The sequence below is a fragment of the Chaetodon trifascialis genome, chromosome 6, assembly GCF_039877785.1.
Source record: "Chaetodon trifascialis isolate fChaTrf1 chromosome 6, fChaTrf1.hap1, whole genome shotgun sequence".
NCBI classification, from domain to species: Eukaryota; Metazoa; Chordata; class Actinopteri; order Chaetodontiformes; family Chaetodontidae; genus Chaetodon; species Chaetodon trifascialis.
Window position 1 is genome coordinate 15,631,425 of NC_092061.1, and position 53,987 is coordinate 15,685,411.

Here is a 53,987-nt window from a genome sequence, read left to right on the forward strand (position 1 = left end):
CATGGGGGAAAAAATCTATTTCAATTTCCAAAAAGAAGGATAGAAACAAGGATGTTGGCTGCAATGCATCATGAGTGAATGCTCTTTTTCAGACCACACAGTCACTCAGACAGAGACAAAAGGGGAAGGAAGTCCAGGCTGCTTAAATGAGGTCACAGGGTCACATTTGTTTCACTGCTCAAACAAGAAAAGTTCAGGTTGAAAACAGTTTCTTTCCATTTGCTTCAATATCACCAAAGTCCCTTTCCCCAATAAAAATTTCTCCACAGTCAGCTTTAGAAAACATAACTTTTATTTCCATCTTGTAAAGTCATTTCCATTTTCCAAGGCAAAACATATTGTGAGGTGTGAAAATAAACATGACATTGCCTCATTGTTTGGCTTGATCATTACATTTTGAGGCATGTAAACAGAAAGACAAAGACAAGAAAAACTTAGGCAGTATTATTTCCTTTGTCAGGCACCACCTCTGACTGATTAGCTTACAAGCTACCTGAGGAAGACATCATTTAATCATTCACAGATATCACTATAGATTATTAGTTAAGCATTAACAGTCACTGCCCACCCACACTTCCTTCCAGTCTTGGGTAGACTCATGGCACTTTAGAAGCACAAATGGATCCAATTATACATTTGTCAACCCTGGTTTCAGCTGTGGTTGGGAACCCAGCGAAAGCGGTATCCTCCTTGCTGAGTCCTCGAGGTGAAGGCATGTCCATGAGGGAACACCTGAGTCCTTATGGTGCAGTGTTCTCTAACAGAAGTTCTGAAAGATGAGACGCTCTCTTCAGGCTCTGCTCCATCCGTTGCCATGCTGCTGTCTTTGGAAATAGACGTCTGCAGGCCTGAGAATGCGCCATACATGCGTATAGTCTCTGATTCCTGAGCACCGTTCAGGACAGCATTGCAGCGTGTGCTGATGTCCCTCAGCATGTCCTCCACTGAGTCAGAGGACTCTGTTTCATATCCTTCATCCAGTCGCTGCCGCTTGCAGGGGCTTAGCGAAGTTTTTTCACCGCAAAGCAACACTGGCTCTCTGACATGTGGGTCTCTGACTGTCATTAGTTTCTAAAAGAGAGCGGTGGAAGTACAAGACAGACATAAAGATTAGGGATCACAGGTTTTAACGTGTCCAGGATGAAAGTGTGTGTACGTATCCAGTCATGTACTCACTTCAAGCACTGACGCCAGGTGCTTTGCACGGCTGGCCAGCTGCCTCAGGTGAAGGTTTCTCTGCTGAAGGGAGTCAATCTCCTCCTGTTTTCTGTGAAGAGTCTCATGGAGCTGCAGACACACAGAGACACATATCTATGATCAGTCACGCTGATAGAAGACGCAATACTCAGACTGAAACTCTGCCCCTTTACCTTGACAATTCACGCACCTTTGTGTTTATATACTGTATGATATGCTGTTTCAAAACACTGTTGTAGCTGTAACGACTTATGCAGTTTTTGTGATTAAAAATGACATGTTTTAGTGATTTGCACAAAGTCTCCAGGATGCACCTTATTAAATCAGACTGGCCTCAATTTGGAGACACGAATCATTGACACAACAGAAGGACTATAGCTGAGCCCGTGAATGACCAAAAGGGTCAGGTAATTTGTGAGAATGGAGAACAGCAGGGCTTTGGGATTTCTAATGTATCAAAAAAAGCACTTGTTGCATGATTTAGATCAATCTGAGCACAAATCACATATAAATATTCCCTAATGCTGTGCACCACAGTCATAAAGTCATACTGTTACACTGTACACTGGTCTTAGATTTACCTGATTGTTGACTTCCATGGAATCGCCCAAAGCCCTGCCTTGGCACTGGGCAAGACCCCTCCACAGAGCTCCATCTTGGGCAGATGGGTCGACTGCTTCTGTGGTGGAGCGAACCACACTGTCTTCTGAAGAGAAGTACCGCTGTGGGGTGAGGGGAGGTATGACACATCCCTGAAACGGTATCAGTTCAGCTGGAGACAGACTGCTCTCCAGCGTGGCAGGAGAATCTGACAGAGGAGAGAAACACCCAGAAGTTCAGTCATCATGCTTTATGAAGATGATGATGATGATGATGATGATGATAAGACGTTAATATTGTAGTCAATGCTCAGATGTAAAATGTTGCAGAAGATTTGGTTTGCTTTACTCACCTGCCATGAAATCCAGAGCATAATCCCCAAAGTCTTGGTCATCTGCATCAGATTCATTCACCTGTGGGTGAGAAAAACTGATCATTAAAAGACATAAATGTGTTAAAATCTCAGTCAACAAAGAAATCAGTGCTACCCCGTACCTGAAATTCCCACCACGACCAAGCTGGGTAATATGGCTTTATGGCAGAACATGTGTTGGTGGTCATTTCAGTGAGTGTGCCGTCGCGTACTGTGTTTTGGGTTCAGGATGAGCTGTGCCAAAGAGGCTGCTCGGGGACAAAACGAGCAGCAGTCCGACCAATTAGCGGTAGCCTGCGTGTCACGAGTAAACACTCTGACTGCAGAATTCCAGCACATCATGTCAAACATTAACCGCCCAGAAGTGATAAATATCTGCCACCATATAATCTCTCTCTGTTAGACACAAGTAGTTAGGAGTGAGTAGATTCACATGAAAAATCAAATGTCACATAAACAAAGACACTTCTGTCCGACAAGTTCTTTCTCCTCACCTGAGAGCCGAGGGTGTCGCTCTCTCGTCTCACCACAGACGCACAGTCTTCCAAATCATCCCACGCAATTGTTGAAAAGGCTGCAGGACGAGAAATGCGTGGCTGCATGATTGAACCCTCATAAGTGATTTATTTACACACGCTGTCTTTTTTACCACGCGCATGCATGGAGGCATCATTCCAGAGAGGCGCATACCTTGTTCAATGTCGCAGGGGAGCTCCACGTACACTGTGACTGGACTGCTGCTTCTTGGCACCAGCACCTTATCCTGCAGGTAGAAAGCCTGTTAACAGCGCTGAGCTGGGCTGAGTTGTGCGCATTATTGTAGAAAGAAAGATTTACCTTTTTGCTTACTGCAGCTCTCCTTCCCTGCTGGCCCATTTGGTTGGGGCAGATAGCACCAAACACCTTTCTTTGTCGTTGCATCTTCGTCAGCTCGGCTCTGGCTGCAGGACGGAAGGATTTGATGTAGAGCTGATATAGGCGAAATTCTCCCGGTTTGTGTCTCTCCATGCCGCGGCCTCGTAGTTTTGGCCCAATCAAAGGCACTTATTTGGTCTCTAGGGAGTGACAGCGTCCTCGGAGATTAAACTGGTGCAGACTGACGGTTTTCTGGTATAAAGTGTGAAGTGGTACCGCGCGTAACGGCGCCATTACAGCAGGTGCTCTCTCTCTTCCTCCGCCTGCGGCCACATTTTCAAATATTCCCTTCATCCTGCCGGAGGCGCACGTAACCTTTTTCAAACCACGTCTGTTTTATAAAACCAAACGCCTTAGCTTTTGTCTTCATAGTCTTCATCAGACAGACCAGTCCGTTGGCACAGTCGAGGCAGTTTGTGCAGCGGATTATCTAATTTTACGTTAATATCAATAATTCTTTGTTTCATATTCAGTGCGTCGTTTCTATCCAACTGTGCGTAAAACATCTACCCAAATTAGGTCAATCCTGGTGCAACATTTAAGCGACGTGGAAAAGGAAAAGGGCAATTACAGCAGACAGCTCAGTAAACACTGGTGACAAATGCCTCGATTAGTAAACAAACAAGAGTAAGCCTTGTTGGCCCTTAACGCTGAATGCACCTGTGTGGTCGACACTGTGTCAGCAGGTCGAGATGCCACGCGTAATGGATTATCAGAGAAAGCCTCTCAACTGACCAAGGCCCTGTTGGGGCTGTTCCGTTTTATTGAGTAGCTATACAAAACGCTGTGCGTAAACTGATCTCCATGCAGGCAAACAGCTACAACAGTCTATAAACCACAAAAAATACTATTCTTGAAGTCTACATGTCAGTAATCTCTTAACAGTCTTTTGCTGTATTTGTAGTGAGCTTTGTAAAATAAAAAATAAATAAATAAATAAAAAGCCCAAACACTGCAGAATAGAAAATAGTATCAGATGACTACAAACCCCTGTTTGTGCCCATTCAGTCCAGATATGTCGGCATAGACAACATTTGATGCTGTGGTACGCGATGGGTTTTTTTTTGTTTTTGTTTTTTTTTTTTGGTCAGATTTCATCATTTCTTATTCATGTCATCCAGTCTTCATTGCTTCTGGACAGACGAGTGATTTTTCATCAAACTCCAGCTGAGTTTGTATTTAACAATCCATTCAGAGACCAACACAAGTTAATTTTACTCATCATTTATTTCATAATTAAAAATAATAAATCAATTAATTACAACACATTTTTCCAGCTGCTTTATTAAAGAGGTTGCAATAGAAATGGAAACCTGTAACATGCAAGACAGTGCATACAGTGACTTTGATTTAGAATTAATTAAAATAAACAGAATATATTAATATACTTCATTGATAAACAATAACAGAGTAGCAATAAATACACAACTATGCTAAGTTGTAAAACACTCATTGGCTGCAATCAACAGATTGTCTATGAGGTATACATGAATTTAGTTTGCATAAACACCAGTCTACTTCTGAGCATCCTCTTAAAAGAACTCCATTAATATCACCTCCTGCAGTGGAGGGGAATTTGGCATTTTGCTCACATCTGAATGGTGGCACACCTGTAGTCACATGGTGGACATCACTTCCAATGTGTCCTGGTTTAATGACACCAACAGTTTGAGGTTGTCTTTGCATTCCTGAGCCAGATTGTGGTTGGGGCTCCCCTGATTCACAGACAAGAAGTGGCCCCTGAGAGAGGCCAGAGTGTGGCCCTCCGATGGTTGGGTGGGAGCTGTTTGGGTACATGGTTCACCAACAAAGCTGCTGCACTGCTCTTCCTGTGACTGGATGATTGCATGCTCAACAAGCCCTTTGTCATTTTTCAGTAAGTCACTGGCTAGCCTCAGTGCACAGCTTGCAGTCAGAGATGGCGGGTATTTGTTGAAAGCATAGTCTGCCAGACTCAACTCGCACACCTTTCGTGCCAGATTGCTGCACTGCCTGGTCGTTTTTGTGTTTGGATTCATTCTTGCAAACCGGTCGCCACCTGAGCTGTCAGACACAAGCTGGGCAGCTTCAGTGCAGTTGGTGTAATAGTCCAGGAAGAAGGCCAGGGTGGGTGCAGCAAGGCAGAAGTTGAGACGGAGGAGGATGAGGCACTCCATGTTGCAGAGCTGCTCCTTTGTGAAGGCGTCACAGCAGAACGACAGGAGATGGCTGATCCGGGGTGAGCACACCTCCACCTGGGTGCATGCAGAGAGAGGGAGCAAGTTATAATATTTGCATGAAATCCAAAAACCATCTGCTCCTCAAGCATTTACCACACTCACAAAAGCACCTGTTTACTGGCTAGCAGGAGTGCAGTGACACCGAGTAGCTGGAAGCAGTCAGCAGCCACAGGCGTGGACGCCAGGAACCTGTCCATGATGTTCACCGCCAGGCAGCAGCACTCAAAGGACAGACGGAAATGTTTGTGTACAGGGATGAGCCAGCTGACGAGTGTACACCGTGCCTCTGCAGTCAGCTGCAAATAAAACACAGAGTCCATTAGTTTGAACAGCAGATCGAACATAACACTACATACAGATTAAAAAGGAGGTTTTTAGCAACTGTTACTTAAGATGGCGTGTTTGTCTTCTTTAAGTGCATGAAAATAACCACTACTCTACTGTAGTCTACTGCAATGGCAAGACCTCAGGAGACTAATGCATTTTATTGACAACATAGGCAATGTAGAGATATTGAGAGATAGACAGTGAAGACTGCATGATTATTTATCAAAAGATCATCAGGTGCAATAATTGGTGCCACAGTAAACTGTGAAATAGCAGTGTACTGGAGAAATGAACTATTCCAAAATTATGTACACAAATGAACCATTATTTCAGAAGACATTATGATTCTTTTGGATTGCAGATGTTTTGGATTTGCATCTGATGATTGCAGACAATAGATAAAGTCTTCAGCAGCAAAGTAGTTCTTACAATAATGATTCTTGCAAATTGTAAAGAAAAAAAAAAAGATTTTTTAAATTTCTCTACTCCATGTTTTCCATTGCGTAACTGGCCGTATAAAGTGTCTAATGGCCTACTTGTGGCTGGTGTGCCAAGCTTTTGCAGGGATGAAACTGCGCCTCTTTCGCCCTCTGGATCGTGTAACCAATGTCACCGTACTGGAGGTACCAGGTGGACAGCTGTCCTGCAGGAGGCTCGTCTGAGCGGTGCGGGGACACATCTATCCGAGCCGGGGATGAAATCGGGGAAGATTCCAATTCTTCATCGAAACCGGAGTCGCTCAACTTGGACATGAGTGTCTGCTTTCTGCACCGGGTCGTCTGCCGCTGCCGGGACGGTGTGAGCGCCTCTGTTGGAGGAGATGCACCGGTTGTCCGTCTCCGTTTGTGAACAGTCTCGGAGCCACATTCACCGTTCACAAATGACACCATCTCCGGGCTCTCTCACTGGAGCCCGTTTACACACCGGCTGCCAGGCCACTGGCTGTGTTTACTGACACCAGGTCTTACACAGCAGCTGTCCACTGGGTGTACGTTTTTTTTTCTAGGATGGCGAAGTCATATCCCGCCCTACTCTGCCTCTGATTGGCTGATTGGCTTGAGTATGAGGCGTGAGATTGGCTTAGGGTAAACCAATCAGAAGCAGATTCGGGCCGATCATGCCTTCAGCATCCTGAGGGAAAAAAACGGACAATGGGGGGGGGGGGGGGGGTGTTCCGTCTGGTGACGTCACTTTTCCCGGGGTCTACCCCGCTCCTCCAGGGCACCTTTCTCCCGTCGCCTGGGCAACCGAGGCTAAACAATCGCTTGTCCCATGTACGAGTGAATTATCCTAAACCTTGGACCATATGTTATAGCTTTTGGTGTCTGCAGGTCTGCGCAGTGAGACAAAGAAATCTGTCCTTTCAGCGAGTATATGGACAAATGTTTCACTGAAACATGAATTTCACACGAGCTATTATTTATTTTATATTACCATTTTAATTTATTTAATTTATATTTATCAAGTCATGAAATGCAAATTACAGTTTCACTTGTAATGGTGTGTTTCACACTGCTGTTTTTCCTGTTTTCCTGTTTTTTTTGTTTGTTTTTTTTTAAACTCTCTTCCTGTGTTACATTTATACAGTCAATGGAGCCATCTCAGAGCACCTTGTTCCAAGGTGCTCATGTGGTTTCTTGGCCAGCACCGGGGTCCCAAAACAGCATTCACATTAACTTGTCTTTCCAACTGAACTACTTGCGTCGAAGCTAAGCAGGCCATCTGTGGCCTAAAGCTGGATTCAGACTGAAACTGTGGATTTTATCAGTGAACATCGTGTTGACTGATGGCGAAAACCCGCCAAACAAACAACCAGCTAAAGCAGAGCCACTCTGCAGAAGAGATAATCCTGACTCAACTTTTACCAAAGCTGAGTGCTTGATGTCAGCTTTCAGTGCATTTTGTTGGACAATCCCATACATGAAAGACTTTTAAAATCCTGCCCTAAAACAAACAGCTGTGTAACATCTAGGCGTCTGATGAGCCTTCAAATTGGAATTGGACTGACAGCTTATTCAGTTGAATAAACTAAGACTGACCAGTGTTTCTGAGTGCGGGTTTGATCCAGAACAGTTGCAGTTGGAGGTGTGCCAATGTTATTTGGAGTAGAGGGTGGTGCTGATGTGCTTTTGGACCACAATGAAGACCAGCTGGGGAAATTCTCAAAACTTTTCATCAACTGTGGGATCTTGTACTGCAACGCCATCGTCTGCTGACCTCCTGACACACCATCCCGATACATCACAATCCTCTCTGGCTAGCTGTGGTTCACCTGCACAGAAGAACATATACAAAGGCCAGTGGTTCATTTAGGTTATGGTGTGACACTCGTGCCTCCCACTCGAGAGTTTACTGAGAGGCTGAACCAGCTGAGAGAAACAGAGAAGACAAGGGAGGGAAGGTCGGTCCCCGAGTCTTGGCTGAAAGGGTTGGGTGTGATCTATATAGGATATAGTATATAGGATGATAACATTGACATTGACAAACATTACTATGAAACTTAATATAAACCACATTTGTATTAGAGTGTGTGATGCTCATTGTACGCTTTCATGAAATATTTCATGAAATATTTACATTCTTTAGTCTTTATATGAAATTTTGTCTTTAACTGCTGAGTCAGTAATACTAAATAATCAAGGGACCACGTGTGTGGGGTGAATTGGCCCACATTATCCTCACAGCTTGCCCACCATCACAAAATCTGATGCTGAAGTGGTTGATTTTTAAAATGCAGAAGGGAAGTTATTCACATGTCACTGGGATTATATGACAGCATACCAAAAAACTTTTCCTGAATTCAATGCCATCCAAAATGCAGCAGCAGCTGTAAACCATACACATTGCCACAAGGTGCCAATATTATTATTGTTATGTAAAATTAAGAAAAGTCTAAAAAAACAACAACCATGGGGATAGGTGGAGATTGAGATGACGTCAGTATTTAATCCATGAGATTGCTTCAAATTTAGTTTCGGATGTTTTTTTTCCCACTGTGTTTCGAATTGTTGCCGAGGTGCAGTTAGTAACAATATTGTATCATTTTACAATGTTGGAATGATTTTCTTAAAATGTACCGGCGCTATTTTTGTTGTGGGCGGAACGCTCACGACTACAAAACACACAGCCTGTACGTCACCTTTCAAACTCCAGTGCGAGACAAGCGATCATGCCTAGTCAGACCTGAAACAAGGCTTCAAGTATGCCCTTTGCGCACGTACAAAAGGTATTTAAATGACTTAAATATTTTATGGGTAATTAGCGGTTTTGCTAATGGCTGCCTTTACAGCAGCTGCTGGGCGAACAGCTTAACATAAACTATAAAATAAACAGTAACATTCGCGTTAGCCGGGTAGCTAGCTGTTAGGCGTCCTAGCTGGTAAGCTAAATACCAGCATTTAAGAGTAACGTTAGCTGGGCTATGGTCGGCTATGTGGCCAGTTAGCTAGCGTGAAATTTGGCGACTAACACGAATTTATTGACGACGTGTTAGCTGCATGCGTGATGAAGTTATACGCTGTTAACTCGAAGAAGAAAAAGAAATAACGCTTGAGGCAAATCAGACTGCAGAAGGTAGCAAGCTAACGTTAGCTCACGCTAACGTGATGCCATAACAAGCTCCTGAAGTGAGCTCGGTTGGTAGGCTAACGTTACAGTTAGCAAGGCAACTTGAGTGGTTGGGTAACCTTATGTTACATGTGTACGTACACAGTCACCGTAAATGACCTGACGGTGATTTTATATTAGTCATAGGCGTAGTAACATGAGAAACATAAATGTTAATGTTAACATTAGTGTTTTCCAACGGGGTCTGATTTTCAGGTCAGATCTGTCAACGTCGAATAAAAGTCGGACAAGACGTCAAATATTATGCACAACATGAAAATGACACTATTTATCGCTGGCTAACTGTCATCTGTTGGCTCTACTTAATCAGACGCTGAGGTCAAGTTTTGGCTGTCTCTTATTCAGCTGCGAAGTTCTGCAACAGTCTGGTCTGAATTAAATGATATCGTGTGAAAGCTGTGAGCAGTTGCAGCCAATGAATATTTCTGCACAAAAGCAACAAATAAAGCATTATGCTGTTACTAAGAAAGGACATCAAAATTTTGGCAAATTATCCTGTTGGCATTCAGTTTGTGCCTGGGATGCTTTAATTACACAAGGGCTATTTCCATGTTAACTGAAAGTTTCATCCTCCAGTTTTAGTATAAGTGAACCATGGAAAACTCGGGCAGGCCTTACCGAGTAAGACAAGGTGGCTGGGAGAGGGGAGCAGCAGCAGACAAGGCGGAAAGCTGGAGGATCCAGGACCAGGGTCGAGGACAGAACTTCAGATTAGATGGAGGGCAGCAGGGCAAGAACCAAGGCGGACCCTACCGGGCCAGTCCCAAGAAGGGAGGACTGGGGCCTGTGAGCTACTCCCCAGGTGGATTCAGAGGTGGTCACAGCCCCTCACAGAAGGAGGATGTCCGGTGGTTCTCAGGTCCTGAGAACAGCGGAGGCAGTCGAGAAGATAACTGGAGAGAGCGCTCACAGCAGCAGAACTGGAGGAGGAGTTCGCAGGGAGAAGGTCCAAAGGAGGACAGGGAGCAGGGGAGGAGAGAGGACACTGATAGCAGTGCTCATAAATCAGGTGAGGATTTGGAAATTAGCGTCTGGGGAAGGAGTGGAACTCTTAGGATTATCCCTACCTCATCATCCATGACATACACTCATTACTGATGAACAATACTTCCATGAACACATAGCCAACACATTTTTGACACGCATTTTTGACCCCCTTTCCAAAGGGAGAAGACGGAGAAACAGAAACAAAAAGAGAACTTTTGCTGAAGAGAGCAGGTCCCTTGAAGACTCCACACTCTCAGCCAAAGACCTGCGGAGCCTTCGGCAGGCAGAGAGGCGGCTTAACAGAGATGAGGTCTACTGTGTAAAGAAGGTACTGCCTCATAGTGAGATATTTTAATAATTAATTAATTGTTTCAGTTTTCCAAGCAAACATGCCAAAAAAATTGCTGGTTCCAAGTTCTCAAATGTGAAAATTTGCTGCTTTTCTTGATCTTACATCATAGTAAATCTAATATTATTGGTTATTGGACTGTTGGTCAGACAAAACAAGACATCTAATGATCTAGGATGTTGTCTTGGCTGTTTTCTGATATTTTATAGACCAATTGATTAATTGAGGAAACAATCTGCCGATTAGTCAGTGGTTGCAACTCTAATTTGCTAAGTCTTTTTATAGTAGTCAAACCTAATAAGGGATCCATTCTGTAATTAGAGTTGTTTCAATGATACAGTAGTTAATGTTTATGAGGTATAACTGGGTTAAGGACATCCGTAACAGTGTAATTATCCCAGCTGTTGTCTGATGTCTGTACTTTCCTCCTTTTTTAAATTGGGTCAGAGGTCCCACAGCAATCCTGGTGCACTTTACACATGCGCTCTGTGTGATGTTCCCCTGGAATCTCTGTCTGATGCTTATAGGCACATCAGAGACAAACGGCACAAGAAGAAGGCCAGGGTGAGATGTGGCAAATCATCATTTACACGATTACATTTAATGATCTTTATGCATGGAAAACTCGATGAACTCCTCTTTGCACGTGTGTGTTTATGTTCATAGGAACGTCAGGAGCAGGTGATGCTGATTGAGATTCTGCCTCCTGGTCCAGAGCAGATCAGTGCAGTGAGTGCTGCACTAGAGGCTGTTGTTCTGGAACATGGGATGAATGATGAAGATGTTGAGAGGAGACAATGTGTTGTCTCCATCATGCAGGACCTCCTTCTATCCGCCCTGCCTGGTAAATAACACAGAACAACATATTCACTTGGTGACAGACATGACCCGAATTCATCCTGATTGTCATATTGCTTTGAAGCAGTCTGTTGTCTCTTATTCTTTACATCAATTCAATATTCTGAGTTATGTTTTATTATTAATAATACTCTTCCCTTTCTTTTTTTTTTCATCTGTAGAAATCAGGCTCAGACTATATGGATCATCTTGCACTAAGTTTGGATTTAAGGATTCTGATGTCAACATTGACATTCAGTATCCACCTCACGTGAGTAGCCCAGTGTGAGTTTGATGGTGTGCATACTGTTTTGTTTTTGTACAGTTTTGACATAATAGCGAAATGGCAAAATATTTCTGTTGCTCTTATTCGGAATTGTTGCTCTTGCTCGGAATTTCCCCTCGAGGGACGAATAAAGGAATATTGAATTGAATTGAATTTTGCTTTCATTATGTTGTAAGCTTTAATTGTGATTGTTTAGTAGTTCATATGTCCTTTTAATATCATATTTATGTCATATGAAGGCTTTGAAATGGAATGTATTCACAGATGCATCAGCCAGACGTCTTGTTGGTGGTCAAGGAGAGCCTTTCTGTTAGCCGTGAGTCGCCTCTTATTCATTTAGCAGCTTTTTTCCTGGTTAGAATTTTAAAAAATCCGATCATAGGAAAGTCAGTCATGTGAGTGTCATGGAAGCTTTAGATTTAACACGTCTTGCTTTGCCCTCAGCTCTCTTCGTCGATCTGGAAGCTGATTTTCATGCCAGGGTGCCTGTGGTCATCTGCAAAGAGAAAAATAGGTGGGTTTCTCCCACAGTTATAGGATTATTTGATTTGTATGTTACATTTATGAATCAAGCTTGTATGATTGAAAGAATATTTGAGATATTGAGGTTGATCATTGATTAAGGCATTATGAAACTACCAGAATGGGTTTTTGTACATGCACAAAAAGAAAGACAAAAGAAAGTAGCTGATATCAGGGTTGTATTACCACGTTACGAAGAGTCGTAAACCACTGATAAAAACTGAATCTGTTCTTTTTTCGTGACAGTGGCCTCATCTGCAAAGTCAGTGCAGGGAATGAAAACGCCTTCCAAACCACTTCCTATCTTTCTGCTCTGTCCAATCGGGAGCCTCTCCTCCTCCCACTGGTTTTGGGCCTCAGACGCTGGGCCCAGGTATGTTTCCAGCTGATATGACCTTTTGCTCACATTTGCCAGGCAATTAGTGAAAGGGGCAAGCATCACATTTTGTTTTTAACATGTTGTTCCTGTTTATGGCTTAGATCTGTGTGATCGACAGAGCAGAGGAAGGTGGGCTGCCGCCGTATGTCTTTGCCCTCATGGTTATCTACTTCTTACAACAGCGCAAAGAGTCCCTTTTGCCTACTTACCTGAAACAGGAGGTTTGTGTTTCTTTTCATCTCAAGCCCAAAATAAAATGTACAGAATTAGTTGCAGTATTGGTCCAGGGCTCGAGACTAACAATGTCCAATCAACCCAGGGTTGCAGAAAAATCACTATTGGTGTTTTTGCTGTTGTTTTTTGGGTCAATGGTGAAAAAAGTTAGTCTGGAGCCCTGTTGGTCATTGCTAGTTGTTTTCAGTGGAAACTAATCTTAATCATTTGATTGTCTTTAGATTAAGGTGTTTTCACTCAGCAGGCTGTCAGACTTCAGTCTCACGCATGTGGAGGATGGATATTTACATTGGGCTTACAGCCCGTCCTCCAAAGAATCATCACAGCCAGCAGAGGGCTCCTCTATAAAGGGAAAGGTAACCATGATATACTGTATATGTACTGATATTCTAGTTTTGATGATGAATGTGCTTTTTATAGATCAGACCCTTTCATTTTTTTTCGCCTCAGTAAAACAAGATTTTCTCTTCGCCTGAAGACAAGATTGATTGTGTTTATGTAAATAAGGGAAACTGCTTTGGGAACTGGTAGTAACGTGTATGTGTGCACTTTAGTAGAAGAGCTAAGGCATGCAAAACATCGTCTTTTAATTCACAGTCCCAGCACCTGAAAGTATGTGCTGTTTGCTTCGTTTCCTTGCAGGTTCCGCTCGTGCTTCAGAGCCCTCACCCAGCTGTGGAAATTGGTGTTCTCTGGGTTGAAATGCTACGCTTCTACTCGCTGGAGTTCAACATGGCTGACAATGTGATCAGTGTGCGGACCAGTGCTGTCCTCTCCCGAGAGATGAAAGACTGGCCAAAGAAACGCATCGCTGTGGAGGGTCAGAAGCTTTCTCATTTGAGCTGTGAATTTGAAGTTTTTTGCTTTTTGGCACTGGAGAAAAATATTTCATGCATTGGTGCTTTTGTAAGTGAAAAGGAAAAACACATTTAATTGTCACATGTTTCTTTAGTTTTGACTAAAGTGGACCTATCCTAATGCCCAGGTTGCAACAGACATGCAAATAAAATGCCACTTTTCCATATTAGCCATATAGCTTTTGACATTGATTACTCTTACATGGTTTAACCCAAACTGTCTCTGTTTCTGTGTTCAGACCCATTTGCTGTGAAGAGGAATGTGGCCCGCACAGTGAACAGCCAGCAAATGTATGAGTACATCCTCCACTGCCTCAAAACCACGTACAAGTACTTTGCACTGCCACTCAACACGCCAGCTAGTCACAAGCCACAGGCACAGTGTGGATCTGTTAAAGGGGCAAATGTGAAGACTTTGAATGAAGCGATTGTATCAGATTTCAGTCAGCTCAGCATTCAGTCACAACATGCAAATCAACCTAAAGCTGTAGAAAATGGTCCTGAAGATTCTGATTGCATTATTGAGGAAGAGGAGGAAGTTGAAGAATACAGTGACTCTGATGAAGAGAGAGAGAAGGAAAAAGTGGACCTGGGCAAAAGTAGTCTCTCTGAGGATGAGGAGGATGAGGATGTCGATATTGATGTGGACATGCATAACAGACACCACTTGGACAGCTTCACCACAGAGGATGAGGAGATTTTCCCAGTGGATGAGATCTCTGGGGAGGAGCTTTTGTCTGACGAGGAGGGTCCAGATTTGGACACACCTGGTTCAGTGGATGAAGAAGAGGAGGAAGAGTTGGCACCCGCGAGTCTCTCACTTGCACCTTTAGAGGATACAGTTAAAGATGAGAGCTCAGAAAATACAAACCAAAAACAGAGGAAACTGTCGTATCAGTTCACCAGGCAAGCTTTCACCAGAGGGAAGGTAACGCATAGCCTCGTGTTTGTTTTCACTTTACATGCAGTACCTCTGAAAGCCTCTGTGGAAAACAAGGATCTTTATCTTAATGTGTAATAAAACAACATGTTTGGAACTGAAGTGAACTTTTTAAAGTTCTGTGGTAATTGTTTGAGTTGTAGAAGGTAAACTGCAAATAAGCTTCATGTTGTGCATCATCTAAGTTAAACTCCTTTCAATCTGTCTTAGTCACACATGGTTGTGTGCAGCTTGTGCAAGCGGGATGGACATCTGAAGAAAGACTGTCCGGAAGACTTCAAGAAAGTGCAGCTGGATCCTTTGCCCCCAGTAACACCAGAGTTTATCAATGTCCTCAACAAAGTCTGTGAGCAGTGTTACAGTGAGTATTTATAGTGTATTTATAGGGCTTTGGGTCAGAAGTGATTCCATCAATGCCCTGAAATATGCTTCCTACCTGGGTCTGTTTCTTTTGTAGCCGACTTCGCCCCAGGTGAACTGGAAGTGGGTGTCAGAGAGCACATCCTTCAAGACCTGGAGACCTTTGTCAGACGACAGTTTGCTGGTGAAGTAAACTTCCACTTTATCTGTGTTTATCTGAGATTTTATGAATTGCAATTATTGCGTTGCTGACGAAACTGACAAATCCTCTTTTTGGATGAACAGGAGCTCGGCTACAGCTGTTTGGATCATCCAAAAATGGCTTTGGCTTCAGGCAGAGTGACCTGGACATCTGTATGGTGCTGGAGGGACAAGAGACCATAGATGTAAGTTATCTGTTTATCTTATTGCATGGTTGGTTTATTTGCATAGAAGAAGGCTTTGCTCTGTTTTTGTAGTCAGGTCTGCTTTTGTTTAGCATCGGCCTTCTTTGCTGTGAAAGAAATTAGAAAATTGGCAGATTGCTGAGATCAGATGTTTGCCATTCAAGTTTGGCAACGTGACCAAATCAACGATGGAATTTTCTATGACTTTGTTTATTAATGGATGGAAAGAGAGAAGTTTTAAGTGTTGGAATGCAGTATGATCTAAATTGTGAGGCATTGATAGTTATTGGTAATAGTGATAGGCTGTCTCTAATCTATAAAATAGAACTGTTCATGAATTTCTCTCACAGGATGTTGACTGCATCACTATAATTGAAAGCCTGGCGAGATTGCTGAAGAAACACCCAGGTTAGTAATAAGTCAGGGTAGTTTAGTTATAGTCTATGCAGTTATTGACACCCTCTACATTTAGTCCCTCGGGTCAAATAGAGAAAAACTTTCTTTGCTTTAAGTGAGATGTAGAGTAAAAATTTATAAGATGTACAAAGTGTCACTGCATCCCTTTAACTTGCCTCCACACCTGCACCCTGTCGCCAGGTCTGAAGAACATCCTGCCCATCACGACAGCAAAAGTACCCATCGTGAAGTTGTACCATGTTCGCACCGGCCTGGAGGGAGACATTAGTCTCTACAACACTCTGGTTGGCCTCTTTCTCCCTCTGTTTTTTTTCCTCCATATTTCTTTTTGTCTGAAATTTGCCTTTGAATAACTCTCGTTGTTACGCTTGAAGACAAACCTCCTTCCTTTTCAGGCCCTGCACAACACACATCTGCTAGCTTCATATGCTGCCATTGACAGGAGAGTGAAGATTCTCTGTTATGTCATGAAGGTTTTTGCTAAAGTGAGTACGCTTTATGCACTCTGAGCTACGGTGTCTCTCTGTTCCCAGGGTCATGTGATCTTATACTGTATATTGTATTGCAATACTGAATTCCCATCATGTCTGTCATTGTCCTGTTACAGATGTGTGACATTGGGGATGCTTCTCGTGGCAGCCTGTCGTCCTACGCTTACACCCTCATGGTGCTGTTCTTTCTCCAGCAGAGAAACCCACCAGTTATTCCTGTGCTGCAAGAGGTACAAATGGCATGTTTGTTTAAAAAAAAAAGTGCAAGCTTTATTTGAACACCACCTGCTTGTGTGCTGTATGATTAACGACTCAAATAGATTTGACTAAATTGCTTTTTTTTTTCAGTTGAGTTATCTAAGAACATCTCTCTAGACAAGTAATATTATATCCCCAGGCATACAAATAGCAAATATGATTAGTTAGTATTGCCATGAACTTCAGATTCTCTCAACTGTCTCTCTGTTGCAGATTTATGATGGAAAGAAGAAGCCGGAGGTGCTGGTCGATGGCTGGAACGTGTACTTCTTTGATGATTTAAAAACATTAGTCAGTACTTTGTCATTTTACTCGGAGTGTAAACATTTTAGTGAGTCAGCATGTCACATCGCGTCTTAATAACATGTCGATGTTGTCTTCTTCCACCTACAGCCCAGTCGCTGGCCACAGTATGGAAAGAACAGTGAGACGGTGGGGGAGCTGTGGCTCGGCCTGCTCCGCTTTTATACCGAGGACTTTGACTTCAGAGAGCACGTTGTCTGTATCCGTCAGCATGCCCGCCTCACCACCTTCAACAAGCAGTGGACATCCAAATACATTGTCATTGAAGGTCAGCTTGACTGAGACACTCAGAGTACGATAGAATATAAATGGATAATGTAAAACATAGAAGCATAGAAACTAAAAACTTATAACTAATATAAACTAGTTGATATCAAACAACACGGCTGTTCTATTATTGTTTTGTCGCTTTGGGAGTCATGATTACACGCTGCTGTCTTTAAATGAATATCACTGAATTCATGATTAGTGTTGTTAGATTGTTTTCTGAATTGAAATGACTGTGTAAGGCTGCTTGGAAATCATTTTAATTGTCAATTCTCTTCTCTGTTCAATTACAGATCCTTTCGACCTGAATCATAATCTCGGAGCTGGTCTGTCCAGAAAAAGTAGGATTATGTCTCTCTTGAGTTGTCTCATTGCCTTTGTTCTGTCTTTTTCTCTTTTCCTTTGAAATGTTTTTTTGTAGTCTTCTCACGTTTCCTTTTTTGTCATTAAAACAGTGACCAACTTCATCATGAAGGCGTTCATCAATGGCAGAAAAGTGTTTGGCACACCGGTCAAAGCCTTTCCTCCTGTGTACCCGAGTCAGATGGTTAGTATTCAGTCTAAAGGCCTCATTTGCATATTGTGATGGAATTATCAAAGCATTGAAATTGTGATTTGACCTCACCCATCGCAGGAGTACTTCTTTGATCCTGAAGTCCTCACTGAGGGAGAATTGGCTCCCAATGACCGCTGCTGCCGCATCTGTGGCAAGATAGGACACTTCATGAAGGACTGCCCCATGCGTAAGAAGTAGGTATAATCACAGAACGCCTGAATTTATCACCCTGTTAACTTCGATGTTTGTCTGCACCATGTGTCAAGCTACACGTTTCTTATACGTGGTGGATTGTTTTTGCACAGGTCAAAGCATAGAAGGGACTCTGAAAGGAGGCCAGAGCACCTGCGAGACAAAATGGACACAGGAGAGGACGCCAAGGATCAGGCCAGACACAAGAGTGAGCACTGGAGGAAAAGAGATGCACTGGAGATGCGCTGCTGCTACCTGTGTGGTTCAAGTGCCCACATCAAGAAGGACTGTCAGCTGTACAGAAGCCCTGCAGGTTCATGCAAAGTTCCTTTTTCTTCTTTTCTTTTTTATTATATTTTTAAGCTCTTCAAAAAGATATTTCTTCTGGTAGTTTTGTTTCTTAGTTTCCTTTACTTTCTGTTGCACTAAGACTGTTACGTACAAGAAGTAGTTGCGCATTGATGTTTTAATCAAAATAGAGGGAAGATGTCAGTTGCTTCCTTTTAATCTTTTAATTGTCCTTTGGCAGGTAATGTGAAGATAGAAAGTTTCTCTTCCCCCTCTTCAGCCCACCTGAGGAATTTGAGAGAAAAGGAGCGACAGGTACAATCTCAGTTTTGTGACAATGTTCTTTTGAAATGTGTTATTACTGACACTGTGGTAGACCACCTGCTACACCTGTGCTCCTATGTTTTAGGGTTCACCCATTCAAGAAGACAAGAAGAAGAGAAAGCCACAAAATGTGATATTAAGTCCACAAGCAGGTATGTAAATTTTTACTCCTTTTTTACATTTCGCTTCAATTGAAAATCCTGAAGTACTGTCACTGCCCCCATAGAGGCGGGTGAGATGAGGGGTATTCATGTGGTTGCCAGCTGCAGCCTCACTGCTAGATGCTGTTGTTCTCTATATAATATCCAATAACATATTCTGTGAGTGACCAAACCTGAAATAAAGCAAATAAAACAGCAAATACAGCAGCCAGTTTGTCAGGATGAGGCAGTGTGCCTATTTTGTCCTTTAGCCTTTTAAGTTTTTTAAGTTACAAAAGTGGCTCGTGCAGTTTAAAGATCTGCTTTTGAATAAATATTGACCGTTGCACACATGGTCTGTTTCAGGTAGTTTATCCTGCCGAAATATGGGTCGCTCTGGTCACAGGAAGAGCCCGGTGGAATGAGCAGCAGCTGCGGCTACACAAACCACGAGGTTCTACTCTTGTCCAGGCAGACAGCAACCCAAAGTCCAGAAACCCTTAAATCTGGATGGGACTGTTGGGCCATTGGGAGCCTATTAAAAGCCAAAGCCAGGACGCCTTGACTTGAAGCCAAATAGGGCCTTTTTATGTGTGTTGTTTTTTCCCCCTAAAGCTCTCCTCCTCCGAGGAGCTTTTTTTTAAAGCTTTCATTTTAACAAGACATGTCATTGTGCACGCACCTCACATCTTTGTTTACCTACTCTACCAGTCAATTTTATTGTATTTTTTTTTCAAACTCATCACATTTCAAGCGATTTCCTTGTCAATCCACCTTGAAATTTCTCAAATTAGAAAATGTAAGTAATTGACAAGTGTCTGTTCCACGACTAACAGTAAATAGATAAGGTCTTGATCACCATAATAACATATCTTAATTGCAGACAACCTCCTGTATATGTGTCTTATAATTGACTGTATAGGCTCAACAGGCCTCACAGTCAAGTAAGGCTCTTAACTGATACAGCTGTAAGACAAATGGACATGGTGTTGAAATATTAGTCATCAAGATCAAGACCTTTTCAAATTAAACCAAAAAGTAACTCATCAGTTCAAATATTCCTTATTGTATAATTACAGGGTTTGTCCAATGTGTTTCCAATCATGTTTCTTGAGATTTTACCAAAAGAATTGCAATATAGGTTTCAAAAACTTCTGAATGGCAGTTTGTCTTTCACAATAGCCAGAATCTTTTTTTTTTAAATCAAATTTATTTTAAATCCTGCTTAATTTGTCCTCTACACTGATGTCCATCAGTCTGTCTCTCCTTCAGCCTTGAAAGCAGCTGTACCTACAGTTTGTCTGTCTCTGTGTTAGAGAAACCACCCTGTAGATATTTTTTCCAGGATCATAGTTTTATTTTTTGAGACTGCCGATCCACCACTATTTCATAGATACATACTGCCCCTTGACTGCCTCTAAGTGTGAATGGTAGAAGAGTAAAGCTGTAGTTCCTCTGCTAACCCTGGCCTGTGTCTGTCTCCACACATGCTAGGAAGTGTGGTAACTATAGTTCAAGAACACATAGTTGAGAAATTTGGGCAAAAAGTTTCATGCTTTCACGCGGCAGTAAGATTAAAAAAAAAAAAAAAGAGGAAAAAGCTGGTCCAGCTGATGGCGTACACTGCACTGTTCACTTACTTTAAACTAAACTATAGGTAATCTGTTAGCTGAGCAGAGAGATAAATGTATTTATTTGCCACAAAGGCTTCACTTTGTAGTAATGGTGCCAGAGATTGGTAGCTGCACTGTGAGGGTCCACTCCCTATATGTTGCTGCTAGTTAATGTCTCAAAGACCTGCTTATCATTCAACTTTGAATATGGACTGTCTGGCTTTATTGTTGTCCTAATATGGCTGAATTTTATAAAAGAATTGTGTTGTTGATGTTATTGTAATCAAATTTCTCATTTTAAAGTAGCTCTGTTTTTAATGCCAGCCTTATTGCATTTCTTTTGTTGGACTCAAATGGGAGGTTTAGTTTGTTATTAAGGAATCCCTATCCTGCCAGGAAAGGTTGGCTTGCGATCCATTTGTGTAAAACAATTCATTAAATTGAAATCAAATCCCAGTCTGGACTGTTTCTTTGAGAGAGGTTTTTTTTGTTTTTTGTTTTTTTTTTTAACATTTTAGCCAGTACTGAAGCCAATATACAAAAGTGTACTATTAATATAGCTTTGTACAAGAAAATGGACTCTGTGTGTGTGTTTGAGATAATTGTATTATTAGATTATTCAGTTGGGGAGATCACCTGTATGCACACCAAATATAGCACAGTGAGTATGAAAGATCATTATTGACTAACAAAGCTGACAGATGTGATTGAAAGTTGAAATTGAAGTTAAGAGAAGGAAATGAAAACAGTATTAATGATAGTTTTAAAATCTTTCAAGTAAGTTAAACAACAGAAGCTGATATGCAGCTTTGTACACTTATTTGTAAGGTCATTGGCTGCCGCGCTCGTCCGTCATGATATAAGCCAATCATTGAATGAGCTACTTTTTGTCGGGGGTGGTTGCCATTTTTTTTACACGCCTGCGCAGTTCAATGTTGTGATTTTAACTGCAACATGTCTGCGTCCATGGTGCGGGCGACCGTCCGAGCGGTCAGCAAAAGAAAGATATTGCCTACAAGAGCCGCGCTGACACTGGTAACGTTTTAATTGTACTTATTAAGTCATATGAAATGCTATTCTGTCTGTTCAGTGCATGTTAATTCAGAAAGTGTGGAGTTAACACCGACAGCTGTTATGTTGTGGTAATGTTACGTGATCCAAAGTTAGCTAAGCTAACGTTAGCTAAGAATCTGGCTGGAACGTCGCACGCATTAACATCACAACTCCATATGTACTTTTATGGAGTTTTCCTGTAACATTACAAATTTAACTGTGTTGATATAATCGTACTGGTATTAACTGCTAGCCGATAGACAGTCCGAGGCGGTTCTAGCATGACGTTAGGTTTTAAGGTCGTTATTGCCACGGGCTTAACTAGATGCTAACGTTGCTCCCAAGTAAGGTAACGTGAGGTTGCTAAGATAAGCTGTCGCTTTGGTGATATGCTATCGATTGATTTGTTTCTTTATAGCGACCGTTAACTTCATATTAGCTAATAAACACGGTATATAAAACAATGCCAGGATGCACAACGTTAACATAACCGTGTTCTACAATTTCGAAAATAATACCGGAGTTAATCAGGTTAAAACTGTCACATGAGGCTTTGATGATTCTAACTGTAACGTTAACGTTTAGTTTTGCACTTCCGGAAGGTTTGGGGGATCTCGGGAGACAGTAAAATAAATACAATAATAAATAAAATAAAATCAATGCGCAGAACCCGAAATATACTGACCTTTAGTCACTAGCAAGCTCCAAAAGTATTGGATCTCACATTTCCTACAAAGCAACCCGAAACATGTATTCGTTTGTTCCACCAAAAACCGCACGCTAATGCAAAGTCATTGTGACATCAGACTTTCACTCCGAGTAAACTTAAAAAAAAACAAAAACAAAAACAAAAATAAACCCGAAAGAAGACGGACAGAACCATCCCAGTGGGCCAGAGGTCTTAACAAATGCACATGGGTGACAAGTAAAAGGAAAATTCTGAATAAATAAGTGGAGAACCATAATGAATGCAGATGCTGCATGGCACAAGGGCTCAGTGAATGGTTGAATGAGCATGAAAACAATGTGGATCACATGCTATGGCCCTCACAGTTAGCAGATCTCTACCCAGTTGAACACCAGTGGGTCATTACAGAGGCCAGCGGTGGGCAAGCACCTTGTGAAAATGCTTCATCTTGGTTTTTCCTTCAGTTCGTCAGGTGTCTCTATCTGTAATGTCCCCACTTTGGTTCTTTTGAGACATTGGTCACCCGCCTGAATCTCAAACATACCAGGAAATAACAAGATAAACTAACAAGATAAAATAAACTCAGCATAATCTGTAGTTATTCGAAAAAGTTTGTCATTATGGGCGCGCTAAAAATGTTTTGATGGCAAACATCAGCCAGACGAGCTCTGCTAACAGTGCTGCTGCAAGATAATGTGTGTGTATGGTGGTCAGAGCTGATAAAGGTAGTACACTTAACTGTAAAGTAGTGGGACGTCCCTGACCACTGAGGCAACTGAAGATGTTGTGTCTTTAAGGCTTTTCTTTACCTGTCAGGGACTAAGGCCAAAGACAAACTAACGAAACACCTGACTGTAATAATAGATAATAAGTTGCCTAATGTGTGTGTTTAGCCATCCCTCCCATTATATATTGAAATCCAGTGGAAAATACTTGTCTTGCTCTTAACGATATACTCCACAAAGACCAATAAGTACTAGCACACTTAGTTGACAGGATGATTACGAAGCAACTCCAGTTGGGATGTCCTGAACATTTGGTATAAGCAGCCCAGGTGCACACAAAACAGATGAACACACCGGTTTAACGGATTAGCACCATGTGACTAATGTAGTTCACCTCAGTCTCCCAAATGCTTCAACGTGAGAGCCCAAACACTGGGATCCCTGTTCTCTGCACCTACATCCACTTAATTACAGCAGGGGCTACAACGTGTATTGTTGCAGTGAGTAGTAACCTTTTATTTTATGTTGTCTTTAATTTAGACTCCATCAGCTGTGAGCAAGATCAGGTTGTTGTTGCAGGACAAGCCGGAATATGTGAGTAATTCATACAGCCAATGTTCACAGAAACATCATATCATTAAGCAGTCAGTGCCATTGGACATCTCTTGTAATGGCAGCAAGGTGCTGTGTCTTTTGAGTCTTGAAATTTCAATGCAATGTGTTGTTCTCATCAAATTGATTGTCCTCTGCTTTGGGTTGTTAAAAAGTTAACGATAACCAATTTTTAAGGACATTTTATATTTGCCCAATGTGAAAGGGGAAAAAAAGTAAAGCCAAACAATCATCTTTTCCCTCCTTTGCTGAAATCACATCTGTTTTTACTGACTTTTCACAGAGTGGGACATTAGACTGCTCACACAAAGCCTTGCCAGCTTTATCTTTAAAAAAAAAAACTTGAAATCTGAGTACAAATGTGGGAGCAGTCCAGTCACTTTGATTTCACCCTCAGAGACTTGTGTGTCAGGGAGGTTTTATCAATCATGAAAACAAGAAAAATATACTTTTAAGTATTTATAAGAATGTAGTGGTATTCCGAGAGAAAAATGATGATTTGTCTCTTGAGGTATGCTTTTAGGGGAATTATGGGGCTTTTGTACATGCTCTGGTCTTATTAATTGAAGCCCTCTCTATGATGGCTGGGTTTTCACTCCATCTTTGAGGATGGCAGTTTGGAGCAACTATAAACACTGCCAGGGATCCACACTGAGACCATTTTTGGAGTGTGCAAGTGAAAAATGTACGCGCTAGCATTCAGAGTGGCCCAGCCTGGGAGAACATTGCCCTATAGAGCCAGAGAGGCGCTGCAGTTCTAGACACAGCTGTTCCAGACCCATACTTTGAAGACATACACAAGTTTAAGTGACAGATGAAAATGGCTCACACCAATGTTGGAAGTTAAGATAAGATGAGATCTAACTTTATTCATCCCACACCAGGGAAATTATGTTGTTACAGACAGCAGCAGATGTAGAAAAGAATATGAATAAAACATTAATAAAATGAAAAAAAAATCAAAAATATACATTTTATACAAAAGGTGTGTAAAAATAAAGTTGCACTGAAACGTTATCATTGTAATCAATGCATACACACATCCTATTTTCAGACTATCTGATAGTATCTGGTTACTCATTGAAAGTATTTATGGTTATTAATAAACAATATGCCATCTATTTGCTTTGTGATGTAGAGTTTTACGATGTAATCGGTGATTGTGTTCTACTAATACATTAAACATGCAAAAATACAAGTTCTATTTTGTTATTTTGCTCTGAATTTCTATTATGGATTAGTCAGACTGGCCACAGTGGCTAGGCTAACAAAGCCATGTTCACGAAGGCTTGCTCTGATAGTAGTTTTGAGTATATCAACAAGCATATATGAAATCACTGACATTTCGGCCGTGGTTGGTCCGAAGACCTAGTTGTGTTCCAATTGTCTGACCCTTATGCGTCTGCATTCCATCTCCCTGCAGTCCTGCTTATACATCTTATGACAGAGTTGCTGAAACTATAAAGTAGTGATTGGTAAGTAGTGATTGGTAAATGGTAAATTCAGCTGAAAGGTATGTCTCTGGCTTTTCTAGATCGGTTTGAAGGTCGGCGTGAGAACACGTGGCTGTAATGGACTGACTTACACACTGGACTATACCAAGGAGAGAGATAAGTCTGATGAGGAAGTGCTGCAGGATGGTAAGCTGGGTCTTATTGTTGTGCTTTCTTTTCATAGTAAAAGACAATGAAAGTTTGGGATATGAAGGCACAAAGATCAAATGTATCAAATACATTTTTTCCCTGATTTTTGTGAATTATTCACAGCATGCATTGCTGTCATCCATAGTAACTTTTTTGTTGCTACCACTAGGGGGTGCCACAGTTGGGATTTTTAACATTTTCATATAGTGTGTTAAAAAAAATATGTTTTTGTATGTTTTAAGGGTGTTGTGACTGCTTTACTGTGACTCTGTTGCAGGTGTGAGGGTGTTCATAGAGAAGAAAGCTCAGCTGACCCTTCTGGGTACTGAGATGGACTTTGTGGAGTCAAAACTGTCCAGTGAATTTGTCTTCAACAATCCCAACATCAAGGGAACATGTGGCTGTGGAGAAAGCTTCAATGTGTGAGCATCATGGAGCCTGTGTCCTCCCTCCACCCTAACTGCTCCAAACCTGTCCCACCCATAAAGACTGAGAGACTGAATGTTGACGAGGAAGTCAGACATGAGGAAATCTCTTAGATGTGGACGTGCCTACGTTCCTACCACTGCTTTTCCAGCAGAACACTCATATACGCACACTCATGAACCCCAAGTATGTTCATGCTAAGAGGAGGGTTTTAATACACCCAGTGTAGTCAAAACCGTGTCGACATGTTGATTTTTAGGTTCAGATACCTCTGTTGTTGACAACTGTTTTTTTTTATTCTGGGTTCTACACTGAATATACCTTAGAAAGACCTCAAAAGCAAAAATGTTTTGTTAATTTGTTTTTTTTAAATTCAGTGACTGCCATTGTGGCTTCTATCATACACATGTACGCACATTATTTTCAGTCAGATTGCATCATGACCTGTGTGAAGGAGGAAAGGGTACAACATGACCAAGAACATACGTGCTGAAGCTGAGAGTTGATCAGATTTAAGTCGGTAAAGCTAAGAGGCTGAAGCATGATACAATAAGTTAGTATTCTGTTTCTAAGTTTGAATCTTATCCACCAGAATCTCAGAGATGTTAAGGTTGACATGATAAACACTGTAAGACAGTGTACTTTATCCAGTGTCATGTACCAGTAGTATGAAAAAGTGGAAGAGTTTGAGTGTCTTGAAACTGCTTTATTAGTTTGTATAAGTATATATTTATGTGTGTAAATATAAAGAATGTAAATCTCTCTTGAACCACACAAACGCACAAAAAAAAAAACAAAACACGCACCAAACATATATCCCTCACAGAAGAGTACATGAGGTTGATGTTGGCTTCTTTTTGCTTAATTAAAGCCAGGATTTGTATAGACTGTGTGCTCTTATTTGTAACCTGTGCAATATGTCTGTGTACATATGAAATAATAAATGGCTAAATCCGGCAGTATGGAGTGGTGTGACCACTGTTTGATGTTCAGCAGCTTGACTGTAGGAGTTGTCGCGGGATGATTGTTTCATCACTACAACGTGGTAAAATTAGAGCGGCTGTCATGCAGATCTCGGTTTGTCAGTGTCACATCCTGAAGTCCATGTTTCTGCTGCAAACTGAGAAACGTGTCATTTATTTTCTTTTGTTTTGTTGAATTTAAGCAGAGGAAGAAGAAGGTGCAGTTTTTGTGAGAGGTTTATTTTGATTATCTATTTTAGGGTGTTAACATTACTAAAGTAACAAGTGGACGTGTGCTTCATTTTTAAGGTCTTTTGGAGTTATGGACAATCAAAACAAGGAAGAGGATTCTGACAGCAGAGAGTTTTGTGAGCTTCAGGTAGTGAGAAATTATATATACACTAAGATTTACTTGTAGCTTCTTCCCAAACAGGCTTCTTGCCACAGTTTTGCAATGAAATAACTGGTTGTATTTAAATGCTGTGGTTCTATAAATGATGCTAAATGACAAAGGAGGGAGTCACAGACATTCCAGTTAGAAGTTGCATAAACTTGTATACTGATGTAAGTTACCAAGAAAAACAAATAGAAATGAGTGATTGTTTTCTGTCAGATTTCTTCCTCTGCCACCTGTCTGTAAAACCTCTCAGATTTCAGAGTTATTGGAGGCCTTGGCAGAGATCAGATCAACACCTTGCGACAGCACACGTGTTGACCCCCAAAACATCAGCACCGGCCTCTCCATCCTAAAGAACGCAGGGGCAGGCACTCCTGACACTCATGGGTCCTTTAGATCCAGAGCCGTCCTCCCTGAAGACATCAGCCGGTTGTCCAAGCGTCAGTTTAAGAGGCAGGATCACTTAAGTGAGAGCTCTCTGGCACCCATCGCCACAGTGGCTTCATCTCAGGAGGGACAAGTGCAGCCCAGCTTACCTTCCTTAAATCCTATCGTCCTTGCACACCTGGTAGGAAAGTATAAGATGCTACAGTCTGACTCGACCCCCCCTACTGGAGAATGGCCTGAAAAGCATGAGGTGCATCCACACCTGCTGGGTGTGCAGGCTTGGACCAAACAGCAGTCCTGTGAAGCTCGGTGGACGCTGCCGAAACAGCTTCCCCAAACAGGTCAACACACACTTAGCCATTATATTCAAACATACACATTAATTCCCTTTTTGCTGTCTGTACACACAACTAAACTCTAGAGGCCATAACTATTTTTCTGTTTTCTCAATATACTGCAGTTAGTGGTAACAGTTAGTTTGTCTTTTATTCATTTGTCTTTTATTTCATATTTAGCCACTGATGGGGATAAAATTTACTTTTGTGACAAATCCCCATAATTAACACCTAAAAGAGGAACATTAACACTATACACTATATAAGAATTTGGTACAATTGCAGAATAGCAAAACATAAGAAACAATGTGATCACAAGAAAATGTAGTTACCCACTTTAAGGCATTAATTGGGTATCATGGATTTAGTGCATAGGCAGATCAATCAGTAGATCAATAGAGGATACTTCACTGATTGCTGCTGTAATTCTTGATCCTGGTCCAGGGCCAACCAATGAATGGTTCTTTGAAGACTTGACGGACCTCCAGAGGAAGCTGTTTTTAGGTGCATCAAAGAATCATGGAGTTGTAGGGAACTCTAGGAAAACAACACGCCACAACCAATCAGATTCCACCCCTTTATCACCCAGCTGAAGACAGTCAAAGGCACAGACGATATAAAATCCAACTGAAACCAGAAAAGATAGTTTGCCTCTTTAATTTAATTTGCAGTATCCGAAACAGCCAGTGATGCTTCAAACTGCTGTTTTTCACCTTTTGTTTTTCACCCAAAGGAGAAACAAATATCCAGAAGCCCTGAACGCATCCTAAAGATGTCTGACACCGTCATTCTCAGCACATTTAAGTTCAGGTCAAATTTGTTGCACACACAAGTAGCCCATAATTCCTCTAGAACACCTGGTATCATCCTAAATTAAAAATAGCAGATTATTTTGACACGACTGACTGCAAGATAACATGTCAAACACCTGAAAACAAAAAAAAAAAACACCATGACAGATGTCATGACAGCTTTAAAAGACCTGCTGGAGGTGGAGGGAGATCAAGCTGTTCTGTCATCACGACCCACAGCTGCCTCCATGATTTATTCATTGCTATTTTGCAGGTTGGTGCTGGTTGTTGTGATTTCTCTGGTTTGGTAATAAATCAACTGTTACTGCATAGTGTGCACAAAATAGAAGTTGGTGGAATAACTTTCAGCTGGTAGAATTTCACACTGTTCTTCCAGACCTGACCCAGGCTGCTGCTGGATGACGAAGAAATAAAATGACTTCATGCAAATTCAGTGGCAGTCATTTTACAGGGCAGGCAGTCCTGGGTAATTACAGGTGATGACGGAGATTTTTGCTTTAAAGCTCTTACTACCTCAGTCTCTTAACACTCACAAAGGCAAAATGACTCTTGTCTCTTCCAAACACCCCCTCCCCTCCCCAGTTAGGCTTCTCTATAACAGTGCTTTCATCTCAGAGCTGCAGAGAACAGATCAGCAGCCCATCAGTGACGGACACGGGACTGAACCTTGTTTCAGACAGCAGAGAGAGGAGCGCTGCAGAGGCAAACCTGCACAGCACAGGTAAGAGAAGCTTCTTATACAGACAAAAGCTTATTCAGTGTATTTAAATATCTGGCTTCGTCTGATGTCATGAGTCCAAATGAGTGTATGAAAAACGCCAAATTATGCACATATCTAAATGTAAAAGTTTTTTTGTTGTAATTCTTAATTTCATTCTTTCATTCTTTATACTTCTGTGTTATTTTTTTGTGTAACATTTGCACGGTGTCCTTAAAGAAACAGAAACCAACGTAGCCAATGCTAAGTGTCAAACATTGCAGTCCCTTGAATGGCCACTTGAGGCTGGCTCCAAACATGAGTCAATCCCCACAGACGCCCATATTAAAATGGCCAACTTTAGAGCAGAAATAAACATGTTTACAGCCTACAGGCCTACAGTTTTGCTCTTTAAAGTTAATTTCGCCATTCATGGCAACTGGAAGGGGGGGATTTTTACATAATTTACTCATTTAAAGTATATAAAGGCTTAGAGTTGTGCATCATTACTGGCATGGCTGCTTTAAGTGACAGCTAGCTGCTAGGTTTCAGCAACCGAGCTTCATTTGGCCCCCTTCAGCTCCACCCCGCTCCACCTCCTCCAATTTTTGGATTAGCCCAGAGTTTGACACAGTCAGGTATGGCAAAGATCTTTCCTGTCACTGAGCTTCTCAGGGGCTCTTCAGAGACCTGTGGGTGACTTCCCGGAGACTGTGTCCATGTTTTATACCCTCTATGGATCAAAGACACTGCAGTAAAAGCAGCTGAGATACTAACACATTCAAATATGTTCTATGTGACATAGACATATTCCTGGCTTTGTGAAGGCGATGGTGGAATCAGCAGCCAATCACAGTTCAGACTGTGGGTCTATATGCAACGAGTCCTCAGCTCTGGAGGGCCGAGGGCCTCCGGTGTTGATTGATGCCTGGCTCGTCCCCACTTTCTTCGGCCTCATCATGCTGGTCGGCCTGGTCGGGAACTCGCTGGTCATCCATGTGGTCACCAAGCACCAGCAGATGAAGACCGTCACTAACTTCTACATAGGTAATATTCTTGAAGCGCAGTAAAGCTGCATTTTGGGTTGAAAAACTATACAATTACAGTGGATGAGCAGTCTAAAAGTGAGAAACACAGGTTAGCCCAGAAACCTCAGGCCCTAACAATGTCATTGTCACTTATTTATGACCTTTTCGCCCATTTGAATTCATCTCAGCTCAACATGTCTTGCTGTTCTTGCTCTCTTGCAGTGAATCTGGCCACGACCGATATCTTGTTTCTTGTCTGCTGCGTGCCCTTCACTGCCACACTGTACCCACTGCCCAGCTGGATCTTTGGAGAGTTTATGTGCCGACTGGTGAACTACCTTCAGCAAGTGAGATACACACACGTAAACACACACAAAACAGGTCTGGAATTGCTGGAAAATGGCTATACCATTAAAAATGGTACTGTACCCATGCCATTTTAGTCACTACTAAAATGGTAATGTTACCATACAGTACTGTGGTTCAGGTAAAAATCAATGTGTGTGTGTGTGTGTGTGTGTGTGTGTGTGTGTGTGTGTGTGTGTGTGTGTGTGTGTTTCAGGTGACTGCTCAGGCGACATGCATTACTCTGTCCGCTATGAGTGTGGACCGCTGCTATGTGACAGTCTATCCACTGCAGTCATTGAGACACCGAACCCCACGCATGGCCCTGGCCATCTCTGTGTCTATCTGGATAGGTATGACACAAATACGCCCACCTTCACAACCTCATACACACACACACACACACACACACACACACACACACACACACACACACACTGGCAATGAGACAGCGTTACAACTTATTGCTTCTGTTTACCTTTAATTGATATTAATTATTTACTGGACTACATTGAAAACTTGAAGCGGCAGATTTTTGCTTTTCCATTTGTGGCCTGTTTTTTGGTTTGGAACAAGAATCCAGTGGCAGTTACTGAAACTTGTGATGGACAGCATGCTCTGAGTCACACAGCTGTGTCCCCTGTCCTCTCCAGGCTCCTTGCTTCTGTCGATCCCTGTAGCCGTGTACCAGCGTCTGGAGGCTGGATACTGGTTTGGCCCTCAGACGTACTGTAGCGAGGTCTTTCCCTCCGCCCGCCTCCAGAGAGCCTTCATCATCTACAGCTTCCTGGCAGTCTACCTCCTGCCCCTGCTCACCATCACCGCCTGTTACGCCTTCATGCTCAAGCGCATGGGGCAACCCAGTGTGAATCCCATCGACAGTAGCTACCAAGTAAGAGAGAGACGTGCAGTTACTTCCGCACACTAAACGCAGAGAGCAGAACATGTTTGTGATCATAACAAAGACATTACAAAGCCTCTCTAACTCCAGCTTCAGGCTCAGGTGGAGCGAGCAGCAGCGGTGAGGGCGCGAGTGTCCCGGATGGTGGTGGTGATGGTGGCCCTGTTCCTCATCTGCTGGGGCCCCATCCAGGTCTGCATCCTCCTGCAAGCTTTTGGCCTCCGCAGTTACGTCCTATACAAGGTGACTTATGCCCCATGATGTGTGGGAGGTAGAGAGAGTATATATGCATCATATATGTGTTTATCTTGCAGTCACTGAAAAAAATCTAAATACAAAAAATATCCAAATGAAATACAATAATTTTTAATGTTTGTTTTTTTCCGGTTGAACTTATTTCAGTGCCTACGTAATGTTTTCCAATACAAGTGTTTAATTTTTCCATTCAGGTCTTGTTTTCAATGGCAAATTTTATTTGTGATGCTGAAATTTAAAGTCGCTGTTCTGGCCCCGCACAGAGCTGCTGTCCCAAAAAGACGGACAAGAGATGATTTCTCACAAACGGAAAAGAAATGATTAAAACTGGTGGTGATCGCATTAACCTGCCCATTAAAAACCTGTGTTTTTGTCAAGTAACCATATTGCTCAAAGGAAAAATGTAAAATTGTACGACAGAATGGGGAAAAACATGTCTGGAACCAACCTGGAAATCCCACCTCGCAGCTCTGTGGTGTGATAGCTTTTATTTTAAAAATTCAGACAAATTGAAACTTTGAAATATTCTTTGAGAGGAGCTGTGGATCTTCCAGGCAGTGACAGTGAACGACAGGACTGTGGTGACAGAAATTGATCCTCTTGTTTCCAAAATATCTTTCATCTGTCTGTTTTCATTTCACATGCACAGCTGAAGATTTGGGGTCACTGCATGTCTTACTCCAACTCCTCCGTCAACCCCCTGGTTTATGCCTTCATGGGCAACAACTTCAGAAAGGCCTTTAAGCACGCCTTCCCTGCCATATTCCTGTGGCGCACGAGGGGGCGAATGAGGGTGGGAAACATGGACGCAGAGGAAGGGGGAGAGATGGATCGCCAGGCGCCCAAAGGAGAAGCAGAGATGCACTTTCTTTCATCTGGGTCCTAAAGGCCATGCTGGGCATTCAGACACTGTGCACTCATTGTTTATTTATTGTTTGTTCAGGAGATGAGAGCGGTCTACTCACCCTGGTGTGCGTGTGCATGGACAGACACACACGCAGACCATCCATTTTACACTGTGGGCTCAATATAGAAAGTACTAGGAACACCAGTAAATGACAGGTTTACACACACACACACACACACACACACACACACACACACACACACACACACACACACACACACACACACACACACACACACACACACACCATGTGATCTCTTAAAAGAGACAGCCAGTCAGCCCCTCTCGTGACCTTCACAAGCTGCTGAGATACAGTTATCTTTGTCACATTTTTCTAGTTTAGCCAGACTGATGCAATCAGGCCGCTGGATGTCAAAATGTCTGACCTGTTATTTTTGTCGTGTTCTTAAGGAAGTGAAGAAAATTGTGTTGGACAGCAGTTAGTGGCAGCATCTTTTATGGACAGCTTTTAAATAATGGCTGTCTAAAAGTGCAACAGTAAAAATTTGGTCAAAGACATTCTGCTTGATTTGGTTTCTTAAGGTGCAAAGCTTCACTGTTATCTCCTCTCTCATGTTCTTCCTCCAGTGTGTCCTGTTGCCTTTGTTTGAGCAGCATGTTTAGCTGAGATCCGTCTCAGTTTCACGAGATTTTTCTGTGCTTACCCAGAAACCTTTACTCTCCCCCCTCAGTCACAACCTGTATCTTTACAGACACACATTGCAGCTGTAATGTGCTGACCAGAACTGATTTTGAGATGTCCAGAGCCTGCAGGGCCATTGATTTATTGCTGACATTATGAAAGAACAGCCAAAAGTGACTGTGTCTTACCTGAGTTTCTTCTAAGAGAAAGCAAGTTTTCATTTTACACAATGGGAAATTATAAACAAACAAACTCATGCATTATATTTCAAACAGGTTTTCCTGCTGAAGGGCTGAACAGTCCGGTACACGGTCTTGCACAACATTAAATTGTTCTCTGTGAAATTAACTGTTTTGCTTTGCGTGGTCGTCCTTGTGCGCGTCTTGCGCGCGCTCACATTTTTGTGGCGTGACTCTGGAGCCAACCAGTCCAAAGCCAGGTCGATATTCACCAATGAGATCCAGCTACCAAACAGACATGTAACGCCAGCCAATGAAATGGATGGCAGGGAATTTTGGTCCTTGTGCTGCCTTCAGGTGATGCTGGTTATAGTTGGATTCCACACCACTCGCCGGAACGAATTAACACAATGTAAAATGCAACCATCCAATTCAAGCCTGAATTGTCAGCTGGATATAACGAGCAGCTGCCTCTCAAGGACCCTAAACGTCCCAATGCATTAACTATATCTGGTCATTTATTATTATTATTATTATTATTATTATTATTATTATTATTATTATTATTATTATTATTATTATTTACAGCACTGCACAATACAAAAGACATGTTCTGCATAATTGAATCATTTTGAGGTCCTGTCTTGCAGAGGGACCCTGTGTCAAAATGTACTCTTAAGACTTTATGCTGTATTTACATGGTGCGTATTTCTAAAGCTGTGATAAATCAAATTACTGTGTTTTTCTGGTGGGAGAGTACTGGTTTGTTCTGTAATATAGTCATGAATCTGCCATATAAACTTTGATGTGTGCACCATGTAGGGGGATTAAAGTAAGCATTTTTTCAAGTCTGCACAGACATACTTTGTAAATCGTAAACCTGCCCTTTAATAGGGGCCCATCAACAGTTTATGCCCCTGGCAGGTAAATCCAGATGTTTTGACTTGTGTTTATGGAGGCCTCTTATGTGACCTGTAGAGTGCTCTCTGTTATTTAGAGGCCCTCACACTGGTTGTGTCCAAAAAGCTCAGATGTGCCAAACACTGAGGGCTAAAAAAACACTCCACTCCTACAAGTGGTCCTTGTCTGTACTTATGTAGTATGTTTATATTTGTTGTCCTTATTTTGGCTATATGTCTAACTATGTGTGAGTGCCACTGTAAACAGCCACTATAAACTACAGTCTAATGCCCCATGAGTAAATATACCTGGCCAGTAAATCTGTCTACAGCTTGATGCACCTGCAGCTACTATAATCTGTTTTTGTTGATGTGTTTTTAATAAATTAGACTAAACATTTGTAGCTCTTGCTCTGTATGTTTTCATGTGGATGTATAGAATCAAAGCAATAATCATTAAGAATATGAACAGTAACAAGCTAACACGTGTTTCTGTCTTAAATCCTGCTACTACTACTATTACTACTACTACAAATAATTGTATAATAATCTTTATTTAGACAGCACTTCTCAAAACTAAGTTACAAATGAAAACACTTAACATAGTTAAAAAATAAAACTAAATAAAATACCAAACAATGATACAATAACAATAACAATAAAACACTGCATATTCAGTTTATAATATCAGCAATTTGCTGTAGGCTCATTCAACTTTAACACACAGTGTACGCTGATTTTTTTTTATCGAGTTTACGCGTTTACGAGGAGCCCCTGAATGCAGCATTTTACACTCAGTCCGCCGATTGCCATCCACATCGACAAGAGCAGGAGGAGAGCAGAGGAGCAGAAATCATCCACATCGCTTAATCAAACAGAGGAAACACGAACCCGTTCGACATCATGGAGCAGAAAAAAACCATCAACTTCGGCGCCGGACCTGCAAAACTGCCCCAGTCCGTAAGTTCACGCCCGCATCCTGCTTGTGTAACACTCATAAAGAAAGAAACGGCTTTACTACCGGAAAGAGACATGTCACTTTCATGGAGAGATGTTTGCAGGCTGCAGACGCTTCTCCCTTTTTTTAGGATTGTGTTGTTTTTTGTGTGTGTGTTTGAGTGAAACACTGGACGCGTTCACGGTCAGTGAGCTCGGTCTGGTTCCGTTCATGTCGTGCAGCCGAGCGGCAGAATGACTGCTGCTCTGTGCTGCTGTCGCTCCAACCGGCTGAAAACTGAGCGAGTTGCATCAGCCTTCATTCAATCGTGTGGAAACCTGCTCCTTTGTGCTTCACTGGCAGCGGCACATACAGCTTCTCAACCGGCGGCCCGCGGACCACATCACGCCCGGCGTAGCTTCCCATCCGGCCCGAAAACTCTTACTGAATTCAGCAAATAGTAGTGAATTATAAAGTTAGACACCAGTGGAAGAGGCCGAGTTCGTCCTGACAGTCGTTTTATATTAACATTAGTTTTTCAACTCCTGGAAGAAGTCACAAATTCTGTAATTCATAGCTCACCTTCTACAGGTCCTGAAGAGGATTTTTTTTTGTTGAGATAAGGACTCATTCATTGGAAGCTGAACTAAGGGCTCAACCTCCAGGGCTGAAAAAAAGAAGCCAGCGTGCGTGTGACAAAACCTGCAGTTCCTTGAATGGCCACTCGAGGCTGGGTCCAAAAGTGAGTCAATTCCCATAGACCAACCATATTAAAATGCCCAACAGCCTGCTACCAAAAAAAAAGAGGTCTCTGTAGTTAATTTCCCTGTTTATGACCGTAGGGGGCCATGTTTTAATACAACTCTCTCATTTAAATTATGTCAGGTGTGTGAAGGAGCGGTATCGCAGGTCATTCCTTCCTACAGCTGTCAGACTTTACAACAGAAACTGCTCCAAGTAGAGGGTACAATATTTTGTATTACAATCTGTGCAATAACTGAACTGAACATGAGCATGTGAGACAATCTGTGCACCTGGGCAATAACCTGTGCAATATTTTCGGCACATTTTCTTAGGATGTTCCTCTTTCTCTTTCTATTATGCCCCTTTGTATATACTGTGTTAATTGCACGCACTTGTTGTCTTTTCGAATATTCTATTCACTTTTTGATGCTGCTGTGAAATTTGGAATTTCCCCTCGAGGGACGAATAAAGGAATATTGAATTGAGTTGAACTGAAATGTCAAGGTTTAAAGTTATGCATCATTATGGGCATGGTTGCAAAATTTAAAACGGGTCGACAGCGGAGAGAAGGGTGAAATTTAGGAGAATCTCAGGCAAAACGGGAGGGTTGACAGGTCTGCTCTCGATGGAGGAAAAACGCCTTGTTTGTCAGAAACCTCATGCCTCTTCATACGTTCCAGGTGCTGCTTCAGGCACAGAAGGAGTTCCTCAACTACAGCGGCATTGGCATTAGTGTTCTCGGTGAGTAGAACTGCGGGTGGGTTGCATTCAAGTCATTATATCACTACTGCATTCCTCATGATCATCAGATCTGCACATCATGCCTCGACTCAGCTGAGTTGACACACTTTTGAACATGTAGAAGCTGTATCATTATACTCCTTTGTGGTGATTTCTTCTTCAAGGTTTTTCTTACACTTAACAGGAAGATCCAAACTCACTGAACGATCACACGCTTTTCAGGTTTTCAAGTCAGTCTTTAAACAAAGACTGAAGAAACAACAACAGTCAGGCTGTCAGAGGTACATTGTTCATGCTCTAATGCACTTTCGAGATCAGTGACGGGGGACAAAATCCACGGTCCTGCGTTGTGCAAACATGCGCTGCAAAGTTTATCTGGTGCTAATATGAGGTGTCAGCAGTCTGAATTAAGCACATAAAGGAGATATCATCCAGTCAGTGTTTTTAGAGGGAAATTCTGTCTTTATGTTTCCATGGACTGTGTTTCACTGCAGCGTGGGGACGGTTAAAGAGGGGATTTTGTACAAAAAAGACAAACTTTGCAAGATATCCTCTTGATTTGTGTCAGACCGCTGACGCATTACATCTTTGCTCAGAAGGAAGACAGTGAATCACTTCATCACCTTGGTTGCGCATTAAGAAAAGATCTCTAAGAGCCAGAATGAACAGGAGGAACGATCAGAGCAGCACAACCTGTTCAAATGTTTATATAGGCACCTGACTGCTGTTTGAGGACCGATTGAAAGTGTGTGAACCTGCTCTTTGAGTCAACAATGACACGTCTTTGTTGTTTTATATATATCTGCAGCCTGTAGCTGACATATTTAATGCACACAGTGTGTTTACCATGCAACGGTACTGCCCTCATAGCTGAGCCCTGCTTTTCTCTCTCACAGGAATCTGTTGTACACATGTGTTAAATGAGCTATTTAAGGCAGTGAGATTAAAGCCAGATGTTTTTTCCATTCTTTTCAAACCAGAGATGAGCCACCGATCATCAGACTTCAACAAAATCATCAACAAAACAGAGAGCCTGCTGCGAGAGCTGCTGTAAGTGCTGCCTTTGTGTCACGCATGGCTTCTACTGTATTATCCTCTGTCTTCATGTCACCACATACCATGGGAAACTAAATCCTGCATACCCAGAAATACAGAAGAGGAGCAGTCGAAAATATGAGTACAGAATTAGAAAGATGAGAGTGATACCACTGCCGCTGTGAAAATTGCCTGTACATTATCTCTCATGTTTTTCAAGCGATTTAGTTCTTTGTTAGCTCTGTCAGTTGCTCCTCAGGCACACTCCAGGCTGTTGACGGCTGAATGTCAGTAAGGGTTAGGGAAAGGCTGTGCAAAGGCAGTGTTAGTCAAGTGGGTGTGTGTCTACTTGTGGTTGTTCATGCAAGACTCATCAGGTAGAGCTGAAAACAATCCAAACAGTTTGATTTTATGAACTACATGTTTGACTTCTCATGTTTTATTAATTATTGCTTTTACTGTTAATTTTATTGTAGCTAAGTGGAAAAGATGACTGAGAACTTTGTTGTAGGGCTGCGATACATTCAACCAACTCAGTTAATAACATTAGCAACTGTTGTGAGGAACTTGCCTTGGTAAGCTCATGTAGTGCAGGACAGACAGGGCATCATGCAACATGGCATACTAAAGAAATCATCATATAAATAAACCATATTAAATACTCAGAACAGCATATGCTTTGTACATATAGTTTAAAGTGCCAGAACTTTACAGCTCAAATGTCAAGCAGCAATGAAATAGCATAAATAATAACAAAGAAAGTAGCAAGATAAAAACAAAATCTACATAGTGCAATGGTAATTTCTTTCTTACTAAAATTTCACCTACTTAAAATAAACAAAGGTTTCTTTTTTTTCTCAGAAATGGTCAGAAGGGACCAAAAATAGAGTTTTTCCTTCTTTAAATTTGGGGAAATTGATATTGACTTTATGCATGTTGTTGCTGATTGCATGCAAACTGGTGGGACCAGATGCAGAAACAGACACCGTTAAGTCAGTAATAATGTATGCCATTTACTATTTCTATTAAATGCACCAGGAAGTCTAACTATGAAGAAACAAGGCACAGCTGTGTGTATCTGTGATACTGTGATAAGCTGCGCCTGTTGGAGATGTTTTACAAACTGTACGTGTTCAGCATGAATCAGTGTAAGAAGATGAGATCAGTGAAAGGTCCTTTAGCGCTGTGTACATAGTTTAACACAGTGACTTTGGTCTTCACAGAAACATCCCAGACAACTACAAGGTGATGTTTCTGCAGGGCGGCGGCTCTGGACAGTTCAGCGGTGTGCCTCTCAACCTGATTGGCCTGAAAGAGGACAGGTGCGCTGATTACCTGGTGACCGGCACATGGTCAGCCAAAGCAGCAAAAGAAGCGGAGAAGTACGGCAAAGTCAACGTCGTCCACCCAAAGCTGGATCGTTACACGAGTACGTCAGTGCGTGGGGGAATGTCTCAATTCTACTTGTGTGAATACAGAGGAAGAATAATGATGGTGTTCTTCGTTTGCTACAAACAAACAAAAGAAACCGCCACCACCATTTTTATGCCTATTCTAATTGTAAATTAGAACTACTGCCGTGTCAAGCACGTATTAGTGACAAGGTTTAGTCCCAGAAAGCAGATTTGGTAACTCCAAGTCATTATTCAGATGGCATGAATATCTAATAATAATAAAAATTTATATATATTCTTTTTGCTAACTTAATTGCCATCATGGCATCAAAAATGAGTTTCAGCTCTTGCAAGTTGGTCGTTTTCATTCACGCTGCACCAGGACAGCCCCTCTGCAAACTCTGGCTGTGTGTCCAGGCTGTTATGTAACGAACAATAGAGCCGACTACCAATGAAAGACTGTGGTATGCAGGCACTCTTCCACATGGTTGTGTCTGACTGGGTTTTCGGTGGGGTTCTTTGTTGTCCTGATGTTTTGAGTTCAAAATGTGAATTCATTTCATTGAACATATTTGGATTCAGAGATCAAGGATATGGAACATAAAATCCAAATCCAACCTTTCTGTCCTCAGACAGGCAGGCTTGTGTTAGAGAGCTTTCTTCACAGTCTGCCACCACCACAAACAAATTACAGAAAGCACCTCACATATTATGAACATGTATGTATTTTATTTAGACAGTTCAGTCTCATTATCGAGTGCGTTGCAGACTTAAAGTCAGGTTTAACTAAGCTCTGTTGTTGTTCCCTGCAGAAATCCCCGACTCCAGCAGCTGGACCCTGAACCCGTCAGCCTCCTACGTGTACTACTGCTGCAATGAGACGGTCCACGGCGTGGAGTACAACTTCGTACCTGAAACAAACGGGGTCGTCCTTGTCAGCGACATGTCCTCCAACTTCCTGTCCAGACCAGTTGATGTTTCCAAGGTTATGACAAGAAAGATGCTGAGAGAAATATCCAACTCTTTCCCCTCACCTTTTCTCCAAATTCCCATATTGATCATATAAAGAACAAACCTTTTATCACTGAACTGCATATAAGGGAAATTTGATTTGCAACAGCAGCACCCATGTACAGGTCAAATCAAGACATGAGAAATACTGATATTCAAAATATATACAAGGTAAAATAATTAAATGAGAAGTTCTGGTAAGATAAAGTAAGATATTAGAAAAATAAGATGACATGAAAAATCATTGAAAATCCTGAATGTCACATGCTAACCATCAATGTGCTAACATCAAATACCTATTCATAGTAGCTTGCTGATTTTCATTTTACAGCTCTCTCAGCTCTTTTGGGATCAGGGTTTTACTCCAGAGCCTGACAAAGTGCAGAATGAATAAAGTAGAGTGAAATCTAACAATGTGGAGCTGAGTCCGAGGTGTCCTAAAAGAGCCACCGTACAGAGGAAGGGTCCCTTCTTCTTGTGACCCTCTCCAAACCAAACTCAACAGGTCGGCAGCATTGTTTTGAAGTGACATTTCAATGTGTCCTCTTGCATTGTGTAGTTTGGGCTGATTTTCGCTGGGGCTCAGAAGAACGTGGGCTGCGCTGGGGTAACTGTGGTCATCGTGCGAGAGGACTTGTTAGGCCACGCTCTGAAAGAGTGTCCCATCGTCCTGGACTACAAGGTGCAGGCTGAAATGAACTCCCTCTACAACACACCACCGTGTTTCAGGTACAGATTCACCCGTTCTTACATTAGAGCTACTCTGTCTCCTACACACTGACGAATGTTAATGTATAACTAGTTTGGTGAAATAGATTTTTTAGAACCTTACAAGTTTTAAAGGAATAGTTCAATTCATCTGTCTGTCTGCTGAACATGAAGGCACAGCCAGCAGCTGGTTAGCTTGGCTTAAAGACTGCAGACAGAGAGAAACAGCTAGCCTGGCTCTGTCTGAGAGTAAAAAACACCAGCACCTCTAAAGCTCACTGATTATTACGTCATGTGGTTTTCCTGCTGTCCATGTGATGGAAAATATGAAACTATTCCTTTAACAATATTCGCAAACATGTCATGATCATCATGTAAAATGTTCTTGTTCAGTATTGATGTAAGAAAAACAAATCACTGAATTTTTACCGCTTTGCTTGTTTTGTTGGTTCAGTATCTACATCATGGGTCTGGTTCTGGAGTGGATTAAGAACAACGGCGGCAGCGCTGCCATGGAGAAGCTCAACAAGCAGAAGTCGTCCATCATTTACGACATCATCAACGCTTCCAATGGCTTCTACGTGTAAGCATCACTAAAGCACTCTGAACCGTCAGTGCAAGCCCTGGTCCACATGCTATGTCACTGCTTATTTGCACAACATTTAAAACGTTAATCTACCTGTGTAGTGCAGCGCCTCCAAGAGCTAAGAAGGAAAACACAAAGTAATAACATTCCCATCATTTCCATCATCCTGACGGGCTTGTTTACACGATGAAAAGACGCTCAGCATGGCATGGAGGACTGACAGAGCTTGTGCCCTTATCGACACAAAATCTAACTTTTTCATTCATTTGGAAAACACTCTTTCCCCGTGCTGACGTTCTCTTTCACTGTGCATTTATGCCTCAGGCAGTCCGCCTGCAATATGAGCTCTCGTTTCCCTTTCGTTACACAGTGTAACGAAAGGGAAACCAATAACACAGCCTCAAGAAAATTGAAAATAGACTACTAGACCAAACTAAAGGTAATTTACATCAAAGCACACTGACAGAACTCAAACTCTCAGTCTTAGCCACTGATGCCACAGACTTTTTATTCTACTATGACGATGAATACATTGATGTAATGAAGTGAAAAATGTAAATCAGAGCACTCACAGCTGTGTCCACCTGTGCAGGTGTCCCGTCGACGTGACTTGTAGAAGCCGCATGAACGTTACATTTCGAGTGGGGAAGCAAGAGGGAGATGAGGACTTGGAGAAGAAGTTTCTGGATGGCTCGTCCAAACGTGGGATGATATCGCTGAAAGGACACAGGTTAGTTTGTCCGACACATGCCTCCTGTTGGTACATCTCCTCCTTTATTACTGTATTTCATGGGTTGCTAGAGAGAACACAGGGTCCTGTACATTTTTAATATGTAATGTTTGACGTGAACATCAACAGCTGGATGCATATGGAATTTGTTCTCTTGTGGTCTGTAGATGTCAGACATGACGGTTTGTCTCCCCCTGCAGGTCAGTTGGAGGAATTCGTGCATCTCTGTACAACGCTGTAACACTGGAGGACACTGAAGCTCTGGCCGCCTATATGAAAGAATTCCAGAAAGAGCACCAGTAAATCAGACCCCGCTAAAAGTCAGCTGATGTCACACGGTGGCCTTTCGTTACTCCAGTACAGTTAAAAATCCCCTCTTACCTCCAGTTCAGATCCATGTTGGATCTGGAAGGTGCACCTTCAGACACCCAGTCATTCTTCCTAAGAAGCTTTAACCACTGGTGTTTCCACGATTGTCTTAATTACAGCTGCATCTCATAGAATTACTGTTTTAGTACGTTTGTTGACTGACAGTGCTTTGATGTACATACTGTAGGTAATCCTTTTTACTTGTTCAAAATATATTTACATTCCAGTAAAATTAACTTGGCAATACTAACATGTTACAGTGTCATTCCTTGTCTTGTGTGCTGCTTTGCAGTGAACCACATTTTGTAATCTAAGACATCAACCATTATCAGTGAGTGATATCTTCTGAGAATAGAGAAGCTGTGCTCCAGTGTGTGACAACACACCATGACATAGCTGGTAGATGTGCTTACAAGTGTAATAAAACACACTTCGTGCTGTATCTATCAGTAATGCTGTGTGTGGTGCAACAGGCTTGAAACTCTGAACCAGAGAGGGCAGCGAAAAACTGCTTTTTAGCCTGGTGCTGAGTTGCTCTTAGATAAAAATATGCAGCACAGCTACTTTACAAGCACAGTTAGTTCTTTTGCCTGCGTGGATAAGCAGTCACCTCCCACTGCTCCGCTGCCCGCTGACATTAAAAGCAGCTCAGTAAGTAGGAGTGAGCAGGTCTGCATAACATCAGCAGGGCGGCAGGATGGCTTCGTGGTGAGAGAGGCCGTCCTCCATCTGGATGTCCAGAGGCCAGTTCCCTGTTGCGTTCACCCCGCTGAGGCTGTTCTTCAGCAAGACACTGCAGCTGCACCAGTGAGTGTGTCTGACCCTGACCTTTGACCTCCCTGGAGGGGAAGCAACAGGAAAGGCAAAATCAGAATTTCATTACCAGCCTCAGATAAATAACACCCTAAAATGCTATTAAAAATCCCCAAATATTCTGTAGGTTTTGGTTGAGTATGAAAACATTTTAAAGATGACCAGATAAAAAGAAAGCCAAAGCCTGCTGGACAATGTCAGAAATAATGGAAGAATCACCTAAAACAAGGTTGATTTGAATGTGATTGAAAAGACGTCACGCCTCTGCCCCCATGTTTTTCCACCTCCATGCTACAATGGTGGTAGCATACAGGAAGTAAGAATTTAGACCTCTGCTTCCTCTGACACTTTTACATGCACACAAGATAAAGATCAGTGTGTATTCAAAATACACACAAGTAGTTGTCTGTTTTAACTTCCCGAATATCAAACATTTATCAGAAAAATTCTGATGCCAATAAATAAATAATCATTTTCATTGATAAAATAAAACCCCAGGTTACAAACAATAACCCAATAACCCAACAAAAACCATGACCTGAGCCAGAATGAAATATGTCCGGTGTGTAAGATAAACTAAATACAGACACAATTTAGGTCAAATCAGGTTAAATGAAACAAAGAAAACCTTAATTAAAACAAAGATTAGCTTTCAAATAAAGAGGACTTACTCATAACCCATCAGATAAACATTTAGAGTCTCAGCCACATGTTTGGTAATGCTGCTCACAAGTATGAACAACAACAAAAAGATGTTGAAGATGTTTTTGCTGCAAATGACCACTAGGTGGAAATGTTCATCAAGAAACGCATGTTTGCAAAATGTCGAGGTCGCTCCTCTTATTGTGATGGTGCCCCCATCAATGAGGCTTTATTGGCATGATAGTTTAATTAACTCATGTTGCCAAAGCATATACGTAAACAGGTTAAACACAATATGCTGAATTACACATATAAATGTATAAATGTAGTAATTATAGTTCCAATTATAGATAATATGGTAATTAATTCACATGATAATATATATAATATAAATTGAAATGTAGCTGAAAGGGAATTTAATTGTATTCTCACACACACACACACACACACACACACACACACACACACACACACACACACACACACACACGCAGATTCATGTGGTTTCCTCTGATAAGGTCAACTCACCACCACAGGCAAAGTGTCCTCAAGTAGAGAACAAAATCGGCATTCTCTCCCAGAATAAAACATCTCTGCTTCATAACGTTTTTACCGCAAAAAACACTCTCCAAATGTTTAGAGCTCAGTATAATTGCATTTCATTTTCTATCAAGCATTTATTCCTCTCAAAGGAAATGTCAAGCACTGAAAAGATATATTCAGACACAGAAAAGCACATTGTTTACATGATTCACCTTCCAGGAGCTGCGTGTTTTACGTGATTAACGGGAATAACTCCTCTCCAGATGACTGTCAGACTTGTGTAAAAGGGATATTAACGTGGAGTGAGTATGATGTTAATATAGCATGAGATGCACCTTGATGTCACTGCTTTTATCTTTCATGCTTTACAACTCTGAATGGTTGTATGGGTGGAATAAGTGGGAAACTGAACTTATAAGCTCTGAAAATGTTTTCAGGTTTAGCATCTGTATTGTGTTGCAACCCATTTTTGCAGAAGAAAGATCCTTTAAGTGATATTTCTCATTAAGTCATTCTTCCCCCTCAAAGATTTAATATACCTCTTGAACGCTATCTAGACTCTGGGTGATCATGAAGTGTAATCTCTGAAACTGACTCCTTTTGAGTCAGGCAACGAGCTATTTTTTTTACTTTCATTTTGAAGTGTAATGAAACACAAGGTAAAGTTGATCCAGGAGTTATTATTTTATATAACATCCCAGGTGATTCTTTCCAAAAAGTAATTTTGGCTGTTGGCAAATATCAATACCAAGAGCAGGGGAGAAAGTCTGAATGCTGGTGTTGACTGTTGATCCCCAGGGTGGGAGATGTTGGACCTGCTGCAAAGGTTTGTGTGCTGAAAGGTGAAAATGTTCTGCCAGAGTGAGGTATTGCTTTAAGTCAGATGAGTTTTGTGTCAGTGCGATATGACGCAGCCCCATCATTTTCTTTGCATTTACATCTGCAGCTTTCTGAGGCTCAAGTCTTTCACTAACAGCTTCTCTGAGTTCATGGTCATCTTCGACAGTGGCCTTGAAAGCTTCATCCTCCCATCAGCTGCAGGAACGTTGGCACCATGCTCATTTAGTCATCAATGAACCTCTCTGTGCACACCTCCTATTAGTGCCACAGCAGCAAACGCACACATCTGAGCTGTTTGATTTCCATCTTTAGCTTGTAGCTTGACTTGGTAGCTCATCTTCAGTGTACCAATACCTGAGGCTCGCTGCATTTGTGTGTTTTAGCTCAGCTCCTGGTTTATGTAAACCATCCTAGCACATCAAGGTGATTCAGAACAGAGAGATGATGTTTATTAGGAGGATGTACAAGATGGCAGCTTGACAGAAATTTGTGATCAGGTGCTTGGATCAAAGTTTAGTGCAACTTTGGAGACTGAAACAAGAGTAGGAGTCATTGCTAGCCATGTCAGCCATGCTAGCAGCGCTGTGAAACTATACATGACGGTGCTTAAATGCTGACATCAGCATGCTAACATGCTCGCAATAACAATGTTAACATGTTGATGTCTAGCAGGAACCATGTTTGCCACACTCATCATCTTCTCAGCTTGGTGCATTAACATGCTAACATGCACTATAAACACAAAGTACAACTGAGGCTGATGGAAATGCTGTTAGTTTCGCAGAAAATCATATCTAAAAAATTAAAATTTTGGACTTGATGATGGTGCGAGATAAAAAGTCAGGAGACTGACCATTGGGGAACATCCAGAGGGGAACATGAATGTCATTGAAAACCAACCAAGAGTTGTGGAGATATTTCACCAAAGCCACAAGCGTCAACCTCATGGTGGTGCAAGAGGATCATAAACTTTAGTGGGATTCATTCTCTGGACTCCATGTCTGTCTGTGTCCAGTCTCATGGCAATCCATCCAGTCGTTGTGGTATTTTACTCTAAGCTTAAGTGGTGGACTGACATACTAACACTGCCATCCATAGAGCTGCAGTGCTAACAGGACTAAAAATGTGCTCAGGTGAAAATTTGAGAAACAGCAAGCCATGTGGTTTGACAATGTGACGTTCCTGCTGATTTAGCTCAGAAAAGGAAACCTGGGAATCTATACTGTTATGCAAGCCTGCAGTGATAAATCTCAAAGTCCATGTGGATGGGTGGAGACCTTCACAATAAGACCCGCTGTTGCCTGAGGCAAGTGAGGTACAGCAAATGATGCAAAAGGATTAGTGTGAGGTCTTTCCTCTCAAGATCTCTGTTTCTATAGCATGAGGCATGTCTCAGAATGGAACAGGTCTCTTATTGCAAAGCCAGGAGACCTTTAAACCCCCCTGAAGCCTGTGCAACTAACACCTGAGAACTGCAACAAATCAGGGGGAGTAAATTCAAGAGGGGATGGGAAGAGGAGCTCCATCCCTCTGACAAGCCCAGGATTAAGATCACTTATTAGAAGTGTTGCTGATGATGATGTAGAACTTCTGCAACACATTTAAAGACTCCGTTGCCATGGACTGCAACAGCCACTGGAGGGCACGGTAATGGATAGCAGTCATGCATTAATTGGAACAAGCCTGTCAACAATTTGTGCATGTTTGCAAGTGCATGACTGTGTTGAACAAACCTTGCTGTTTGTGCCTGTGGCTGTGAAATGGACTGTGCAGTGTGCATTTATGGCAGGAAATAAAGGAAAAGACTGTGACTGGGAAATAATCCTCGTTAGAAGAAGTTAAGACCGTTCAGATAATTTCAACAGCTCTTCTGTATTTGAGCAGTGGGACATTTGTGAAGGAGAGGTGAGAAGATAGTATGCAGCTTTATGCACTGTTCCTTTACTCTTTCCAATGGAGGTAATGCTCAGGTGTCTCTAGCAGGTGTACAGTGACGAGTTCTTTATACTCTACTCTGCTTAAATACAAGTGCAGTGTCGACCAAACCTCCCAGCAATTTTCCCAAAAGTATTGTCCATGACCCTGCTGCAGATGCACCTCAAAGCAGAAAAAAAGGGAAGTGAAAGATAAGAAGAGGCAGAGGGGCTTTGAAATGCGAGCTGGGTTACAGCAGAGATGGGAGGTTGTGACAGGATTGTGTGGTGATCCTCGTCCTGTCAAGCCCACTAATGTCGTGGTAATGCCACTGGCAGGCTGCAGTAAGACGGTGATAATGAAAAACACCGGGGAAGACAATATCAAATGGCTCCTCTACATCCTACAGTGGAGATTAGTCGACACAAAAGTAGGGTGGCAGAGGCAGAGGAGGCAGAGGCAGGCTTTAGTGCTGCTGATTGAGTCTCTTGTCAAGAGCTCCATGCTTGCAGCATGAAAAGTTACTGTGACTGACATCCTTTATACAGCCTATTTCAGACGCACACGCACGCACGCACGCACGCACGCACGCACGCACACAGAGTTTGCATTGCCTTGGAATCTCTTTTCTATAGATACTGTATATAATGTCTGCTTAAATTGTGAGTTTATCCTTGAACTGCTTTATTCCTGTTTCCCTTGAATCCTCAGGATGCCTTACGAAGTATTTAATACAAATTCTCCCAAAAAGAAAAAAGAACGACTGTGTTTCTACCCCAAAAACTGTGTTGCCACTCTGCTGCATAAAGGAGCTGCACAGGAAAATAGAGCTTTAAGGTGGAAAGTGGTGACTTTGTATAGAATAAATGCGCCCTGTTGCACACAGTAGCAAGGGATCAGTTATCCAAAATGTATGTATTACTGTTTTATTTTAAAAACTCCCCTGTGGATCAATCCTTAAACCCACTAAAATGCTCTATAGAGCTGAGAGGAGCTGCAGAGTTGGGCGGTAAATCTTTGTATGTTTGTCTCCACAACCTCCCATTTCACTTTACACTTAATGTTAGCTGTTTTTTTTGTTTTTTTCTACATAAAAATATTAACTAATGCAGTTTTAACTTAGACAAGCTCTTCCAGAACCAAGAGCACAATAAGACAACTTGTGGTCATGGACAGCATGAAAATTACAAAGAGAAGCAACAGAAAGGACAGACACTTGTGTCTGAGAATGTCTGCATACTGTAAATGAGCTATTGTACCACAACAAAGTCAGAACAAGCACAAAACACAGATTTCTGCTTTAATTGCAAAGCATAAGCAATGTGCACAGAGAACCACTGTCATCATGCTTTTAGATTGCCACTGTATTTTTGGAGTGGCTGAAGAGTTCATCAATAAAATGTTTTTGCATTTTGTTTTATTTTATTTCCTCTAGTGCCACCATGTAATGTAATGTCTCAACAATACCATGAAATTTGGTACAGATGTTCATGTCTCACTCGGGATGACTTGTAAAAACTTTGGTGATCACTTCATCAAAGCACCACCATCAAGTCAAAATGTAACACTGAAATACTAAACCTGCAAAAGTATTAACTTTCCAATGAGCCTCAGCGGTTCCTCGTATGTTGATAAGAAAATTTTAGCATGCTAACATGCTAAACTAAGATGGTGAATATGGTAAACATAGCTCTACCTGCTAAGCATCAGCATTTTAGCATTGTCACTGGGAACATGTTAGCATGCTGGCATTAGCATTTAGCTCAAAGCAACCCAATGCCAATGCACAGGCTCACAGAGACGTTAGCATGCCTGAAGACTCTTCATATTGTTTGTCTATGCCAGCTAAACTGCAAGACTTTTCAACAACAGTTGTACCCTTCTCCATATCACTCAGTTTAATTAATCCTATTACTTAATTGAGTTGTAAAGGAACCCCTTGAAGCCTGTCGGCCTGCAAACCGCAGCCATGTGACTCTCTGTGGGAGAGATCTAATTCCATGTCCCGATAGTTGTACATACATGTAATAACTGGTTAAACTGGTGCCCGAGTCTAAACACAACAGATAAAACATTTTTTTTTCCTGAATGTGTTTATTACCTCTATAATCTCTCTCACACAGGCTCAAGTATTGTTGGTAATTAAACGCTGTCACGCTCAGAGGTGCACAGTCTCTTTCCTGCCTCTCCTATTATTCTGTGAGCTCATGAAACTAAATGTCCTTTATGCAACAGCCCATTTAAAGGCCGCTCTGGTGATTCATGCAGGAAAATGAAAAAAAAAAAGAAAAAGAAAAAGATTTTGTTTGAATTAGAAGCACACAATTTCTCTCTGTTTTTACTATCTTGTCTTCTGTGCACCTTCCCTGTCCTTCCTCATTTAACTTCATCTGTGTTTTCCCTCTGCCTCCTCCTGTCTCATTTTCGTCTGTTCTCTCTCTTTTCATTTCCTTACATCCACACTGTCTCTTTCCATCCAGCACCTTCCAATATCTTTCTCTCTCCATTGCATCTCTTTCCAAGCATCACCTTCCCCTTTCTCCGTGACTGTGTCTGTCTCTCACGTAAACTCAGGCTAATCTTGTTAGCACCAAATGCACCATGTTCCGCCAGCTCCTCTTAATTGCTGTTGTGTTATTAATGAGTGGGGAGCGGGGAAATCACTCTTAATTAGCTTGTCTCATTCGGCAGGCATCTCGAGTGAAGCGGTGGCGGCGGCGCTCAGGCACAAACACACTGGGGATAATTAAAGCACTTCACTTGTCGGAGTATTTATCTAAACCAAAGAGCAACAAGCCGTTCCCGCAATTAGCCTTGTCATTCATTAGCAGCAGAGTGCCATTGATTTGAGTGTTACGTTGTCATTTTGCCACCGCTGACACTCATTCATTCAGCGCTGCTGTGGTACGAGTGTACTTAACTTATTCATGCGGCGAAGCCATGGCATGGAATCACTGCACATTTATTTTTCATGGCTTTGCTGAGTCACTGGCTGCGTTTACAAACCAGATTACTGTGATAAATCAGGTTAAAGTAATGCAAGAAATAAGGTAATGCATTTATGTTCTGCATTTGTTTTTTTCTCATTACTCTAAAACTCCATATTTTTCTTGCTCTCACAGACAAACATTTCCTGTCCTGGGATTTGTCATGCAAATGCACATCTGGTTAATGTGAGATGTCGTCCAATGAAATTACCTCTAGAAAGTACCTGGTCTGAGGGTTTACATTGCCATGTAATTGTGTTTCTCTAACAGAAATCTAGGTTACTCTAAGTCCTTTAACTCAAATGGATTAAACCTAAGTTGATGTCACAGTGGGTTCTAATCCCCCCAGACTCCTCACATATCTCTTTAACTTGTTTTATTCTGCCCAATGTGTCAAAGAAATGCACATCTTAATTACTTTTCAAGTCTCTCCTGATTGAAATTAAACTCAGCAAAAGGCAGAGAAAAATCTTCATGCTTACTCTGTTTTTAACGTTTTTAACCTCAACCAATCAGATTTAACCACAACCTGTTGGAGCCAATCACCTTCCTGTTGTCAGATATCAGCTAGTATCATGAGACGGTCCGAGCGACTTTGTTTCACATTTACAAAGCCAAGGCTGTGTTTCAAATTCAGTGGATATCGACAGTCTTTCCAGAATGACACACCCCACCTTTAATAACATTAGTTATATCAGCAAAAATGCAATAAATCAATCCCACAGGAGACCGTTGACAGCACTGCTTTATCGCCTTATTTCAGGTCTTAACTAACTGACAGTAGACTTTAGCGTTCTACTTCCTGATTATCATTCTACATACAGTATGAAACTTGAATTGGATACATCCAATCGGTCAGACACTTTGTTGCTTAACAGAGAAAAATCAATGAGATGACGAAGTAACATTAACCTTTAATTCCTTCAGTGCCTGCACTGCGATTATATCTAAGATATTGTACAATGGAGTGATTCACCATTTCACAAATGTATAATAACACCATCAAACTCACTGCTGGCATAAAAGTAAAATTCACCTTGGGTAGCTGTTGAAGTGATTAGATAAAGCAAGCTTATAAACCTTGCAGACCTTAGCTTACAATAGCTACTTTCTCTTAATACTTGGCAACGAACCTCAGCATTTTTATAACACTTTATAATACAGAATATGATGTGTGAGTTTGTTGTATAAATCCAATGAAGTACTTACTGGTACTCAAACAGCAGACTATAGGGAACTAGGGAGTAACAACTGGGGATTTTAGAGCAAAGGATAAAGGTTAAGTATTTCTGTAAATGCTCGCTACTGACAGCGATGGAAAACAAAGGTTTGGGTGTCAAGTAGTGTCAAAAAGAACAATATTCAGAGGAACCTGTGAAGTAATTGCATGTACGTACAGTTGCTACCAAAGCTGTGGTGGGAGCAGTGAGGTAAAGTCACAGCTTTGTTTATCAGCACTGTATCCCAAAGGCACCCAGAATTTACAGAAATCAATAATAAATATACTATCATTTATTTATCTTTTCCTCTAAAATGCCCTGTTGTTACTCTCTTGTTCCCCATAATCTTGTTTTCTTTGTCTGTACGTGCATAAGATAAGATAAGATAAGATAAGATAAGATAAGATAAGATAAGATAAGATAAGATAAGATAAGATATTCCTTTATTAGTCCCACAGTGGAGAAATTTCAGATTTTTCATCATTTAAACACCAGTAAGAACTGGTAGGCATCTTATTGGTATCTAACTCATACAGCACAATGACACTGTAAATCGGAGGCTGTTTAATAACGTGCTACTGTATTTCTTCTACTGTCTAAGAGCATCTATCTTGAAGAGACATGTTGAGCTATTTTAAGATTTAAATATTGTTACCTATATCCTGCATGTCTGTAATTAAAATCCCAACTCTAAAAAAGCTGGGATGCTGTGTAAACAAAGAAAAAACAGAATGTGATAATTGCGATAATTGCTCATCCTTTTTAACAAAACCCAACTGAAGAGCATATTTAATGTATTACCTCATCAACTTCATTGATTTTTGTAAATATCTGCTTATTCTGAATTGAATGGCAGCAACACGTACTCTCAGACTGGGAGAGTAGTGGAATACCTGTTTGGATCATTCCACAGGTAAACAGGTTGATTAGTAACAGGTGATAGTATCATGATTGGGTATAGAAGGGGCATCCTGGAAAGTCTCAGTTGTTCACAAGCGAGGATGGAGAGAGGTTCACCACTTTGTGAACACATGATTGTATAAAGGATGTTATTACATGGACTCGGGAACACTTTGTAAATCTGTTGGCAATGAACAGTTTGTTTGCCCATCATTGCATTCTGTTATTCTTTACCTTTTACACAGCGTCCTGACTGCTTTTGAATCTGTCTAAATTGGCCAAACTATTGCCTAAATGTTTAAACTAAAACCTTCAGTTTCCTCTGAACAGATTACAGCTTCACCATGAGATCAGCTGTGTGTATAATGTGATGCTGCTTCTCTGCACTCACGAAAACAAATTAAAACTCTGCAGCAGTCTTCTTGAAATGCTACCTTCCACGGCAGGAAATAAAAAAAAAATTGTACTATGAGTGAGTGCACCTGTCTTTGTATCTGTGTGACCCTGACATGTTCTCGTTATGATGAGAGACCTGTGTGTGCATTAAGACAAGTTTAATTTGTACCTACAGTTAAGTGCGATGAGGGAGGGAACTCATATGGGGCAGGACTAATTGCTGCCTGGGGATCTGTGTTCATGTGTGCGAGTGTGTTCACGAGTGTGTTTGCCTGGCTGTCTTTCTGCCAAAATAAACACTTTAGTGAATATTTAATGCACGTGTTTATCTGTGTGTGTCTGTCAGCATGTGATAACAGAATGTCAGCAAAGACACAGGAGTTAATGAGGCCTATTTTGCCACCAGGAGTGGATTGAGCAAGGTGCACAAAGCTCTGTGGGCATTATTTCTGTGTATAATCATGACTGTCATGAGTAATCCATGCAGCCACAGTGCAGAGTATCAGAACAGGTGCTCAAATTCATCATCACTACAGTAAACTATCATTCCACTTGCCAAACATAACATCGATATCAGACGATCCTGCAGTCCCAGATACATCATTGACCAGAGAACACACAGACTGATATCAGCCCCCTCTTATCATGATTAAGCCATTGCCGCCATCTTTATTTTTTATCAGGGCGTAATCGTACAGTGATAGTAACGGTGTTATGATCTGCTTTTTTGAAAACTGAGAAATCAATCTCTAATAATCTGGAAGTAATTTAAGCAGCCTGATGTTAATAATCTTAGTTTAATAATAAACTCAAAGTAGCCCAAATTGCTCTGTCCTTTTAACTTTATTGTGCTGAAATTTCAGGTTCAGACATAATAAGTCACAATTACCACCATACTTTGTTCTCATGCCTTAACAGCAAAGCTCCCTCATGTCTCCGTTGTGCTGCAATGATACTTTAAATGAGACATTATAAAGACCTGAACGTTTATGTTTACACACCACAAAACTAAATGTCACCTTGAATTTACTTTCTCTTAACTGTTGGCTGTGTAGTGTTACAAACTTAATTTATGTTTAATTATCTATAAATCTGCTTCTCTTAACTCTTCTCTCTTCTCTAGTTTAGCTGTAAAACCTGCTTTCAACGCAGCATATCATTGCTGGATTAAACAACAATAATGTGGTCACATTGATGCATCAGAGTTATTTCTTCTCATCATTCAGTTCTTGAGTGTTTCCACGCATGTATGACAATAGATGTTACAATTCCTTCACTTCTCGTAAGAACAATCTAGCACAATGTCTCGTGTTTGCATTTCTGAATAAAGCGAGAAAAA

The 53,987-nt window shown here is 41.6% G+C and overlaps 6 protein-coding genes across 6 annotated transcripts; 4 read left to right on the forward strand and 2 right to left on the reverse strand.

Annotated features, from left to right (window-relative positions):
- Positions 1-277: 277 nt before the first annotated feature.
- mcidas (multiciliate differentiation and DNA synthesis associated cell cycle protein) lies at positions 278-3,382 on the reverse strand. The gene is made up of 7 exons (XM_070965407.1): positions 3,008-3,382; positions 2,861-2,933; positions 2,665-2,744; positions 2,150-2,210; positions 1,779-2,005; positions 1,177-1,287; positions 278-1,071 (listed from the first exon to the last, which is right to left on the reverse strand). The coding sequence occupies exons 1-7, from the start codon at positions 3,176-3,178 to the stop codon at positions 652-654; spliced, it is 1,143 nt and encodes a 380-aa protein (XP_070821508.1). The 5' UTR covers positions 3,179-3,382; the 3' UTR covers positions 278-651.
- Positions 3,383-4,294: 912 nt separating this feature from the next.
- On the reverse strand, positions 4,295-6,584 carry LOC139333194 (cyclin-O). The gene is made up of 3 exons (XM_070965489.1): positions 6,168-6,584; positions 5,415-5,600; positions 4,295-5,319 (listed from the first exon to the last, which is right to left on the reverse strand). Exons 1-3 carry the CDS (start codon positions 6,519-6,521, stop codon positions 4,702-4,704), a joined length of 1,158 nt encoding a protein of 385 aa, XP_070821590.1. The 5' UTR covers positions 6,522-6,584; the 3' UTR covers positions 4,295-4,701.
- Positions 6,585-8,768: 2,184 nt separating this feature from the next.
- Positions 8,769-20,701, forward strand: tut7 (terminal uridylyl transferase 7). The gene is made up of 29 exons (XM_070964304.1): positions 8,769-8,857; positions 9,835-10,267; positions 10,425-10,573; positions 11,042-11,158; positions 11,261-11,438; positions 11,614-11,702; positions 11,982-12,033; positions 12,162-12,231; positions 12,486-12,612; positions 12,720-12,839; positions 13,074-13,208; positions 13,495-13,672; positions 13,949-14,637; positions 14,860-15,010; positions 15,107-15,193; positions 15,295-15,395; positions 15,746-15,803; positions 15,993-16,096; positions 16,208-16,297; positions 16,420-16,533; positions 16,775-16,852; positions 16,955-17,132; positions 17,425-17,472; positions 17,587-17,678; positions 17,766-17,881; positions 17,993-18,192; positions 18,409-18,482; positions 18,577-18,643; positions 18,998-20,701. Exons 2-29 carry the CDS (start codon positions 9,853-9,855, stop codon positions 19,054-19,056), a joined length of 3,936 nt encoding a protein of 1,311 aa, XP_070820405.1. The 5' UTR covers positions 8,769-8,857; positions 9,835-9,852; the 3' UTR covers positions 19,057-20,701.
- A 475-nt stretch (positions 20,702-21,176) lies between these two features.
- isca1 (iron-sulfur cluster assembly 1) lies at positions 21,177-26,357 on the forward strand. The gene is made up of 4 exons (XM_070965450.1): positions 21,177-21,279; positions 23,251-23,304; positions 24,857-24,962; positions 25,243-26,357. The coding sequence occupies exons 1-4, from the start codon at positions 21,199-21,201 to the stop codon at positions 25,389-25,391; spliced, it is 390 nt and encodes a 129-aa protein (XP_070821551.1). The 5' UTR covers positions 21,177-21,198; the 3' UTR covers positions 25,392-26,357.
- Positions 26,358-29,811: 3,454 nt separating this feature from the next.
- Positions 29,812-32,577, forward strand: kiss1rb (KISS1 receptor b). Its single transcript, XM_070964288.1, has 6 exons — positions 29,812-30,028; positions 30,232-30,356; positions 30,572-30,707; positions 31,008-31,246; positions 31,346-31,498; positions 32,160-32,577. Exons 1-6 carry the CDS (start codon positions 29,812-29,814, stop codon positions 32,394-32,396), a joined length of 1,107 nt encoding a protein of 368 aa, XP_070820389.1. The 3' UTR covers positions 32,397-32,577.
- A 2,351-nt stretch (positions 32,578-34,928) lies between these two features.
- Positions 34,929-42,639, forward strand: psat1 (phosphoserine aminotransferase 1). Its single transcript, XM_070964464.1, has 9 exons — positions 34,929-35,098; positions 36,500-36,560; positions 37,541-37,610; positions 38,819-39,024; positions 39,802-39,974; positions 40,560-40,729; positions 41,163-41,291; positions 41,887-42,024; positions 42,225-42,639. The coding sequence occupies exons 1-9, from the start codon at positions 35,042-35,044 to the stop codon at positions 42,325-42,327; spliced, it is 1,107 nt and encodes a 368-aa protein (XP_070820565.1). The 5' UTR covers positions 34,929-35,041; the 3' UTR covers positions 42,328-42,639.
- Positions 42,640-53,987: the final 11,348 nt, after the last annotated feature.

Bases quoted from the DNA above. Each gene is read 5' to 3' on its own strand.
- mcidas (XM_070965407.1), bottom strand. From the start codon at position 3,178: ATGGAGAGACACAAACCGGGAGAATTTCGCCTATATCAGCTCTACATC. The intron at 2,211-2,664 runs GTGAGGAGAAAG...TCTCACCCACAG, and splicing joins GCGACACCCTCGGCTCTCAG to GTGAATGAATCTGATGCAGA. The intron at 1,288-1,778 runs GTAAATCTAAGA...GTGTGTCTGCAG, and splicing joins CCATGGAAGTCAACAATCAG to CTCCATGAGACTCTTCACAG.
- isca1 (XM_070965450.1), top strand. From the start codon at position 21,199: ATGTCTGCGTCCATGGTGCGGGCGACCGTCCGAGCGGTCAGCAAAAGA. The intron at 23,305-24,856 runs GTGAGTAATTCA...TGGCTTTTCTAG, and splicing joins TGCAGGACAAGCCGGAATAT to ATCGGTTTGAAGGTCGGCGT. The intron at 24,963-25,242 runs GTAAGCTGGGTC...ACTCTGTTGCAG, and splicing joins TGAGGAAGTGCTGCAGGATG to GTGTGAGGGTGTTCATAGAG.
- psat1 (XM_070964464.1), top strand. From the start codon at position 35,042: ATGGAGCAGAAAAAAACCATCAACTTCGGCGCCGGACCTGCAAAACTG. The intron at 40,730-41,162 runs GTACAGATTCAC...TTGTTGGTTCAG, and splicing joins AACACACCACCGTGTTTCAG to TATCTACATCATGGGTCTGG. The intron at 41,292-41,886 runs GTAAGCATCACT...CCACCTGTGCAG, and splicing joins GCTTCCAATGGCTTCTACGT to GTGTCCCGTCGACGTGACTT.
- tut7 (XM_070964304.1), top strand. From the start codon at position 9,853: ATGGAAAACTCGGGCAGGCCTTACCGAGTAAGACAAGGTGGCTGGGAG. The intron at 12,034-12,161 runs GTGAGTCGCCTC...CTTTGCCCTCAG, and splicing joins GGAGAGCCTTTCTGTTAGCC to CTCTCTTCGTCGATCTGGAA. The intron at 17,473-17,586 runs GTAGGATTATGT...TCATTAAAACAG, and splicing joins AGCTGGTCTGTCCAGAAAAA to TGACCAACTTCATCATGAAG.
- kiss1rb (XM_070964288.1), top strand. From the start codon at position 29,812: ATGGTGGAATCAGCAGCCAATCACAGTTCAGACTGTGGGTCTATATGC. The intron at 30,029-30,231 runs GTAATATTCTTG...GCTCTCTTGCAG, and splicing joins CGTCACTAACTTCTACATAG to TGAATCTGGCCACGACCGAT. The intron at 31,247-31,345 runs GTAAGAGAGAGA...CTCTAACTCCAG, and splicing joins CCATCGACAGTAGCTACCAA to CTTCAGGCTCAGGTGGAGCG.
- LOC139333194 (XM_070965489.1), bottom strand. From the start codon at position 6,521: ATGGTGTCATTTGTGAACGGTGAATGTGGCTCCGAGACTGTTCACAAA. The intron at 5,601-6,167 runs GTAGGCCATTAG...TTTTATTTGCAG, and splicing joins GCTTGGCACACCAGCCACAA to CTGACTGCAGAGGCACGGTG. The intron at 5,320-5,414 runs GTGCTTTTGTGA...GCATGCACCCAG, and splicing joins TCCTGCTAGCCAGTAAACAG to GTGGAGGTGTGCTCACCCCG.